The 72,089-nt window shown below is 36.3% G+C and overlaps 5 protein-coding genes and 1 long non-coding RNA gene across 8 annotated transcripts; 3 read left to right on the forward strand and 3 right to left on the reverse strand.

Annotated features, from left to right (window-relative positions):
- The first annotated feature begins 317 nt into the window (after nucleotides 1–317).
- LOC137027997 (SLAM family member 5-like) lies at nucleotides 318–3,624 on the forward strand. The gene is made up of 4 exons (XM_067396669.1): nucleotides 318–630; nucleotides 1,503–1,787; nucleotides 2,046–2,153; nucleotides 3,581–3,624. The coding sequence occupies exons 1-4, from the start codon at nucleotides 336–338 to the stop codon at nucleotides 3,622–3,624; spliced, it is 732 nt and encodes a 243-aa protein (XP_067252770.1). The 5' UTR covers nucleotides 318–335.
- A 340-nt stretch (nucleotides 3,625–3,964) lies between these two features.
- LOC137027979 (carcinoembryonic antigen-related cell adhesion molecule 1-like) lies at nucleotides 3,965–17,565 on the reverse strand. 2 transcript variants are annotated; one of them, XM_067396644.1, is made up of 6 exons: nucleotides 17,434–17,565; nucleotides 14,830–15,144; nucleotides 12,698–13,027; nucleotides 5,698–5,802; nucleotides 5,547–5,591; nucleotides 3,965–5,360 (listed from the first exon to the last, which is right to left on the reverse strand). In XM_067396644.1, exons 1-6 carry the CDS (start codon nucleotides 17,489–17,491, stop codon nucleotides 5,353–5,355), a joined length of 861 nt encoding a protein of 286 aa, XP_067252745.1. In that variant the 5' UTR covers nucleotides 17,492–17,565; the 3' UTR covers nucleotides 3,965–5,352. The 2 variants fall into 2 exon arrangements, with proteins under 2 accessions (XP_067252745.1, XP_067252744.1); XM_067396643.1 differs by having other exon boundaries at nucleotides 5,547–5,594.
- LOC137027989 (CD48 antigen-like) lies at nucleotides 17,027–24,032 on the forward strand. Its single transcript, XM_067396660.1, has 5 exons — nucleotides 17,027–17,415; nucleotides 18,229–18,303; nucleotides 19,355–19,666; nucleotides 23,137–23,415; nucleotides 23,506–24,032. Exons 2-5 carry the CDS (start codon nucleotides 18,255–18,257, stop codon nucleotides 23,646–23,648), a joined length of 783 nt encoding a protein of 260 aa, XP_067252761.1. The 5' UTR covers nucleotides 17,027–17,415; nucleotides 18,229–18,254; the 3' UTR covers nucleotides 23,649–24,032.
- A 2,120-nt stretch (nucleotides 24,033–26,152) lies between these two features.
- On the reverse strand, nucleotides 26,153–30,064 carry LOC137028005 (uncharacterized). The gene is made up of 3 exons (XR_010896143.1): nucleotides 29,957–30,064; nucleotides 27,700–28,851; nucleotides 26,153–27,285 (listed from the first exon to the last, which is right to left on the reverse strand). It is a non-coding gene; the product is annotated as an uncharacterized lncRNA (long non-coding RNA).
- An 18,127-nt stretch (nucleotides 30,065–48,191) lies between these two features.
- Nucleotides 48,192–56,492, reverse strand: LOC137027990 (CD48 antigen-like). Its single transcript, XM_067396661.1, has 4 exons — nucleotides 56,400–56,492; nucleotides 55,824–56,135; nucleotides 48,714–48,992; nucleotides 48,192–48,645 (listed from the first exon to the last, which is right to left on the reverse strand). Exons 1-4 carry the CDS (start codon nucleotides 56,446–56,448, stop codon nucleotides 48,503–48,505), a joined length of 783 nt encoding a protein of 260 aa, XP_067252762.1. The 5' UTR covers nucleotides 56,449–56,492; the 3' UTR covers nucleotides 48,192–48,502.
- Nucleotides 56,493–57,137: 645 nt separating this feature from the next.
- On the forward strand, nucleotides 57,138–71,039 carry LOC137027981 (carcinoembryonic antigen-related cell adhesion molecule 1-like). 2 transcript variants are annotated; one of them, XM_067396647.1, is made up of 6 exons: nucleotides 57,138–57,269; nucleotides 59,601–59,915; nucleotides 61,718–62,047; nucleotides 69,202–69,306; nucleotides 69,410–69,457; nucleotides 69,644–71,039. In XM_067396647.1, exons 1-6 carry the CDS (start codon nucleotides 57,212–57,214, stop codon nucleotides 69,649–69,651), a joined length of 864 nt encoding a protein of 287 aa, XP_067252748.1. In that variant the 5' UTR covers nucleotides 57,138–57,211; the 3' UTR covers nucleotides 69,652–71,039. The 2 variants fall into 2 exon arrangements, with proteins under 2 accessions (XP_067252748.1, XP_067252749.1); XM_067396648.1 differs by having other exon boundaries at nucleotides 69,413–69,457.
- The last annotated feature ends 1,050 nt before the right edge of the window (nucleotides 71,040–72,089 follow it).

The raw sequence follows: 72,089 nt of genomic DNA on the forward strand, positions 1-72,089 counted from the left end.
TTCAGTACTATTTCAGGTCTTTGTTTATTTCTCTATTTAGTTTCTACACAGTCATGGAATTTTTTTTGCTGTTATCAACATCTTAATTTTAAAGATGAAATGAAAATCATATAAAGCAGTCTGTAAAAATTGGAAGAAAAGAAACGTTTAAATAAACATTTCTTAAATTAAAAAAGAAGAAGAAGAAATGTGCAGTAATCATAAGTCATGGGAATCCATTTTCTGGATGTTCTTCACATTTAAACATTATAAGTTTTTGGTTTTTGTAAACCTCAATCTGTGTCAAATCTGTGCCTGTATATTCATCAGGTGTGTTTGGTGATTCAGTGTCAGTGATGGAGGGAGATTCAGTCACTTTATACACTGATCTTACTGAAATACATAAAGACGATGATATACTGTGGAAATTTGGAGCTGAAAACTCTCTGATAGCTGAAATCAGTAGAGCTGCTGGAATCTTCTCCACATTTGATGATGTTCTTGATGGGAGATTCAGAGACAGACTGAAACTGGACGATCAAACTGGATCTCTGACCATCACAAACATCACAACTGAACATGCTGGAGATTATAAACTAGAGATAAATGGACTGAAACTGACAACAAAAATATTCAGTGTTTCGGTCTATGGTGAGTATTGAGGTTATGTAAGGAATAATTGATGATGGTCCATTAAAATTATTAGAAAATATTCTAAAATAACGCGGCCATGACACAACACTAATACTACGGTTACCACACCTCAAGACATTGTTCAGATGTTGTATTTCAAGGTTTTTGCCCTTAAAATGCTCTTGTGTGCGGGACTAATTTCTTACACATCTCATCCCACGCCTCCATTACCATTTCAAAAATGTCGTTTTGAGCTAGTACAGAGGTTTCAGCCACTGAAAGCGGACAGTATTAATTATTATATTTTCAGATTAGTTATTAATGCATCATTAAGCATATATGAATTACCCAAATCTGGGCATCTCTCAACACTGTTCGGCAGCAGCATCTCTACTTATAGCGATACTGTAAGTTTGTCTGCTTCAAGAACAGTGCGGTCATTACCTCGCTAGTGAGAAATGTCATGTATTGCCTTTAAGATGCTAATCTATTTTACTACATACAGTTCAACAGGTTTCTGTCTGAGTTTGTGTCCGTACTGTATGTGTGTGTATGTTTGAGTCTGAGAGAGAGTGGGAAAAAGAGTGTGTGCTTTCCAAACATAATAAAATGTAATTTTATTGCAAAATATGGGACCAATTTGTCATTTTTACCTATTGTTTACATATTTATCTGAATAACTGAAATCATTTAGCAAAGTGATATGGAACTGTAATGTGGTCAAAACTTGCCTATAACTACTTTAATATGTGTTTCCTTGAAAATAATTACACACCTTAGAATGTTTGTCAGATTCAAGCATTCAACAGCTCCTACATGTTACATTCTAAAATGGTTAAACATATGACAGACATTATCCATATTTCTGTTTGTTCTCTAATGTTTTTCAGCTCGTCTGCCTGTTCCTGTCATCAGCAGTAACTCTTCACAATGTTCATCATCATCATCATGTTCATTGGTGTGTTCAGCTGTGAATGTGAGTCATGTGACTCTCTCCTGGTACAAAGGAAACAGTTTATTGTCCAGCATCAGTGTGTCTGATCTCAGCATCAGTCTCTCTCTACCTCTGGAGGTGGAATATCAGGATAAAAACACCTACAGCTGTGTGCTGAACAATCCCATCAGCAACCAGACGAGACATCTGGACATCACTCACCTCTGTCACACATGTTCAGGTATAACAGCGCTGATATTAATTAGTGTAGTTTTTCTACATATATATTTTTATATCTATCTGTTTATCTATCTATCTACACACACATTTATATATATATTATATATATATATCCCCACACAAATTTGAGATCATTTTCGTCAAATTGACGGTACATGTACATTTTCAATTTTGAGTTCCTGACAGTAATAACTTTTTGGAAACGCTGGTTCTATTTTACCATTGGGTGTTTTTTGTTTTGTTTTTTTTTTTCCCACAGAAGCCTATTGCAGTGATACTACTGAAGCTGTGATCCGATTGGTCCTCTCTGCTCTAGTGAGCGTGGCTACTGTTGCTGTTTTGGTTTTTGACGTCAGATCTACAAGAGGTTAATAAAAGAAAAAAAAGAACATATATAAAATATTTTGACAATTTGTAAATATAAAAATATAAACAAGGATATAAATAAATGGTTCCAAACCGCTATAAATCCATTTTGATTAATTTGAGTAAAAAGGTGTTTTCTTTTCCATATATTGGACTGATAGTGGTTAATAAAGACAAATAATTTTATGTGTGAGAGAGTCAGCTGTAATATCATTGCGTTCCTATTGGTCAGTGTTAGAGGAGCTCAGCTTAGCCTGACAGTTAGCCCTGCTCCGGACCAGGGGCCTGTACCATGATGGTAGATGAACAAACTCAGGGTTATAGGATTAGTTTCGAGTTGACAAAACCAAACCACTCCAATCCGGCTTTGTTGGTACCATGATGCTGATCATCAACTTTCTCTGTCAACTCAGGCTTTGATCCTGAGTTTGTGAAGTGTGTGCACATGAATCTGTGACATCAGTGGTGAACAGCCAATCACATGCCTTGCAACAGAAATAAACTGTGATTCACTTCTCACGAGAGAGCCAGCGAGATTCAATTCAGTGAAAATTAAGAATTTAAACGCATTTACACTAATGGAAAATACTTATCTTTGAAAGAGGACAAATAAAAGAAATGATCTTTCTCTATCAGTCCAAGTGAAGTTAGTTTATTTGATTAGTGAAGTTCCTAAACGTAATTTAGGGAGGAGCGAGCCCATCTAATCTTCCAATCAACAGCCAGAGCATATAAGCAGCTGCTTACCTCTCTTCAGTCTCAGCTGTTTCAGCATCCCTCCACCTCCCCAAACTCCACCTTCATTTCAGGTACCTTGCCCTATGTAGTCACATCCTATATTTATTCACTGGGGGGTGTATCAGAGCTCGAGTTGAAGATGCTTCATCGAGCCCCTCCTCAGTGGACAGCAAGCCAAATTAGCTAACCTAATATCCTAAAGATTATATGGGCAAACGAACTCGTTAAATAATATATAGAGATAGAGACTCAAACATACAAGCTCACATGTAGTCATATTTAAATAGTATATTTACACCTTATTTATATTAGCCTACATATGATCAATATTCATTGAAACTAAGTGCTTAATAACAACTGTTAAACTAAACTTGCATGTGTGTAATGGATTAATAAAAATATAGATCATATACAAATTATATTATCATTAAAATCAGACAATTTCATCATTAAATATTTGTTTTTACTATATAATGACCTTTAATTTGGAGGAAGAGAAACTGGGGGAGTGACTTTATTGCGTTGGGTGTGTCAGTGTCACTTAGCTTACACCTGATTGGTCCAATTTCAGTTTGAGATCTCTAACCCTGAACATAACCTGCCCCGGAGCAGGTTAGCCGTGGAGCATAAGTTACCATGGCGATGAACACCGCTAAAAGCCAAGTCACTTTCATGGTACCTAAAACCCAGGATTGGTGCAAACTAATCTGAAACTTACCTGGCTAGCCAGCTAATCCAGCTTCATGGTACAGGCCCCAGGTTAGTTTCCCAGCATAAGTTGCCAGAGTAACTGAGTTTGAACTAATTTAAGTTTGTTTTATGAAAGTCTGACTAACTAAAATAAGCCTGGCTTGTTTTCTAATCTTGTTTTATGAAACAGCCCTCTAGGGAAAAAGGCATTTGTTCACAAACCTCTTGCATTTTGTTTAGTCACACCACAAGGTGTCACTGTGGCCTGAAAACTCGTTTGCTGATATCTGCGGTAAAACACGCCCTGCTCATTAACATACAGACAAAGAAATACATTTGAAAATAAATAAATGTCTAGATAAATAAATAAATGTGAAAAAAAATAAGATTATACATATACGTGAATAAAAACATTTATTTATTTGTTCACATTATATTTATGTATTTATTTATTTTTCATCTTAACCCAAAAATGAAAATTCTGTCATTAATTACATTAGTACATGTGAGCAACATAATACGTGCTGATGCAGAAGCCGGCCAATAATGAGCCGCCGTTCTGACGTAAACACAGAAGCAAAGGTATAAGACTCGGTACTTGCCTTTTAAGAGAAAATGAAGCCCATGATGCATTATATCAAAATATCAATATAATATGGGTAATATTGCAATTCACAGGGATCATGTTAGTAAAATACATTTTATAAATGATAATTAAAGACTTCAATAAAAGTATTGATTAATAAGCTGAGAGCTCATAACTGGTCAGTCTTAATGGTTTATACACTGTTGAATACTGAGTTCATCTTCCTAATAATTGCAAAGCTTGTGTTTCGTATCATTTAAACACATAATTTAGGACACATAGGCCCTGTTTCCACCTGGTATTTTAATCCGTCTCTTTGGCCCTGTTTCAACCTGGCATTAAGAAGCGTTTTGGTCGATCGGATCACAAGTGGACACGTCTAAAACATTTTGAGCTTGTCATTTTCGACCACTCCAGAGGTAGCTGAAAACGCATTTGACTGGATTGCTTTCATAGTGTAGACGCTCATGCAGTCGAATGTGTTCGAACATCCACTAAAGACCGTCTGCTCTCCACCTACTGACTTAATGCGTAACATTATGGGAAGCGCGCTATCCAGACGGGATTTAAACTTTGTCAGCTGAGAGCTCAAGTTTGGTTTGAAGATGAAAAATGTACCCAGCACAATGTTCTCCCTCCATTCCTGATTTTTTAACACACACTCACAGCGTTCGGCCGGTCTTACAACTCTCAGAGCAGAAACGAAAGCTGATGCTCTCTGTGTTTTTCTGTGTGTTCATATGTAAATTGCACAAGCTTATTTTGTCCATTAGATCGAAAGACCCTTACATTTACAGTACTCACCCATAAACCCTCCCCTCGAAGAAATCTGGACAGAAGTGGTTGAAAGTGGACAAAAGACATGGGGTCTAAATGGGAATGTGTCTCCCTTGTCTACTTCTGATCCGATTGAACAAAACCCAATACCAGGTGGAAACAGAGTCATAGATGATCATATTACTAATATTATCTATGCTTCCAGTAATGGATGATTTACTATTTCCATAATGGGTAAGTGCTCTATCATGTGACCTGCAAAGGATTTCATCAAGTTGCAGCATAAAAACACACAAGCCATTTGTGAATTTAAAAGACTTATAAAAGTAGAAATATGGTTTGCCAATTCACTTCAATGGGAATAATGTTGTGGTACATTTACATTGATGAATCCTCTCCAATCATGTTTTTATCCATCTGTAAGAAATCAACAAATCACAGAAGGTAAAGAATGAGAAATTATTAATATGTCATCTATCAGTGAATAAGAAACTGTTTGAAATGTTTATTTCCCATCCGGATGATGTTTTTCAGTGCAGGTGCATTAAAACAGATCTGAATGTGATGGAGAGTCAGAGGTTTCTACAAAGACACGCATCTTACCGTTTTTTAGGACTTCATACGGAACTGCGTGCATGTTCTCCTTGTCTACTTCGAGAAAAAAAAAAAAAAAAAAATCACACACACAATTAAATATAAATGTTGCACAATAAAGAGGTTTTCTCTCGTTATATTATCTGTAGGAGATGCTTACCATCGCTATTGTAGTAATAAATCCCACCACCAATGGCAGCACCCACCAGAATAACACCCAAAACTGCACCAACAAAAATTCCTGCTTTAGCACCTGTAGACAGACCTGGATGTGGAACAAAAGAGTCAGACTGATCTATAACAATCACTATCAAAGATATCAGAAGGCCTGAGTGAACACATGTGAATCTGATTCAGTTTAAAGTACACTGTTAAAAATGGTAGTGGGAAATTACAGTATATTGTATATGACTTTCACATTAGGACTTCTCTTGTATAACTGCACTCTTAAAAAAATACTGTAAATAAACAATATCATGTATTTCTACAGTGCATATGTACTATGAAGGTACCCAGCATGCAATGTGGCATGACATTGTTGGTTTTATCTGTGCTGCTGAACTTATTTTTGGTTCACTTTTAGCGGTTTTTGTTGTTTGTTTATTTCGTAATCTTCAGAATTTATCTGTTTATTGTTATTTGTTGAGTGTCACCATTGTTGTGTTTTGTATGTTGAGTATTGATTCATCATTAGGATGCTTATAATAAAAAAACATTGCAAAATGATGTCACATCTTTCAAAGATAAATCTCAGCAGCTGCTTTAATATTGTGAAATATCCATCTACAAACAACTATGCATTTGAAATAAGACATCGGTAAACCTTCATGCTGAAATAACGCAAAAAAGGCAAAGTTTGACTGATTTTATATTCTAGCTTGTCTTTGTTTTAACAAATGTTTTCATTGGTCACACTTCTGACTTTACTTCAAAACAATTACAGCTAAACAATATAATTTCTTACAGTGGCATGATTAAAGACAACTTTATCATGTGAATTCACAGTAAATTACTGTGATGTCAGCATCATGTTGCTGTTGATTAACAGTCATTTGTAAGAAAATGACCCAGCATGCATTAATTTCACTGTAAATTTCTGACTACACAGTAAATTATTGTTAAATAATACTCTTTAAAGGCACAATATGTAAGATTTTTGGATTAAAACATCCAAAAACCACTGGAACAGTGTTATATATCTAATGTTTAAATGTTTAAATCTAGAGAAATAAACAATTTTAACCAGGACACGGACCGTGTTTCTGTGACGTCATACCTGCATTATATCCCCTCGATTTCCAGTTTTATTTTGTAGAAACAATGGAAACATGTTTTATTAGACAGGTGAGCAATTGTTTGGAATTAGAAATCTAATTATTGTTATATAGCGCAACATGTTTAGTCTTATTGTTTAAATCTCGTTTTCTTGATGCATGTTTTCACCAAGTAGCTAACAAAGCATAATCAGATGCAGCTTTATTTTTAGTAACAGTAATACAGCATTTTCTCCAACATACAATGTTTTAAAATTAATTGCATGCCATTTATCAACACAAGCCATCAAGCATTTACTCTAAAAATCTTGGGTTATTTTTTTCTACCCAAGTGCTGGGTTGAGCCTTTTGAGTCATTTTTTTGGGGTTCTTTTTACAGTGTTTGGGTAGTTTTTGTGTTACTCAGATAAATAACTCAGGTTGAGTTATTTATCGCGGCCCATTTGCGCCCTCTTCAGGAGAGAGCAGAGCAGCTCCGTCAAACTGGTGCATGTCTTCGGTAAAATACAGGTTTGTGTATTGTATATCATTTAATTTTATGCAAAGCAACATACGGGGCGCAATGTGATTCACCTAAAGTCTAGTCAAGTCACCCTTATTTATATAGCGCTTTTTACAATGCAGATTGTGTCAAAGCAGCTTTACATTGATAATTGGTATATAATTTTCCTTTTAAAGAATAGTGTCAATGCAGGCAGATCAAAAGCACTGTTGAATAAATGTCAAGAATACTGTTGAATATCAAATGTAAAGTCAAATTAAATTAAATTAGGGCTGCACGATTAATCGTATTTTAATCACGATAACGATATCTGCTTCTCCCGATTGATTTTAAATAATCGTCACGATATTGGCCCACTCTATGAAAATGAACATAATTTGGAAATATTGGAGGTATTATTTGGAGTTTCGCTGTTTTATCTTTTGAAGTTCCTAAAGGTTTTACCAGTTTTCATAATGTTGATCAGCTAGAAATGATTGTTCTTTGTTTTACAAATTTGCCGGGCAATTTGAATCTGGTTTGTCTTATTGCAAACGAATTTTGTTGCTTTAAAATCTAATGGGAATACATATTACAAAGCGCTCACCAAAACCATGTTTTGTATTGATTTACCATCTAACGAAGTTATCATAGTTGGTTAAATTAAGTCGTTGTGCCACCTACAGGCCTTTTGGGTGAAGTGTAGGTTGGTAAAGAACTTGCAAAATAGCCATAATTACAGTACTCTTTTGATAGAATAAACGTAATTAATAATTGTGATTATAATTTTGAGGAAACTGTGGCACTGGCTGTCGTGTCGATGAGGCCTTCACAATGGATGATCTAGTCGACTCGATCTCTGCTGATACTTCAGGGCTGCGTTGTGGTCGTATCAAGGCGCCGGTCCTCGGTCTCATCTGGATACGGCCCGAATCCGGTTGACTACGGTAAACCTCGGGATAAACAGAAAAACTAATATTAGCGTAGATGCCATTCTTTTTCTGATGTAACGAGTACATCTGGTGTTATAGGAAGTGTTCCTGGTTCCGGCTGAACTAATTTATGCAGCCTAATAATCCTTTAATGGATTTGAAAATATAGATTTATAATGTGTTATGTGTATGCCAGGTTAAAGAGATGCGTTTTTAGTCTAGATTTAAACTGACAGAGTGTGTCTGCATCCCGAACAATGCTAGGAAGATTGTTCCAGAGTTTAGGTGCCAAATAGGAGAAGGATCTGCCGCCTGCAGTTGATTTTGATATTCTAGGTATTATCAGCTGGCCTGAATTCTGAGATCGCAATAAACGTGAAGGACTATAATGCATTAAGAGCTCGCTTAGGTACTGGGGGGCTAAACCATTTAGTGCTTTGTAAGTAATTAACAAGATTTTAAAATGTATACGATGTTTAACAGGAAGCCAATGCAATGACGACAGAACTGGGCTAATATGGTCATACTTCCTAGTTCTAGTAAGAACTCAAACTACAGCTTGTACAAAATGCAGCAGCTAATTTATCAAGCGGGAGGAACAACCACCCAGTAGAGCGTTACAGTAATCTAACCTTGAGGTCATGAACGCATGAACTAACTGTTCTGCATTCTTCATTGAGAGCATATGCCGTAGTTTAGATATATTTTTAAGATGGAAGAATGCGGTTTTACAGATGCTAGTAACATGGCCTTCAAATGAAAGATTGGTATCAAAGAGCACACCCAGGTTCCTAGCTGACGACGAAGACTTAACAGAGCAGCCATCAAGTGTTAGACAGTATTCTAGGTTATTACGTGAAGAAGTTTTCGGTCCAAAAATTAGAATCTCTGTTTTTTCTGAATTTAGTAGTAGGAAATTACTGGTCATCCAGTTTTTTATATCAGCTATACATTCTGTTAATTTAGCGAATTAGTGATTTTCGTCAGGGCGCGAAGAAATATAGAGCTGAGTATCATCAGCGTAACAATGAAAACTAACGCCATGCTTCCTAATGATATCTCCCAAGGGTAGCATGTACAGAGTGAAAAGCAACGGTCCTAGTACTGAGCCTTGCGGTACTCCATATTTAACTTGTGATCGATATGACATCTCATCATTTACTACTACAAACTGATAACGGTCAGATAAGTATGATTTGAACCATGCCAATGCAATTCCACTAATGCCAACATAGTTTTCAAGTCTATTTAAGAGAATATTGTGATCAATAGTGTCAAATGCAGCACTAAGATCCAGTAACACTAATAGAGAGATACAACCACGATCTGATGATAAGAGCAAATCATTAGTAACTCTAATGAGAGCAGTCTCAGTACTATGGTACGGTCTAAATCCTGACTGGAAATCCTCACAGATATTATTTCTTTCTAAAAAGGAACATAGTTGCGATGAAACTGCCTTTTCTAGTATTTTTGACAGAAAAGTAAGATTTGAGATCGACCTATAATTGACTAATTCTTTAGGATCTAGTTGTGGTTTTTTAATAATAGGTTTAATAATAGCCAGCTTAAAAGTTTTTGGTACGTATCCTAATGACAAAGATGAATTAACAATATTAAGAAGGGGATCTATGACTTCTGGAAGCATATCTTTCAATAGCTTAGTTGGTATAGGGTCTAACATACATGTTGTTGATTTTGATGATTTAACAAGTTTAGACAATTCTTCCTCTCCTAAAGCAGTAAATGAAATGAATTTTTCCTCAGGGACACTATAATGCAATGCCTGACACGATACTGTAGTAGACGGTTGCATGGTTATAATTTTCTCTCTAATATTATCAATCTTGCAAGTAAAGAAGTTCATAAAGTCATTACTGCTGTGCTCTTTGGAAACATCAGAAGTTGAAGCTTTTTTTCTTGTTAATTTAGCCACTGTATTAGGGTTGTGTTTATTTTCTTCTAAGAGTTTTGAAAAATAGGCAGATCTAGCAGTTTTTAAGGCCTTTCTGTAATCAATCATTTTCTCTCTCCACAAAATGCGAAATACTTCTAGTTTTGTTTTCTTCCAGCTACGCTCCATTTTTCTGGCTGCAGTTTTTAGGGCCCAAGTGTGCTCATTGTACCATGGCATTGGATTAAATTCCTTAATCTTTTTTAAACGCAAAGGAGCAACTGAATCTAATGTGCTGGAAAAGACAGAGGCAATAGTTTCTGTTGCAACATCGAGGTCTTCTAAGCTGTCTGGTATGCTAAGGCGATGAAACTGATCAGGAAGATTATTTATAAAGCGATCTTTAGTGGTAGAAGTGATGGTTCTACCATATTTATGGCGGGGAGGCAGTTTAGCCGCTTTCACCAAATGTAATATACACGAGACTAGATAATGATCTGAGATGTCATCACTCTGCTGCAGAATTTCAACGGCGTCAATATCGATTCCATGTGACAATATTAGATCTAAAGTATGATTACGACAATGAGTGGGTCCCGACACGTGTTGTCTAACACCAATAGAGTTTAGAATGTCTGTAAATGCCAATCCTAATGAGTCTTTTTTATTATCTACATGGATATTAAAATCACCAACAACAAGGACTTTATCTGCAGCTAGTACTACCTCTGATAGAAAATCAGCAAATTCTTTAATAAAGTCTGTATGGTGTCCTGGTGGCCTGTATACAGTAGCCAGCACAAATGTCATCTTACATAATGTTACGTAAAGCACCATCACTTCGAAGGAATTATATTTGAAAGACTTTTGACTAATACTGTAAATATTACTATAAATTACAGCAACACCTCCCCCTTTGCCTTTCTGTCGAGGATTGTGTCGATAATCATAACCTTGAGGGCTGGACTCATTTAAAGTAGTGTAATCGTCCGGTTTTAGCCAGGTTTCTGTCAAACACAGCACATCTAGATTATTGTCTGTGATAATATCATTTACAATAAGTGCTTTTGAAGAAAGTGATCTAATATTTAACAATCCAAGCTTTATCATTTGTTTATCATTATTATCTCGATTTTTTATTTGTTGAACATCAATTAAATTTTTTCCATTAAATGGGTTTGGAAGTTTTTTGTTTTTATTAATTCGGGGTACAGACACAGTCTCTATGTGATAATATCTAGGTGTAAGAGTTTCTATGTGTTGGGATTTATCGGACTTCTGTAACGTGAGGCAGCTAGCAGACGGTCGGTTTAGCCAGTCTGTCTGCTTCCTGACCTGGGCCGTAGTTTGTCATGTTTCAGCTCTAAGACTATGTGCCATATTACTAGAGAGAAGAGCAGCACCATCCCGGGAAGGATGAATACCATCTCTTTTCAACAGGTCAGGTCTGCCCCAAAAACTTTTCCAATTATCTATGAAACCTATATTATTCTGCGGACACCACTTAGACAGCCAGCCATTGAGTGATGATAATCTACTATCTATCTCATCACTCCGACGAACAGGAAGGGGACCAGAGCAAATTACTTCTCCTGACATTGTACTTGCGAGATAAACCTAAATGAGTGTAACGTTTGTCTTTTCGCACGATGGAAACACCTGATGCCTTGCATAACATTTTCTGATTTTATTCAAAAAGATACAGAATATAAATAATTAGGATGGTATAATATGTTGTATGTATTAAAAACTATATAAAATATGATCGAAAATATCATGCAAAATTATCATGCAAACCAGTGGTTTTGTGGAGCATTTAAAAAAATGTTTTAAATTAATAAATATTAATTCATGTATGAAATAAAAGAAGAACTAAGCTAGTATAATAGGAAAAATGAATCAACCCATTATGCTGGGTAAAATTAACCCAATATGTTTTCTGTCCTATATTTACACAGACCTTGGGTTGTTTTAACCCAGTGTTTTTTAGGGTGTTTATTAATATGATATTCTAATATTGATTTAGCTTACTGCAGTGTGCAACACTGTCTCACAGCAGCTGCTGAGTGAATGCTCAGAGTAACGTTATAACATCTTTTTCAACACACTCAAATGTATCTAATATGATAAAACAGCACTGCTTTTCCCCACATACGCTGGAAGTGGAAGCGGCAACTGTGGCATAATAATACTTCATCTGCTGTCAAGCTGTGTATCGCATTCGTCTCTCATTAGCAATCGCTCCTCTGCTTCATACTACAGTAACGTTATTAATCTCATCCATGAACATGATTTCTGCCCGAGTCCAATCCTGATTCTTTTCCACCGGCTGTGAAGTGAAGACCACATCTCCCATGATTCCTCGCTCAATCTCAGCATCATCAAGCTATGCCTTTTGAATAAGCGAATTTACTGGCAATCTTTTTACAGTGTAGATCACATTTCATATAGTGATGTCAGAAGTACTGTTGCTTCAGTACCAAGTCGTCAAATAAAATAAAACAGATGTAACAATACCATCTTTCTTTATATTACACCGTGCGAGTGATTTTCCTTCCATATGACTAAATAAGACTCACCAGTGACAGTAACACTGTAGCTCCTAATGATGCTGAATCTGCTGCTGATGGTGATCTCTACTTTATATTCTCCAGAGTCTGTTTTTCTGGTGTCCATGATGGTCAGAGATCCAGTCTGATGATCCAGCTTCAGTCTGTCTCTGAATTTCTCATCACACTGAACATCTGTACAGATCTTACTCTGATCTCCAGTGATTTCAGCCATGAGAATGTCATTAAAATACCACTTCATCACATCAAATGGGTTTTTTCCTACAGAATTCCCTAAAGTGACAGATTCTCCCTTCTTCACGGAGAAAGTCACTTGATCTCCTTCAGCAGCAGAAACACCTGAAACACAAACCAACAATATGAGACAAATCTACAAAATTATTTTCTTGACTGTCAAGTCTGTAAAGTAATGTTTATCCACAACTATGTATTTATTTTATAACTAATTCTATACATTTTGGAATCTAGTGAACTAAAAGAAAATGATAAGGATGACATAATAAATCGACAGTGCTCAGCGTAGATGAGTACACCCCTTTGAAAAGTAACATTTTAAACAATATCTCAATGAACACAAAAGCAATTTCCAAAAAGTTGACAAGACTATGTTTTATATAACATCTGTTTAACTTATAACATAAAAGTAAGGTTAATAATATAACTTAGAGAACAAAATTTTCAGTTTTACTCAAATTAGGGTGATGCAAAAATGAGTACACCCCACTGAACGTCTCTGGAGCAAAGCTAAATTTTAGACTACAAATGTCTAATTTAACAGGAATTCAACCACAGGTGAGTCTAATTATTCATTACACAGGTGTCCAGCAGACAGTTGACTATAAAAGGGTGTTAAAACCCCTTCCCAATTCATCCTGTCAGCAATGGCACCACATGGAAGAGAAATGTCACAAGACCTGAGAGAGAAAATAATTTGTTTACAGCAGAAAGGTGAAGATCAGCAAAGCTTTACTTATCAGTCAGAGTACTGTATCAAAAGTGGTACAACATTTTTAAAAAGATGGAACTGCAACCATCTCACAGAGATGTCCAGGTCGTCAAGGGAAGTTAAGACCTCAACAGGAGCATCTTCTGATGAAAAGGGTTGAAGAGAATCGGCATGCAAGTTCACTGCAGTTATCTAAAGAAGTAGAAAGCCAAACTGGGCTGTGACACAATACGGCGTACACTGCAGAGGAATGGCATCATGGGTACCGTCCACGAAAGAAGCCTCTCCTAAAGCCCAGGCACAGAGAAGCCTGCCTAGAGTTTGCCAGGGCCCATGCTGACAAAGATGAAGACTACTGGGACTCTATACTCTGGAGTGATGAGATCAAGATAAATGTTTTTGGAACTGATGGCTTCAAAACTGTATGGCGTCGCAAAGGTGAGGAATACAAAGAAAAATGCATGGTGCCTACAGTGAAACATGGTGGTGTCAGTGTCCTTATGTGGGGCTGCATGAGTGCTGCTGGTGTCGGGAGCTGCATTTCATTGATGGCATCATGAATTCACAGATGTACTGCTCTATACTGAAAGAGAAGATGCTACCATCACTCTGTGCACTTTTCCAACATGACAATGATCCTAAACACACATCTAAGGCTACTGTTGGATTTCTGAAGAAGAACAGGGTGGAAGTGATTCAGTGGCTCCTGATCTGAACCCAATCGAACAGCAATGGGGAATTCTGAAGAGACAAGTTGAGCATTACTCTCCATCCAGCATCCAGTCTCTAAAAGAGCTCATTCTTGAAGAATGGAAAAAGATAGATGTTGCAAAATGTCGCCAACTTGTTCATTCCATGCCTAGAAGACTTGGTGCTGTCATTAAAAATCATACAAAGTACTAGATGTAGTAGTTTTTGTTGTGGGGTGTACTCATTTTTGCATCACTTTAATTTGAGTAAAACTGAAAAATGTGTAATCTAAGTTATGTTATTAACCTTACTTTCATGTTATAAGTAAAACAGATGTTATTAAACTTACTCTTGTCAACATTTTGGAAATTGTTTTTGTGTTCAATGTTTAAAATGTTACTTTTCAACAGGGGGTGTACTCATTTACGCTGAGCACTGTATAATAAATACATTGATGTGATTGAAACACATATAACCTGCTTTTAATCATTCATTAATGACTCACCACTAACAGAAACACTGAAGATGTTTCCACTGCTTCTGTTGAACTTCAGCTGATAAACTCCAGAGTCTGTGTTTCTGATGTTTGTGATGGTGAGATCTCCTGTGCGACTGTCCACTTTCAGTTTGTCTCTGAATATATCTATACACCGTATATCTGTACAGATATTTGTATGATTTTCATCAATGTGAGTGATGCGACTGTTATTAAAATACCATTTAATTCTGTCTTGTTTGTTTCTTGTAATATTAGTGTATAAAGTGACTGAATCTCCCTCCATCACAGACACCGACACTTCATCTGTGCCATCAGACTTGCCTGGAGAAGAAATTAACAGTTAATTTTAAATCTATTTTTAGATCGAAGGACAATGTAAAAAAAGAGGAAAGAACTGTGAATTTTTTTTTTCTCTACAGATCATAAAGGTTGTGATTAGAGAAATGTCTGCATTCATAATGTAACACATGGAAACAAACAGCAGAAATAAAACATTGATTTACACTTTCCCTCATCAGATACAGTATATGCATTATACAAGTGATTATTGCATATTTTTAAAGAGCCCTGATGAATACTATCCCTACAAAGCCATGGAAAAATACTACAATACATACTACAATTTTCCACCAAATTATGACTTAATACTGTTTCGTGTTTGTATTCAAAATACTGCTTTTATTTATCAATGCTTTCAGTTTTGCATGCATTTGTAGGACCCGCCTGGGTCAGTACTATATAGGTTGAACATACGTCCTGTTTATTCTCTGAAATGCTTAAGTTTTGTTTTTCTATTGATGTTCTCTCTACAGGTACTCTCAGTACTCTGAGGGTCTGTTCCAGGGTCAGTTTACTTCAGAGGTATCAGCACATGTGTGCCCTATTGATGAGGCTCCTTCGCAGTGTTGCCAAGTCCACTGTTTTCCCACATAATCGGGCTACTTTTAATTTGTTTCCTAGGGGTTTTTTTTTCTTCTGCAGGTTGATTTCCACCTCCGTACATCCTTTTTTGCGCTCCAAACCCCCAAAACACCGCCCAGGGGTGTATTTTCCTTACAACCTCGTAACTCGCTGCTTTACTACTATAGTACGATGCATCTTGAACAAATCAACTAGCTAGTCACAACTGTTTCCCGAAACCGTATTGGTGAATGACGTCACGCAGGTGGTGGAATACCTAATAACTTTTTAAATGAATCAGTTTGAGATCGAGCTAATGCTAGAAACTATGCTTTTAAGAAAGTATGCTTTTAACCACAGTTGGAGAGCTGTCGTTCCATCCACACAAGTTTGCGATGCAGTTTGCGAATGTTCATTTGAACTATGGTTTCGCGAAACACCAAATCGTTAAACTATGTTAGCAACGACTGAATTTGCGATGTTAGATAACGATGCTTTTGGGAAATGCACCCCAGATGTACAAATTCAGTGGATAATTTGGTCACCTGACTGAGAAAATTGCATTTGGCTATTTTTGGGCTAATTTTGTTGCACAGACCTGGCAACCCTGCTTCAGTGGGTGTGACATACATTTCCAACATATAATGGAATATATATTATATATATATATATATATATATATATATATATACACACATACTTTAACCATTCTTAAAGGTGCTCAATGTAAGTTTTTGACTGTACTAAAGTATAAAAACTTATAACAGATATTGAAGATATTTATTAAACATGCTAAGTTCACATACTCGTTTCTCTGAAAACTCATTGCTACAGCCAGTTATTTTACTTAAATTTGCGTTCCTTGTCGGAATTACTGTTTTTGTTTTGGTCTGTGCAAGACCGCACGTTGCCAATTTACCCAATGGTATTTCGCCAGTCTTCAAACTGGCAACCCGCGTGGGAGTCTGAGGTGGGGGGGCAAACAATATTTTGAATTTGGACTGTATCCATTTCAACCACTAGCTGTCATTCTTACAGGCATGATGTAAACTTTGGATGTTTTTTTTTTTTTGCCACTCAGAGAGATTTGTTATGCAGTTAATTTGAAAGAGGGAAACAATTCTAATTTCAGTATTATTTCTTCTTCCGACATTCTTCTTTAAACACAATAAGTATCAGCTGTTTTCTCATTTTGTTGTGTTTATTTTGTTGTTAACAGGACGCGCGCAGCACATAACTGACATATCTAAGCAAACACCTATTCATTTTTTTTTACCCCTAAGCGAAGAACGAAAAGAACTTCGCCGTGAATATAACAAATCCTTAACACGTTAGGCTACTCTACTTTTCAGTCATTACCTTCAACAATAGGAAAATAAGCCAAAACAGACATTTTAGGAAATTTAGAAATCCAGGTCAGGACGGAAAAAGAGGACGTTGTTCACCCTAGTTAGTTTAGAGACATTGGACATTAAACTTTAAGATCCATTTGTAACAATTGTTGTCTTCAGCGTAGCCTGTACGCATGATCCCACATAACCCGCATTTCGCTGGATCGAATCCCGCTATCGGAAGGGTTACATATTCAGCACGATGTGAGCCAGTTCTCCAGATAAATGTGCCTAAACTATTTAGTCATTGTTTTGTTTGTTTGTTTTTTATCGTTGACAGGAGGATGAAATGTAACAACAAGTAGGTTAAGTGTCTTACCGTAAACGATGAGTGCAAACACTGCGAACACACAAACAATAACCTTATTTTTCAGCATGTCTGCAACAATAGCCTCCGTGGAGCCGTTTCACATTTTCTTGCTTCTCAGAAACGGAAGGAGTCATTCTTGGAAAACTTTCTTTATAACTTCAAAATACAAACTACTCAACAGTAAAAAGTTGAGAAAAATGTAATTAAACTTTCAAAGAAATATACAAAGGAAAAATATTATGAACAGTTTCCTTAAACATTATAAATTAAAGATTTTAACTTTATTATTATTTTACTTTTTGCTTTAATTATTTTTACATAGCCTAGTTTTACCATCTCAAAATAACGTAATTCTGTCAGAAATCATTCAAAATTAGGTTTAGGCTACTTTCCGACCATTTCCGACCAAAGAATCTCCCAAAAAACAAAGTTACCATAAAAATAAGACTGTCATTTTATGTAAAGTGTAGAATAAAATATTAAACATTTTATATTAAACCCTTTCTTTAAGGGTGAGATTAGAATCCGTTTTTAAATTAAGATGCATCATTCCAGAATTTCTAACAATTTTCAAGAATAACCTGGTTAATTTTTAATGAAGACACATTAATTGATTTCAATTTTAAATATTTTGATAATATAATCTTTAACAGGATGTCATTTTTGAAACCTCCTTTTATCTTTATCTATTTTATAATGTGAGATGGGAAACTGTGTGTGTGTGTGGGAGGGTCTTCAAACTGTTGTGGGAGGAGTGACACGCACCCGATTTATAGTTCCGCTGAAATCAGTTTGTTTTAGCAGATGGTCTCACTGAACCGCTGAAGAAAATGTTTCACATGTTCGTTCTGTTCTGTTTGTGCTGGTGCCGTCTGACTGGTAAGTTATTAATTTATTTTTATGGCTTAATGTCATAACAGGCTGTGATGAGTTTTATTTGCAGTTCTTCACTAATGAATGAAGTCAAATTCATCTGAAGCAATCTGTAATATACACTGTAAAAAAAATCCCGTTGTTTCTACGGAAAAATACCGGCAGCTGTGGTTACCAGAACAATACTGTAAAAATGACATCTAACCGTAAACATACTTACGGAGTTACATGTGAATTTTACATTTTAAATCTGTTAAATTTACGGTAAAATAACGTATTTCATTAACTGATATAATGTTAATTTACCAACCTAATGAAGTACTAATATCTGTTTTGTACCTTTATAATACACTGACAGTCACCAAACACAGTGGTGATGAGAATCACATGATGAATCAAAGTTCATCACAAGCAGCTTTTCCACAAGCTGAGGAGGACAATACTAATATATAGAAGTTGCACACAGTGTCATTCACACACACACTAAACACCATCATGGTAACATGCATGAAATTTTAAAAATGCAATAAACATTAATTTAACAACATTAGATGTAACATAAAACCCTAATGTACATAACTGATTAGAAAAAAATGAGAAAAACTAAGAAGAAACAGAGTTATTTCAGCGAAAATATATCAAATGTGAAGTGTCACGCAGGGAATTGTGGGAATGTCAATATACGGTTTTTCACTGTAAATTTTACAATGAATTGTTATTTTTCACATCCAAAAACTGTGAATTTAACGGTATTTTACCGTAAAATGACATTAAATGTACCGTTAGATCTATTACAGTTATTCACCGTATATAGTACGGAAACTTTCTGTAAACCAATCAACAGTTTTTCACCGCAGCATTTTTACAGTCTTTTACTGTTAAAATCACGGTCATTTTTTACAGTGTATATTTTAAGAATTTCCAACATTAAGAAAGAATTGGACAACTAAAGTAACGGAAAATTTTTTGTCTGGATGTTCTTCACATTTATACATTATAAATTACAACTGACTTAAGGCTTTGAAAACCTTAATCTGTGTAAAATCTTGTTCTCCAGGTGTGTTTGGTGATTCAGTGTCAGTGTTGGAGGGAGATTCTGTCACTCTAAACACTGATCATACTGAAATACATAAAGACGACGAGATACTGTGGACATTTGGAGCTGAAAACTCTCTGATAGCTGAAATCATTGGTGGAATCTTCTCCACATCTGATGTTCGTGATGGGAGATTCAGAGACAGACTGAAGCTGGACCATCAAACTGGATCTCTGACCATCACAAACACCAGAACTGAACATGCTGGAGTTTATCAACTAGAGATAAGGGGAGCGAAACTGTCAGCAAACACATTCAATGTTTCTGTCTATGGTGAGTATTGAGGTTATGTATGGAATAATTGATGATGGTCCGTTGAAAATATACACTTATATTACGGTTACCACCAGTATTGGGGTAACACATAACGCAAGTTACACAATCAGATTACTTTTTTCAAGTAACTAGTAAAGTAACCCATTACTTTTAAATTTACAACAAAACATCTGAGTTAATAAGTAATGCAAGTTACTTTGTTTTCTATTTATTGACGCTAGTAACAGATAGCATACTATTAGTTATCAATGCAGTTATCAAGCATATGTCTGTGCATCTCTCAACAGTGTTCGGCAGTGTCTCTACTAATAGCGAAACTGTTAAGTGTCATACATGGGGCAACTTAGATGTTGTCGAGCAGTGTTGCTTGGGCACTTTCTCATTTAGAATGGGCAACAAATATATTTGGATACTTTATATCAGTCATGGGCAATTTTTGAGATCCTCTAATCAGAATGCTAGCAGTTGATCATGAGACCAGCTTGGAGATTTCAAAAATCAAACAAGATGGCGGCCTCTCAGCGGCATGGGAGCGAAGGAGCGTGAACTTAAATATTTTTACGTTGGTAAGTTGTCCTGTTAACCCAAAACAGGGAATTTACCTCATTTAATGCTTATTGGCCCGATACCAAGCTCGTGTACTCGTACTCGTAAAAATACCCCCGATACCAAAGACCGATACCTCCCCTTACGAAAAACTAGTATACTTCAAGTTCATTTGATCAAGTATACTAAAGTAATGTTCAAGTATATTTTTTAAGTATACTTTATGTAGTAAGTATAATATCAATGTACTAGTAGTAAACTTGTAAGTGTACTATTTTAATACCGCTTGGGACTAAATTGGCCCAATTGAAGTATACGTTTAAGTGTACTATAAGTGTAACAGTAGTAAACTTTAACTAGTTCACAGCTACGTTTCTCATTTGTACTGCATCTGTACTAAAAGTGAACTTATACTAGTATACTAGTAGTTTACTATTTTAATACTAGTAGTAGCTACATTTTTAGTATACGAAAGTACACTTTGAAATATACTCTCAGTAAACTGTTTAGTGCAAGTATACTTTTAAGTTTTCTTTAAGTGAACATGACATCACACTTATAGTTCACTTTTTATATATTATTTTTGCACTTTAAGCATACTTCTATGTTCCTATAGGTATTATTTTTTATACTTGAAATACCTTGAACTGTAACTCTTTCCATTTTAAAAACATTTTATTGTAGCTTCATGAATCCTTTTTATCAACACTTAAATATAAGTAAGTTTAATTTTTTTTAATTATTATTTTTTAATTTAAAGTAGATCGAGTCCATAAACAAGTCCACATATAGGCCAAATATACTTAGACTTTTGTCAAGTATACTTTAGTGCAATTTTGAGTATATATCTCAGAAGTACATAAAGTATATTTCTGAGAAGTATATAAAGAGTAGACTGAAAGTATACTTTCTTATTTTTAGTTTAAAAGAAGTAGGCTATACTAATTGCACACTTGAATAAACTTCTTTTTTGTAAGGGTCATGTGACATAACTGACAGAATTGACTTCGGTAAAGTTGGTTCAATTCAGACTTTACAATAAATGTGCATTAAATTAATATTTGCGAATTTTAAGCAGCGACATGATACTGACAACCAACGATTGTCAACTTACAACATTTTTCACAGTCGATCAAAATAGGCAAGTATTGTTTTAATGGCATATTTACTTGTGAATGTCCACTGAATGTCCAATGTAGTGTGATTAACAAGGCTATTGAATACGGATGTCCGAATGTGCGAATATAAAACCAACTTTACCCAACTACAGAATTGTCCGTGCATAGAGACATCGGCGGCAGCAGCATAAACAATGTCAGCCTCAGAGGTGTGGAAATACTTCAAAATTAATGATGACAACACACACATTGCGAACTGCATGCTTTCAATCACAATTTGTTATCGATTAGTGAAGGCGGGATAGGCGGAATCGTGCTGAATGACAAACCAGAAGAGCTCTCTCTTTCGCGCGCTCTCTCTTTCTTGCGCGCAATAATTTCTCCTCGCACCTGAATGGTCAAATGCACACATAGTTGTCAAAATGTCCATCGTATGGAGTATCTCACGTAAATACAGTCGGTTATGGCTTACGTTGACGTAAACATTTGGGTAAAAACAGGAAATGTGTAAGTATGGATTCGGTCTTAAAGGGACCGTAGCCTATATTTGTCATTAATGTAAATAAAACAACAAAATATGCTAAATAAATGTATACATGGTAAACAAACCTACTGTATCTGAAAAACAAGTTTATTTAATTTTTATCTCTATAGTATTTGTTGATTTGTTTGTAATTTGTTTGTAAATTTCTTTTTATATAACAACAATTATATATATTGGTAATTATGCCCTTTGAAGGATATTGGACACTGAATTTTTTGTTCTTTAAGTTTGTGACAAGCACATAAAAATTACTTTTTTCATTCGAGTAATAATGAAGAAGCTGTCTTACATTCATTAGTTTCACTGTGTTGTGCTTAGAAAACTGAAACATCAAAAAAAAAAAAAAAATTTAAATGTATAGGCATCGGTATCAGTATCGACGAGTACTACAAAAAAGTATCGGTACTCGTACTCGGTCCTTAAACAATGGTATCAGTGCATCCCTACTTAAATTACCAACAGATGTCCAATTTAATGTATGTAGGCTGTAATTTAGCCATCGAATGTTTTCAGTTAAATACTAAAAACACACATTCTGTTAGGCTGTAGGGAGTATGGTATGTGAAGCTTTTGACGCGATCAACCCCGGTTCGAATCTGCCTTTTGTTCAAACTTGCTCTTCTCCCTTGTTCCATAACAAATCAGATAGGAAAGGCATTTATAGTTAAAATGAAGAAAATATTTGAAAAGTTGAAATAAATTGTCTAACAAGTGTTTAATAATAAAGTATTTATTGGGTTGGCAATTAATTTGCTCCACTCTGAGTAGTTGCTGCCAACTGTCCATTGCCATAATTAATTGCCCTGTGTCTCACAAGGTTACAACATTGCTCAAAATGTTGCCCCATGTATCATCATCACCTTAAGTTTATCTGCCTCAAGAACAGCGCCATTATAACCTCGCTAGTGAGAAATGTCATGTTGCTTTTAATTTGCTAAACTATTTTACTGATAAAATCGTCAGAGCAGCGCTGACAATACAAGTGTTTGTATGGTATGTGCGTGTGTGTGTGTGTGTTTGAATGGGGGGGGGGTTGTCATTTTTATCCTTTTGTTTATATATTTATTTACTTGGTCATTGTCCTTGTGAAGTCAAGACCTGCCTGGGACTACTTTAGCTTTGTGTTTCCCTGTAATTACACACCTTAGAAAGTTCAGCAGCCAATCAGATTCAAGCATTCAACAGCACCTTATAGTTATAACTATCTAAATAACAGGCATTGTTATCCATATTTCTGTTTATTCTGTCATGTTTTCCAGCTCGCCTGCCTATTCCTGTCATCAGCAAAGACTGTTCATCATCATCATCAAATTGTTCATTGTTGTGTTCAGCTGTGAATGTGGGTCATGTGACTCTCTCCTGGTACAAAGGAAGCAGTTTATTGTCCAGCATCAGTGTGTCTGATCTCAGCATCAGTCTCTCTCTACCTCTGGAGGTGGAATATCAGGATAAAAACACCTACAGCTGTGTGCTGAACAATCCCATCAGCAACCAGACTCAACATCTGGACATCACTCACCTCTGTCACACATGTTCAGGTACGGCAGTGCTGATATTAGTTGATGTCAGCGCTAATATTAGTGTTTATTGACTGATCTGATGTCAGTTTGATGTTTTTTATTCCTCAGACTCTGTCCACTGTTGTGGTCCTACTGAAGCTGTGATCCGATTGGTCCTCTCTGCTCTGGTGGGTGTGGCTACTGTCGCTGTTCTACTTTATGACATCAGATCTACATCATGTTTAAAGAAGAAAACAGAACAGATATCATAAATATTGTCATAACTTGGAGTTTTAAAATGTAAATATGAATATAAGCAAGGATTTAAATTCAAATATAGCGCCACACTGTGGCCAAACTAAAACAGTAACTATGTAGCCTGGTTCTTTCTAAAACTAACTTTAAAAACAATCAACTTTCTATTATTATGTTGTATATTTTTTGTTTTCAATTAGAATGTTTTAAAGCTACAGAATGAATGAAAATACATGAAAAGGTTACCAGCAGGTTGAACAGACAGCATGACTCTGCTGGATAATTCATATTCCTACATAAAGACACAAACTGAAAATGAAGTAATACAGTATTTATAGTCTCCTCCCAACAACAGAATGGAAATCCATTGTGTATTTCTAATACAAATGATTTAAGAAGTTTTCTGAATGTTGTGGTCATTGGGTCTTTAATTTTTATAGAATTTATATTTGTTTTCATTAGTGTATTTGTGTTAAAGGGGTGGTTCAATGCGATTTCACTTTTTTAACTTTAGTTAGTGTGTAATGTTGCTGCTCGAGCATAAACAGTATCTGCAAAGTTACAGTGCTTAAAGTTCAATGCAAATGGAGATATTGTCTTTTAAAGTTATGGCAGTTTATTGCCTACAAAAACGACCGGTTTGGACTACAACGAGCTTCTTCCCGGGTTGGTGACATCATAAACCCTGCAAAACACGCCCCCGGGAACACGCAACAAAGTGGGCGAGGCCATGCGGCGCAGCATAATGGAAGAGGAAGAGTTGTGTACACCGGACGCAAGCGGTGCGACGCGATGTATCAAAAGATAATGAACCCATTATAATCTGTGATATTTTCTACACTGGATGCGGCGCTAAAGACAGCTTCAATGCTGGATTTACACAAAGGCTTTTACTGAAAGAAGCAGTTCCCACTTTAAAAGCAGAAGCTGCTGTTTATTGGCTTCAAACTGTAAGTACGTTTTATTGTTTGTACATGTCTTTTAAACGTATAACGTTAGTTCTGTTGCTATTTTTGGTTGCATCAAGGACGTAAACAAAGACCAACGCGTTTTTGCTTCGCTAGCCAGTTAGCTAAATTCTACAAACGCCAACAAACGTCTCTGTTCATAGACAAACAGTTGTTCATGCTATAAATTAAACGCTACCTTTACAAAAATGCTGCTACTTAGTCATGTATTCGGCTACAGTAAAGCTTTAATCAGGATAAAACTGTATATTGAAAGCTAACAAACAGCAGTGACAGCATATCTAAACACTTTGACACAAATACTAAATGAAATACCATGCATAAACGTCCTTTAAAATCCGTGATTGCAGCTTGACCCTCTTCATCTGGGTCTGATTCTGGCTCAATTTGATACAGCAATGTTGTTACCGGTGCTGGTGTTGTAATGATGAGACGTCTGCGGATCTCCACAATATTAGATACTTTAATGAACAAAGGAGGATAACACCAAACACATATAACATAACATTAAGATCAGACAAGGAGTGAAGGGAGTGAGTCCATTATAAAGGGTGTGCTGACGATCAGGAACAGGTGCAGGCAATCCGTGATGAGAAGGAGAAGACGAGGGAAGTGAGTGCAGGTGTGGAGAACAGGAGGATAATGGGAAATGGAGTCCTGGAGACGAGGGAACTGTGACAAATATAGACGCCATTATTTACATTTCCACCGAAGCCCACGTAACCGGTAACAAATGGTAAGGGGCGTGGCGTTTCCGGATGCTTCAGCGAATCACGATGGCTCTGGATACACTGGGCCAGCTAACCAATCAGAGCACATTGCGTATTTCGGAGGGAGTGGCTTCATAGAAGCAGGAAGTCAAACGAGGCGTTCAAATGACAATGGAAACAGGTGTAGGATAAAGGTAAAATATATGAAAAATACGGCTTTTTTAAAAAACGAAGCATTAAGACATGTTAAACTGCGCCCCAAAAACACAATCAAGCCTAGAAAAAAAACACTGAACCACCCCCTTTAAATTGTACTCTGTTCTCTCTCTCTCTCTCTCTTTCTCTCTTTACCAGTTTAATGGTTTTATTCTGATCAAATTTACACTGAACAAAATTATAAATGCAACACTTTTGTTTTTGCCCCCATTTTGATGAGCTGAACTCAAAGATCTAAGACTTTTTCTATGTACACAAAAAAGGCCTATTTCTCTCAAATATTGTTCACAAATCTGTCTAAATCTGTGTTAGTGAGCACTTCTCCTTTGCAGACGTAATCCATCCACCTCACAGGTGTGGCATATCAAGATGCTGATTGGACAGCATGATTACTGCACAGGTGTGTGCCACAATAAAAGGCCACTCTTAAATTTGTAATTTTACTGTATTGGGGGGTCCAGGGGTGTCTGAAAACCAGTCAGTATCTGGTGTGACCACCATTTGCCTCACGCAGTGCAACACATCTCCTTCGCATAGAGTTGATCAGGTTGTTGATTGTGGCCTGTGGGATGTTGGTCCACTCCTCTTCAATGGCTGTGTGAAGTTGCTGGATATCGGCAGGAACTGGAACACGCTGTCGTATACGCTGATCCAGAGCATCCCAAACATGCTCAATGGGCGACATGTCCAGTGAGTATGCTGGCCATGCAAGAACTGGGATGTTTTCAACTTCCAGGAATTGTGTACAGATCCTTGCAACATGAGGTGATGGTCGTGGATGAATGGCACAACAATGTTCCTCAGGATCTCATCACGGTATCTCAGTGCATTCAAAACGCCATCACTAAAATGCACCTGTGTTAGTTGTCCATAACATACACCTGCCCATACCATAACCCCACCGCCACCATGGGCCACTCGATCCACGACATTGACATCAGCAAACCACTCAAACCAGGACGACGAGCTTGCAGATGAGCTTTCCTGAGACAGTTTCTGACAGTTTGTGCAATAATTCTTTGGTTAGGCAAACCGATTGTTGCAGCAGCTGTCTGGGTGGCTGGTCTCAGACATTGTTGTAGTCGAGTCACCAACTGTCAAGTCCGAGTCGAGTCTCGAGTCCCAGTGTTCGAGTCCGAGTCACCAAAGAAGAGTCAGAGTCGAGTCCAAGTCGAGTCACCATTACCAGAGTTCGAGTCCGAGTCGAGTCTCGAGCTCCCAGTGCCTAAAATGTATTAAAGAGGTTCTACATTAAACAAAAATGACACCACTGTCACGATTGCAAAGGGAGTTTATTTACTGATTTGACATATACACTTTGCAACACACTTTGCAACTTTACGACACCATCAAAAGCATGTGTTTACTTCCATTGTTGTGAACTTGTGATTGAGAACTAGCGTAGAAAATTTACAAATTGCATGTTTAATCATGCTGCATTTTCATGTTGCATTTTAAAAGCATCAGATTTGAAAGCATGGTACTGCTCAACCTTGCACGGTGAGGCCTCATCAAAATGCCTCCATGGCTAAATACCCTTTCAATGGGTGCATCGGCGATCAGGTCAAGATATGCAGTCAACTGAGCATGGACAGATGGCTTGTTGTTAGTCGAGGAGGGAGTCTTCCGATAGTGGGAGAACATTTTCAGCTTCTTCTGAGGGGCCTCAGGAGGAGATGCTGGAGCATCACCTAGCCGTGGCCCTGTTGCAGCGGCTGATGATGGTAACTGTTGTTTCTCGCCTTCTGCTTTGATATACTCTGAAACAAAAGGAGGCAGGAGAGGTATGGGTAACACTTTACAATACGGTTCATTAGCTAACATTAGTTAATGTATGAACTAACATGAACTAACAATGAACAATCCATTTGTTTCCGTATTTGCTAATCTTTGTTAACGTTAATAAAAATACAAGTGTTCATTGTAGTTTGTACATTAACTAATATGAACAAGATTTTAATACAGTATTAGTAAATTATGAAATTTACAAAGATTAATAAATGATGTATAAGTGCAGTTCCTTATTAGTTCATGCATGCTGACTAATGAAGTTAACCAATGAACCGTATTGTATAGTGTTACCAAGGTATTTTATAAATATGTTATTAAATAGGCTTACATATTAAATGTTTTTAACTCACTTGTCTGCATAAATAAAAAAAGACATTTCTCACCTTTTATTTGACTCTTTAGTTGCCCTTTAATGCTATTGTCCAGCTGCACATCAGGTTAGCCACTGGAAACCAAATGCTGGGTCCAACACGGATGCTACAAAGTAGGCAATGGTGAAAGGAAATCAGTTCTTTAAGCTGAGCATATTCTCGTTGTGAAAGGATTAGACTTTTGTGCCCCTCTGAGTCCAACACATATGCTAGCATTTGTATGTCAAAATTCACATATGCCTTCACTTGCTTCAAAGTAGAATTCCATCGCGTAGCATTTGCTGTTGGAATTGCTGCATCACCGAAGTTTGCTTCAAAGCAGTCTTTAAACGAGGTGCCACTGTGGAGGAGGTTGGCTGCACGGGACAGCTTGGATAGGGTGCCTGACAGCCCACTGGCTTCTTTCAAACCATCTTTTATGACCAACTGCAGCGAATGTGTGAAGCACGACAGTCTCTGCATCTTACAGTTTTCATCCAAAGTAGCATTGACTGCCTCTTGATCTTCTGGTGTCAGATCTTGCCAGATTTCATCCTCCGGCTCTGGCTCAGCCTCATCTTCCTCTGGCAGAAATCTGGCCTGGAATGCTTTCCTCATATTGGACGCATTATAAGTGATGACAGTTGATCTTATTCTTAATCAGATACTCTTCAGCACAGCATTCGAACATCATTGCAGTCTTTTCTCCGGTGTGTTTGCCATGGACTCTTTCACAGGTAAGAAGATATGACTTCAGGCTTAGTACATGGTTTACCTCAGTCACTGTGTGTGCTGTCACTCCAAGGAATGACCGCATCTTGCGATCACTCCAAATATCTGTAGTAACCGCAACACTCGATGCTTCAGCCAGCTGGCACTTTATCCATTCCTTTTGAACTTATACCATTCCTGGAATGGTCACAGACGAGATAGTGGATCTTGCTATAGGCCTATACTGAGGGTCCAGGACATGAAGGAAGTGCCTGAAGTCCTCATTGTCAACTATGGAGAGAGGCAAGCAACAGCTAATGATAAGATCTTTCACAAGGGCATCACTTATAGCCTTTTGACGTGGATGTTTGGTGTCATAGATCCCTTGTGGTCCAGCATGGAAAAATTATGTAATAGCACTCTGACCTGAAGCAGCTGGTGTCAAATGTGATGCAACGGAGGTATTGTTGGTACCTAGTGGGAGAAATTATATACAATTAAGCCAAATCAAGCAACATTTTTCAGGCACTCTTTCTTGCAGCTAGAAATGTGTATGATATCACTCGAATTGTCTTTGACCTCAGCTAAAATCATTGTTAACTAGCTGTGGCACGATTATACTTATTTAATTGTTTAAATATTTTTTTTATAAGTAACATTAAAGGATTAGTTCACCTCAAAATGAAAATGTCCTAATAATTTACTCACCCTGATGTCATCTAAGATATCCATGTCTTTCTTTCTTCAGTGGAAAAGATTTTAAGTTTTTTGAGGAAACAATAGCAACCAATTGAGTTGGTAGGCATTGAAGTCCATTATATGAAGAAAACATCCTGAAATGTTTTCCTTAAAAAAACTATTTATTTTCCACTTAAGAAAAAAGCCATGGATATTCTGGATGGCATTGGGAGGAGTAAATGATTAGGACATTTTTTGTGTGAACTAATCCTTTAACACTGTATTACAGAAATACACTCAGCGAAAAAAAGAAACGTGCATTTTACAGGGCACTGTATTTTAAAAATACTTAAAACGTAAAAATCAATACGATATGCCAAGAGAGAGAGAGAGAGAGAGAGAGAGAGCGTTTGTGAGTGAGTGACCGAGGGATTTAGCGTGAGTGCGTTTGTATGTGTTCAAGTGAATGTGTGTGTGTGACGGCACGCGACTGGTCAGAAAGCAACGTTTAACGTTAGTCTGACATGTTTCTTGTCCACGACACCACAGGATTTTAGGAGTCAAAATTGCGTCATCCATCTGACACAGTGACCATTGCAACAGACCAAAAAAAAAAAAAAAAAAAGTGTAATCTGACCTATGAATCTGACAGTGACTATCGCAACAGACAAAAAAAAAAATAAAATAAAAAATAATGTAATTCTGACACAGTGACCAGTAAGTTATCAACAGACAAAATAATTGTGTAATCTGAACCAGACATTAGACATCGTCGACGTCTGATGCCAAATTGTCAAACATCGCCCAACCCTAGCTTCTTCTGTTTATTATCATATAAGTTATGCATTAGTCAATAATAGTTTTTTTTAAAAAGCTAACCAATGGAAAGCATTTTACTTACTAAACTGTCTCATATTGCTCATGACAAAGAACAGCAGATGCAGATATCATAACAATATTGATAAACACACAGATCAGCTTCACACGTCCTCCACTCCTGACGATGGTGCCACTGCAGACTGAGGAACACGCTCGAATGACGCGGAGTAAAAAAAGATGGATAGGACCCAAAGCCTGCCGCTGTTTTAATATGAGGTTTAAAGGGAACTGAGGTGATCATGAATTACAGAGTTAATCAGATTTTTTTTAAAGGGAAGCCCTGGTATTAAGACTTTTATGGCTTAATATAATGTAAATGATGTCTCTTACTGAAATATGTAGAAGAAAACCCATGAAAGATTTACATTATTTAAAACCATTATTTTCTCCTCTTATTTAAGCAGTGCTGACTTACATTGTTTCTTTTGTTGCCCATCAACTGAAAATTGGCATTGTATATTATATTTCCAGTTGTGTCGCAGTAAAAAATGCAACAGGGCAGCGTCAGTAGCTCACCGAGTGCAACCATCTGACGTCATCGAAGTAGAACACACTGGCTGCGTCCGAAAATCGCATACTTCCCTACTATATAGTATGCGAAAAACAGTATGCGAGGCGAGTAGTATGTCCGAATTCATAGTATTCGAAAAACAGTAGGCGAGAAGTACCCGGATGACCTACTGCTTCCGCCCGAATTCTGTGGTAGGCATTCGATGGACGCTGCGCTATCCCGTGATGCCACAGGAGAGAGGATTCTTCATATTCAAAAATGGTGGAAAGCGGCGATATGCAGCTCATTCAAGTCCTTAAGTACCTCAGGGAAAAACGGTGTTTATTGTGGTTAAATTGCACTTGTTTAACATTATGTAAGTAAACGGCTGACTTATTGAAAGTTTAAACAATGTAATGAGATGATTTAAGAGTTGGCTGTAAAAAGATGTTTATTCATTATTACTGACAACACATTAAGCTAATGAACAGGTTGAGATAACGTTACATCCGCTTGTTAACACTGTTTTATTTAACGGAGACGTTCGTTGTTAAGCAATTTAATGAGATTAGAAAACTTAACGGACAGCAACATTCAGGCGGCAGTAGTTTATAGGGCTCACAGTTTGTAGTTTTTATTATCATAGTATTTATTTGTATATATTGTATATAATATTTAGGCCATGTTGTGTATTTCTCTCGCCCTCTCTGTCTATCTACACACTATTTATATATAATGTATTCAAGTTTGTTTATTGATTCATGTCTTTTGTTTCTTGTGTATTTTTATATGCATTCATTTTTAACAATAAATTACTTAATTTTGTTGCTTCAAATCAGCCTCTGTCGTTATATTCACAGATATATTTTTATTCTGAGGTAAAATTTCCTAGCTACATTTATTTAAAAATATTTAAATTTTCGTGCTGTTGTGACGACGCATGACAAGTGACAACATTAACATGGCGGATGTAGTACGTCCGAATTCCATTCATACTACCCATATTCATACTATATAGAACGTACTGTTTTAACGGTCGGGAAGTACGTTCAAATTCAAATGTAGTACCTACTCATGTAGTATGCGATTTCGGACGCAGCCACTGTGCACCTAAAAACAAAATGGCGCTCCCCATTGTCCAAAATATGTCATGGATTTTTTAAATAACGTAAATCTTTCATGGGTTTTCTACATATTTCACTAAGAGACATCAATTACTTTATATTAAGCCATACAAGTCTTAACACCCGGGGTTCCCTTTAAGGGGGGCTGAGTAGAAAAAAGGTCTAGTGACGCCCCTGCATGTGAGAAGTGTCGGTACGCAAGAAAAAGTGAGGGTACACTTGGTTTTAGTTAGCAGCTCGCAAAATGGATGAAAACAAAAGAAATCATCACTTATGCATGATAGACACAATTTTCAGTAAATTATTACTGCATAATTACAACTTGCAGCAAATCCTGTGTTGCATTTGCATCGCAATGCATATATATATTTTTTAATTATTCCTTTTTTTTTTAAATGATTGTGTCATTGACATTAACAGATCAACATGATATGTTCTTCACACATAAAAAAAAAAAAAAGATGACAATAGTGGAAACTTCTCAGAAACAATGTTGCAAGAGCAACTTCTGCTGAAACTGTTCTTATCTGCAGGGTCACAGCATGAGTAAAAGATCTCACAGAGAGTATATTTTTGTCAGACATTTTGTATTCTGTACTTTCCCAGCAGGCACAAGATGTAGACTCCAATGTCGGTTCAGATGTTGCATTTTGCTTGAAAATGAAAATCAGTTGACATCTAAACCCAATAATTGTTTGACATCAATCTCCAATCCAGCGGTCACTGGACGTCAATGTAACATCAGGAAGACATTGGTCAGATGTCAAATGTTGGTTGAAAATAATAATCAGTTTGACATCTTAAACCAGGAGTGTCCAAAGTCGGTCACAGACGGCCACTCTCCTGCAGCGTTTAGCTCCAACTTGCCTCAGCACACCTTCCTGGAAGTTTCTAATATGCCTAGTAGACCTTGTTTAGCTGGTTCAGGTGTGTTTATTGGGGTTGGAGCTAAACTCTACAAGACAGTCACACTCCAGGAACAGGATTGGTAGGAATTTTTGTTGGAATAATCACATTTTTTTTAAAAATGGTTTAATGCATTGCAGTACAGGGTTTCAAACATTTACCATTAATGGAAATATGATTGAAGACCGTTACAACTGACTTCAGCCACAGCCTTAGATGAAATCAGCTGAAGAAAACATTTAATCTCTCAAGATTTCAGCAGACGAGGATTAAACAACTACACAAACAGCATTACCAGCTTCACTAACCAGACTGACTTTATTTTTCTTCAGACATCTACAGAAGTTCTTATTGAGAATTGACAGAGATTTAGATGTTGATGTTTGGTTGAAAATGTTTAATTTGATCAGTGTTTTTAGTTGGGCAGTTTGACTCTTGGCTTTTTGAAAATGAGTTTTTCTCTGGCTGCTGTAATTGTGATTGGTGTGGCAAGAACTGCACAGAGGTGGGTAATCCAGGGGTCAAAGAGTAAAAGTCCTGCCATATTTTTATTCCACCCACTGAAGCATTAATGAGATAAATAAGTGATTAATTGAGTGATGATTGAGCATTATTGAAGACACCTGATGATAACAAGCAGAATCACCAAAGGAGAAAATCACAATTTTTATGTTACCATCATCGAGGTCAGGGTTTGTTTTAGTTGAGCTCTTGACCCTTGACTTTTTAATATTAGATTTTGTTTGGGCAGTTTTAACTGCATTAAAACCAATCAGACAAGCAAAGTTAAAAGATGATCAGGTGTTGGTTATGTTTTTACGTAATCATTATTTGATCTGAATCACTGAACTCATTTAAGGCCCAATCTCTGAGTTAGATTTACATTATTGATTACAGCAGCACTGTGATTCTGCAGCACAAGATCAACTTTATCAATACAATTTTTTTTTTTTTTTTTAGAGTTCTGATTTAAAAAAAAAAAAAAAGAGCTCATTTAAACACACAAACATCAAGAATCATCCTGTGAATCTCGACGGTGGTGGCCATCATAAAGCATGTTGCAGTGCATTCTGGGAGCCACCAATCAAAATTCATCCATGGCTCCCATCATGCATTGCTGCATGAATAAATTATGAGCTGAATTGTCTTAGTAATTTCATTTATTCTTACTATTAAAATTTTGCTGTTTTTCTGTGACTTTTTTGTAGCTTGTTTTCTGATGTTCAGAGTTGATCTGTTGATCAGAATATGTTGCTTGTCACCATTGTTGAGATTCACAGGCTGATACTTGATGTCTGTGTGTGCCTAAAATAATTTTTTTTTTTTTTGTGATAAGGACAACTTTAAAAAAAAAAAAATTTGTATTGTATAAGCTGATCTTCTGTAGAATCACAGTGCTGCTGTAATCAATAACATAAATCTAACTCAGAGATTGAGCTCTAAATGAGTTCAGATCAAATAATGATTATGTAAAAACATAACCAACAACACCTAATTATCTTTTAACTTTGCTTGTTTGGTTAGTTTTAATGCAGTTAAATCTGCCCAAACAAAATCTAATACTAAAAAGTCAAGGGTCAAGAGCTCAACTAAAACAAACCCTGACCTCGATGATGGTAACTTAAAAATTGTGATTTTCTCCTTTGGTGATTCTGCTTGTTATCATCAGGTGTCTTCAATAATGCTCAATCATCACTCAATTAATCACTTAATTATCTCATTAATGCTTCAGTGGGTGGAATAAAAATATGGCAGGACTTTTACTCTTTGACCCCTGGATTACCCACCTCTGGAACTGCATGTGATCACATGATGCTGGTTATGATGATAAAGATATTATCATCATGTAGTGGTCTGAGGAACTGCTCATATTTAAAATCTATTTTTTGATTATATAAATGTCACATTGTTATTTTCACATTATTGATTATAATAATCCGATGATATCTGTCCAGCAGTGTTTTAATGTGAGTGTGCACCAAAAACCTTTAAAGATACACGCAGACAGTGAAGAAACAGAGAATGAATCTTGATAACAGTGATGTGCTTCATGTTGCAATGTATTCTGGCTGCATCAAAAAAACTCATCTGTGGCCCCCAGAATGCATTGCAGCATTAAGCACATCACCATTGTTGGGATTCATATGCTGATTATTGATGTCTGAGTGAGTCTAATAGATGATGGAGTTCAAAATGTTTGGTTTAAAATGTTTGTTTTTTTATCTTTAAAACACTTTTCATATTGTAGAATTACAGGCTTGCTGTACTTAATACAAAATGATAACGTATCAATAGATTAGATTCTAGATGACATGCTTTTGTTGCCATAACAAACAGTTACAGCAGCCAGAGAAGAACTAATGTTAAAAAAGTCATTAAACTGTCCAATGAAACAAACACTGATCACAATACTGGTGACTCAACAATAACTTCTGTAGACGTCTGACAGAAATAAAGTCAATCTGGTTAGTAATAAGTGAATCTGGTAATCCTGGTTGTGGAGTTGTTTAATCCTCCTCTGCTGAGTTTAAAAGTTTTTTTTTGTTTTTTTTTGTTTTTTTGTGCAGCACTTATTCCGATGTTGGATTAGGTCAACGCCTTTTGGACATTACATTGTCAAACTCTGCCTGCTGGGTTATTTTTAGGTAAAACTGTTCCTCATAAAGTGGAAGTTAAATTGTGCAAGTCCTTTCAACCCCACGTGTTTTACAAGAACACTCACACCTTAAGACATGCAAACGCTGATGCACGTTAACCACAAACGTCCAGTAATAAAACACAACCTCATGCACATGCTCTCCACCCAACAGATGAAACTACGTTCCTGATCTAAAAATGAGGCCTTCTGTGGTTTGAGTCTTTTGAATGCAATACTGTAAAATACACCAAACCAACTGTTTGCTGCTAATATCATGAAATTAAATGTGTTCTATCATTCTGCTGTTGTTATTGCATAAGTTTTATGTAAAATTTTTATTTGAATTTACCTCATCAGAATAATAGCCATCATCTTGTTAAATAATGACATGTGATCTGAATGCATTTAAGAGAAAATGATCCTAGAACATAAAACTAGAAAACATCCTGCCAAAAATAAATGAATGACAATGGCACTGACATATTTCAAGATGCAATTACCCATATTTTATGGAACATAAGTCATGTTTTTATCATCTGAGAGGTACTTACCTATAGGCCTACATGATGAATTGACACCAAGAATACAAAAGCGCACAAATACACACACACACACACACACACACACACACACACACACACACACACACACACACACACAAACACAGACAACATCAGTTCTAGTACTGCTAACTTGACATGTAGCCTGTTCGTCAGCAAACTAAAATGTAGTCAACCAAACATGGAAAAGTTACACAGCTCAATCACACTGTTAAAAAAAAAGCTGTGGTTGCCAGGAATATACCATGAAAAAAATGTGGAATCTGTAAAAGACAATACGGTATAGTGGTTTTGTAACTCTAAATTTTACAGTAGACAACGTATTTTTTTTTACCAAAATCATGGTAGAAAAAAACAAATATATTTGTCAATTATACAGTAATTTTATGTAAAAAATGCAACTTTACATATAGCTTTTTACGGATATTTGCAGTAAAAAAAAGTATAATATAATAATATATACAGTAATTTGTTGTTAATTTAACAGTAATACACTGTAAAAAAAAATCCCAGTAAAATTTACGGTAAAAAACGGCAGCTGTGGTTGCCAGAACTTTACCGTAAAAAAATACAGTAGCAACATAAAAAAAAAAACTTAAATTTACGGTAAAATAAGGTATTTCACTAACTGATATAATGTTAATTTACCAACCTAATGAAGTACTAAAATCTGTTTTGTACCTTTATAATACACTGCCAGTCACCAAACACAGTGGTGATGAGAGTCACATGATGAATCAAAGTTCATCACAAGCAGATTTTCCACAAGCTGAGAAGAACAACACTAACGTTTAGAAGGCGCACACAGTGTCATTCACACACACACTAAACACCATCATGGTAACATGCAAGAAATTTTAAAAATGCAATAAACATTAATTTAACAACATTAAATGTAACATAAAACCCTAATGTACATAATTGATTAGAAAAAAATGAGAAAAACTAAGAAGAAAGAGTTATTTCAACGAAAATATATCAAATGTGAAGTGTCACGCAGGGAATTGTGGGAATGTTAATTTATGGTTTTTCACTGTAATATTTACAATGAATTGTTATTTTTCACTTCCAAAAACTGTGAATTTAATGGTATTTTACCAAAAAATTACATTAAATGTACCATTAGATTTATCACAGTTATTCACCGTATATGGTACGGAAACTTTCTGTAAACCAATTAGTAGTTTTTCACCGCAGCATTTTTACAGTCTTTTACTGTTAAAATCACGGTCATTTTTTAATAGACCCTATTATGGTAAATAACTGTAAAAATAACAGAAATATGTTAAACCTTATTAAAACCTTTGACAGTAAAAAACACAGTGAAATTGTATAACAAATTACAGCATTTTATTTTGACCAGATACATTTTACGGTAAATTCCTGTACTGTAAAAAAAGTCAGTAAAATAGACAGCAAAACACCGTTAAATTCCAACGGTAATGGAGCGTAATACCAAAAACTTCCTTTTACTGTATTAAATAGATTGAATAACCGTTAATTGTGAGACTGGATAAAACTTTGTTTTTTACTGTAATAAAATGTTGAAATTATAAATATTTTCTGTGAAAACAAATAAATATGCATACATTTTACAATTAAATATTGTAATGTTGAAAATGTCTAAAAACCTTAGATTTTATGGTATTATTTGAGTAAAACTACATCTTTTGGGGTTGTGTTAAAAAAAACTGTCAAATTTACGGTAAAATACCGGCAGCTGTGGTTGCCAGGAATATACCATGAAAAAAATGTGGAATCTGTAAAAGACAATACGGTATACTGGTTTTGTAACCCTAAATTTTACAGTAGACAACGTATTGTTTTTTACCAAAATCATGGTAGAAAAAAACAAATATATTTGTCAATTATACAGGTCCACTATTTGGACGTCCAACCATGACCCAACTTGGACGTCATCTTGACGTTCAACATTTGACCTTTGAACGGGTAATTTTTTTGGACGTCATTTGGACTTCAATAACAGATGCAGGAAATTGACATGATTAATATGTAATATTTGTTTTATAGGGCCTATCAACATGATTAATACATGAAGAGCTCAGATGCAAAAGCCTCTAAGTGCCATCTGAAATTTTCTTCTAGAATTATCTTTTTTATCAAGCTTGTATATTTAAGTTCAATAATTTCACTTAAATGGCAATGCAAATTACCTATTAATTGTCATTTAAGTGAAAGTACTTAACTATACGGTAGGGTGCGTTCACACTTGTAGTTCGGTTCGTTTGGTCCATTTGGTCCGGACCAAAGAAGAAAAAAAAAACATTTAGTCCTGGTCCGGTTAGCGTTCACATTGGCACATTGTTCACATCACCGAACCAAAAGATACCGAACCTTCAGGCATAGGGATACATTCACAACGTGATTGGTCGGATTTTATGACGTATTGCCTATTTTCAGACGGAACTTACCGAACATCCAAAACAGTGCTGTTTCCTGAGGTAAATGCGCTCGTTGTGTGTGCGTAGCGGTGCGTAGCCTGCATGTGATGGTATTTTGGCCAGCTGGGAACTCGTGAAGAGCTTATAAAATGTGTAAAGTAGTCAAAACACCGGCGGGAATCCCTCCGTCACACACACAAATGATCTGCTGCATGGAGACGCACGTCTGATGCTGGGCAAACTCGCGACTATGACAAGAAAAACCGCCATGCGTGAGGATTCTGTCCTTTTTAGGGTCTCGTCTTCCTGTTTTTGGTTCGGTTACATGTCTTTGGTCCGTGTTGCGTTCATATATCATTCGAACCGCACCAGAGTTCGTTTGGAAGCGGACCGAGACCCATCTTTTCAGTGGTCTCGGTCCGCTTGTTTGGTGTGCACCATGGTTCGGATGGCAGCGTTCACATATGTTCAAATGAACCGCACTATCCGAGCAATCGCACCAGGGTTCATTTTAATCGAACCAAACATGACAAGTGTGAACGCACCCTTAAGTACTTTCACTTAAATGACAATTAATAGGTAATTTGCATTGCCATTTAAGTGAAATTATTGAACTTAAATATACAAGCTTGATAAAAATGATAATTCTAGAAGAAAATTTCAGATGGCACTTAGAGGCTTTTGCATATGAGCTCTTCATGTATTAATCATGTTGATAGGCCCTATAAAACAAATATTACATATTAATCATGTCAATTTCCTGCATCTGTTATTGACGTCCAAATGACGTCCAAAAAAATTACCCCGTTCAAAGGTCAAATGTTGAACGTCAAGATGACGTCCAAGTTGGGTCATGGTTGGACGTCCAAATAGTGGACCTGTATAATTGACAAATATATTTGTTTTTTTCTACCATGATTTCGGTAAAAAATACGTTGTCTACTGTAAAATTTAGGGTTACAAAACCAGTATACCGTATTGTCTTTTACAGATTCCACATTTTTTTCACGGTATATTCCTGGCAACCACAGCTGCCAGTATTTTACCGTAAATTTGACAGGTTTTTTTTAACTGTGTAGTTTGGACGTCGAATAGATGTTCAGAAATGGTCATGGACCGACGGACCTAATATAGACATGATCTGCATGTCTATCCGACGTCCAGTGTTTAGTGGGATTTTTTAACATCTTGCTTCTGTAAAAATGAATGTTTTTGTTTGCTTAAAAATCTACAGATTTATACTGTGAATTCCAATGTGCACAACCCCAAAAGATGTAGTTTTACTCAAATAATACCATAAAATCTAAGGTTTTTAGACATTTTCAACATTACAATATTTAATTGTAAAATGTATGCATATTTATTTGATTTCACAGAAAATATTTATAATATCAACATTTTATTACAGTAAAAAACAAAGTTTTATCCAGTCTCACAATTAACGGTTATTCAATATATTTAATACAGTAAAAGGAAGTTTTTAGTTTTACGCTCCATTACCGTTGGAATTTGACGGTGTTTTGCTGTATATTTTACTGACTTTTTTTACAGTGCAGTCTTATAGTGCTATGCCGGGTGTTACACCATATCCTGTGACCATCAAACTCAATGGCCTTTGGTGTAACACCAGTCATCATGACAACATTCCTGCTGCGGTGTACGTCAAACCCATTTTTGTGCAAGTAAAGGTTGCTTTTTTATGTGGATATTGGGACATAAATATAGTACAAATCTATGCTTATATAAAATGTATATATCTAGGTATATTTATGCTTACATATTATTTTAGCAATCGAATGATACATTGTGAATATTTGCATTTGTGCCAAATGAAGCCATATTGGCACAATTTTGGTTCTTCAGATTGCCATACTGGTATACAAAGTAATAATACACTGAACAAAATTATAAACGCAACACTTTTGTTTTTGTCAAACTTAGTAAACACTATATTAAAGCATAATATACAGAAAAAATTGTTTTTTGCCGAATTTGATCTTTTAATATCACTTATGCTACATTATGCGATGTTAAACGTTTTCTTTCAGTTTTCTATATGAGGAAAACGGTCATGAATTTAAACACGTTGTGTTTAAATTCTGGGCTCAACTGCTTTTCTCTAGGATAGGCTACTTTATTAGTATGACATTTAGTGAGTTTGGTCTGTTAAAGGGATAGTTCACCCAAAAATGAAAATTTGATGTTTATCTGCTTACCCCCAGGGCATCCAAGATGTAGGTGACTTTTTTTCTTCAGTCGAACGCAAATTATGATTTTTAACTGCAACCGCTGCCGTCTGTCAGTCAAATAATGCTAGTGATTGGGAACTTGAGCAATAAGAGTCAAAAAAACTTGCTTAGACAAATCCAAATTAAACCCTGCGGCTCGTGACGACACATTAATGTCCTAAGACACAAATGATCGGTTTGTGCGAGAAACCGAACAGTATTTATATCATTTTTTACCTCTAATACACCACTATGTCCAACTGCGTTCAGCTTCTGGTGAGTGTCACGCTCTGACAACGGAAGTGATGTCTCGCGCTCATTGAAGTATATGGGCGAGACATCACTTCCGTCATCACAACGCGTTTTTTGACCTCACTAACAGGATGCTGAACGCAGTTGGACATAGTGGTGTATTAGAGGTAAAAAATTATATAAATACTGTTCAGTTTCTCGCACAAACCGATCGTTTCGTGTCTTAGGACATTAATGTGTCGTCACGAGCCGCAGGGTTTAATTTGGATTTGTCTAAGCAAGTTTTATTTACTGTTATAGTTGAAGTTCCCATCTACTGCTATTATTTGACTGACAGACGGCAGCGGTTGGAGTTAAAAAATCATCATTTGTGTTCTACTGAAGAAACAAAGTCACCTACATCTTGGATGCGCTGGGGGTAAGCAGATAAACATCAAATTTTCATTTTTGGGTGAACTATCCCTTTAAAATCACTGCTACAAGCCACGTTAAGCTTTTTTTCACGTTAAGCATTTTAGAATGTCCCGTTGCCGACGCGTCATGCAGCCACAATGACGGGTAGGCTATTGCGTTTATTTAGTTTTTCCTTTTTATTTAAAATATTCACAAACTTGTTAACTATATCATGAATTATTGATACATTCCGATTGTCAAATATGTGGAAGTTAATGTGTTTTGTTGTTTATAATGGTCATGTTGATAAAACAGAGGATCAGTCGGATTTACATAAATTCATCCATTTTCCCAAAATACATAAACATAAGTGAACTGAGAGAAAAGAGTCAACGTTATTGTTTTATACGCAATGTAGGCTATCTGATATGAATAGAAAAAATAACAAATTATAATAGAAAGGATTATTTCAGCTTCCATATCAGTGTTTGGAGTTTGCATTTAACAAACTATAAATATGTATTTTTTTATATATATAGTCTCTAGGCTAGTACTTAATTTAAATGTCTATTTAAATGTCTGAAACTTCAAATAAAAATTATGTGGTTGGAAACCCTGAATAGTTGTGACATAAGAAAAGTACAGAGCACGTCCATCTCTGGCTCAGCGCCAGCAGCGCAAAAGCAGGTTTGAATTTAGCGGTGACGCACTGAATGTTTAATCACACCGGTGTGATCGCACACGTTAAAGGATAAAATTGGGAGTGAATGGGGGGGAAATTTAAACTGAGGGGGCACAAATAAGATCTTAGGGGGCAATGCCCCCTTTTGCCCCCTCGTGGCGCCGGGCCTGCGAGGATATATAAAATCGGACTTGAGCATTCATCAAGTTGTTTTTGACTAAATATGTTATAAAAAAATTATATAAGTTTATATATAATATTATATAAGGTTTCGTGCCCAAGACCGGCCGGGATCTATTTTTTCCCCTCTCACAGACACTGCTACTGCTCACTCTCTTGACAACACACTCACTGACATCACTCACTTTACGCTCGTGCATGATTCGCGGGCTAAATGTTCAAATTTGGAAAATGCAGAAAGATGTGCCCCGGATCGTGAAATTTGCCTAAACGAATTTTGTATCTAATGCTGGAAAGAGCAGCGCTAAATGTTGTGTGTGTAATCGCACAATTGAAGAAAAGACTGGGACAGCTTCAAACTTTAATAGACACCTGTCACGGATGCACCCAGAAAAGTAAGTAAAATGCTTTCCATTGGTTAGCTTTTTAAAAAAAACTATTATTGACTAATGCATAACTTATATGATAATAAACAGAAGAAGCTAGGGTTGGGCGATGTTTGACAATTTGGCATCAGACGTCGACGATGTCTAATGTCTGGTTCAGATTACACAATTATTTTGTCTGTTGATAACTTACTGGTCACTGTGTCAGAATTACATTATTTTTTTTTTTATTTTTTTTTTTGTCTGTTGCGATAGTCACTGTCAGATTCATAGGTCAGATTACACTTTTTTTTTTTTTTTTTTTTTTGGTCTGTTGCAATGGTCACTGTGTCAGATGGATGACGCAATTTTGACTCCTAAAATCCTGTGGTGTCGTGGACAAGAAACATGTCAGACTAACGTTAAACGTTGCTTTCTGACCAGTCGCGTGCCGTCACACACACACATTCACTTGAACACATACAAACGCACTCACGCTAAATCCCTCGGTCACTCACTCACAAACGCTCTCTCTCTCTCTCTCTCTCTCTCTCTTGGCATATCGTATTGATTTTTACGTTTTAAGTATTTTTAAAATACAGTGCCCTGTAAAATGCACGTTTCTTTTTTTCGCTGAGTGTATTTCTGTAATACAGTGTTAAAGGATTAGTTCACACAAAAAATGTCCTAATCATTTACTCCTCCCAATGCCATCCAGAATATCCATGGCTTTTTTTCTTAAGTGGAAAATAAATAGTTTTTTTAAGGAAAACATTTCAGGATGTTTTCTTCATATAATGGACTTCAATGCCTACCAACTCAATTGGTTGCTATTGTTTCCTCAAAAAACTTAAAATCTTTTCCACTGAAGAAAGAAAGACATGGATATCTTAGATGACATCAGGGTGAGTAAATTATTAGGACATTTTCATTTTGAGGTGAACTAATCCTTTAATGTTACTTATAAAAAATATTTAAACAATTAAATAAGTATAATCGTGCCACAGCTAGTTAACAATGATTTTAGCTGAGGTCAAAGACAATTCGAGTGATATCATACACATTTCTAGCTGCAAGAAAGAGTGCCTGAAAAATGTTGCTTGATTTGGCTTAATTGTATATAATTTCTCCCACTAGGTACCAACAATACCTCCGTTGCATCACATTTGACACCAGCTGCTTCAGGTCAGAGTGCTATTACATAATTTTTCCATGCTGGACCACAAGGGATCTATGACACCAAACATCCACGTCAAAAGGCTATAAGTGATGCCCTTGTGAAAGATCTTATCATTAGCTGTTGCTTGCCTCTCTCCATAGTTGACAATGAGGACTTCAGGCACTTCCTTCATGTCCTGGACCCTCAGTATAGGCCTATAGCAAGATCCACTATCTCGTCTGTGACCATTCCAGGAATGGTATAAGTTCAAAAGGAATGGATAAAGTGCCAGCTGGCTGAAGCATCGAGTGTTGCGGTTACTACAGATATTTGGAGTGATCGCAAGATGCGGTCATTCCTTGGAGTGACAGCACACACAGTGACTGAGGTAAACCATGTACTAAGCCTGAAGTCATATCTTCTTACCTGTGAAAGAGTCCATGGCAAACACACCGGAGAAAAGACTGCAATGATGTTCGAATGCTGTGCTGAAGAGTATCTGATTAAGAATAAGATCAACTGTCATCACTGATAATGCGTCCAATATGAGGAAAGCATTCCAGGCCAGATTTCTGCCAGAGGAAGATGAGGCTGAGCCAGAGCCGGAGGATGAAATCTGGCAAGATCTGACACCAGAAGATCAAGAGGCAGTCAATGCTACTTTGGATGAAAACTGTAAGATGCAGAGACTGTCGTGCTTCACACATTCGCTGCAGTTGGTCATAAAAGATGGTTTGAAAGAAGCCAGTGGGCTGTCAGGCACCCTATCCAAGCTGTCCCGTGCAGCCAACCTCCTCCACAGTGGCACCTCGTTTAAAGACTGCTTTGAAGCAAACTTCGGTGATGCAGCAATTCCAACAGCAAATGCTACGCGATGGAATTCTACTTTGAAGCAAGTGAAGGCATATGTGAATTTTGACATACAAATGCTAGCATATGTGTTGGACTCAGAGGGGCACAAAAGTCTAATCCTTTCACAACGAGAATATGCTCAGCTTAAAGAACTGATTTCCTTTCACCATTGCCTACTTTGTAGCATCCGTGTTGGACCCAGCATTTGGTTTCCAGTGGCTAACCTGATGTGCAGCTGGACAATAGCATTAAAGGGCAACTAAAGAGTCAAATAAAAGGTGAGAAATGTCTTTTTTTATTTATGCAGACAAGTGAGTTAAAAACATTTAATATGTAAGCCTATTTAATAACATATTTATAAAATACCTTGGTAACACTATACAATACGGTTCATTGGTTAACTTCATTAGTCAGCATGCATGAACTAATAAGGAACTGCACTTATACATCATTTATTAATCTTTGTAAATTTCATAATTTACTAATACTGTATTAAAATCTTGTTCATATTAGTTAATGTACAAACTACAATGAACACTTGTATTTTTATTAACGTTAACAAAGATTAGCAAATACGGAAACAAATGGATTGTTCATTGTTAGTTCATGTTAGTTCATACATTAACTAATGTTAGCTAATGAACCGTATTGTAAAGTGTTACCCATACCTCTCCTGCCTCCTTTTGTTTCAGAGTATATCAAAGCAGAAGGCGAGAAACAACAGTTACCATCATCAGCCGCTGCAACAGGGCCCCGGCTAGGTGATGCTCCAGCATCTCCTCCTGAGGCCCCTCAGAAGAAGCTGAAAATGTTCTCCCACTATCGGAAGACTCCCTCCTCGACTAACAACAAGCCATCTGTCCATGCTCAGTTGACTGCATATCTTGACCTGATCGCCGATGCACCCATTGAAAGGGTATTTAGCCATGGAGGCATTTTGATGAGGCCTCACCGTGCAAGGTTGAGCAGTACCATGCTTTCAAATCTGATGCTTTTAAAATGCAACATGAAAATGCAGCATGATTAAACATGCAATTTGTAAATTTTCTACGCTAGTTCTCAATCACAAGTTCACAACAATGGAAGTAAACACATGCTTTTGATGGTGTCGTAAAGTTGCAAAGTGTGTTGCAAAGTGTATATGTCAAATCAGTAAATAAACTCCCTTTGCAATCGTGACAGTGGTGTCATTTTTGTTTAATGTAGAACCTCTTTAATACATTTTAGGCACTGGGAGCTCGAGACTCGACTCGGACTCGAACTCTGGTAATGGTGACTCGACTTGGACTCGACTCTGACTCTTCTTTGGTGACTCGGACTCGAACACTGGGACTCGAGACTCGACTCGGACTTGACAGTTGGTGACTCGACTACAACAATGTCTGAGACCAGCCACCCAGACAGCTGCTGCAACAATCGGTTTGCCTAACCAAAGAATTATTGCACAAACTGTCAGAAACTGTCTCAGGAAAGCTCATCTGCAAGCTCGTCGTCCTGGTTTGAGTGGTTTGCTGATGTCAATGTCGTGGATCGAGTGGCCCATGGTGGCGGTGGGGTTATGGTATGGGCAGGTGTATGTTATGGACAACTAACACAGGTGCATTTTAGTGATGGCGTTTTGAATGCACTGAGATACCGTGATGAGATCCTGAGGAACATTGTTGTGCCATTCATCCACGACCATCACCTCATGTTGCAAGGATCTGTACACAACTCCTGGAAGTTGAAAACATCCCAGTTCTTGCATGGCCAGCATACTCACTGGACATGTCGCCCATTGAGCATGTTTGGGATGCTCTGGATCAGCGTATACGACAGCGTGTTCCAGTTCCTGCCGATATCCAGCAACTTCACACAGCCATTGAAGAGGAGTGGACCAACATCCCACAGGCCACAATCAACAACCTGATCAACTCTATGCGAAGGAGATGTGTTGCACTGCGTGAGGCAAATGGTGGTCACACCAGATACTGACTGGTTTTCAGACACCCCTGGACCCCCCAATACAGTAAAATTACAAATTTAAGAGTGGCCTTTTATTGTGGCACACACCTGTGCAGTAATCATGCTGTCCAATCAGCATCTTGATATGCCACACCTGTGAGGTGGATGGATTACGTCTGCAAAGGAGAAGTGCTCACTAACACAGATTTAGACAGATTTGTGAACAATATTTGAGAGAAATAGGCCTTTTTTGTGTACATAGAAAAAGTCTTAGATCTTTGAGTTCAGCTCATCAAAATGGGGGCAAAAACAAAAGTGTTGCATTTATAATTTTGTTCAGTGTAAATTTGATCAGAATAAAACCATTAAACTGGTAAAGAGAGAAAGAGAGAGAGAGAGAGAGAACAGAGTACAATTTAAAGGGGGTGGTTCAGTGTTTTTTTTCTAGGCTTGATTGTGTTTTTGGGGCGCAGTTTAACATGTCTTAATGCTTCGTTTTTTAAAAAAGCCGTATTTTTCATATATTTTACCTTTATCCTACACCTCTGTTTCCACTGTCATTTGAACGCCTCGTTTGACTTCCTGCTTCTATGAAGCCACTCCCTCCGAAATACGCAATGTGCTCTGATTGGTTAGCTGGCCCAGTGTATCCAGAGCCATCGTGATTCGCTGAAGCATCCGGAAACGCCACGCCCCTTACCATTTGTTACCGGTTACGTGGGCTTCGGTGGAAATGTAAATAATGGCGTCTATATTTGTCACAGTTCCCTCGTCTCCAGGACTCCATTTCCCATTATCCTCCTGTTCTCCACACCTGCACTCACTTCCCTCGTCTTCTCCTTCTCATCACGGATTGCCTGCACCTGTTCCTGATCGTCAGCACACCCTTTATAATGGACTCACTCCCTTCACTCCTTGTCTGATCTTAATGTTATGTTATATGTGTTTGGTGTTATCCTCCTTTGTTCATTAAAGTATCTAATATTGTGGAGATCCGCAGACGTCTCATCATTACAACACCAGCACCGGTAACAATATTGCTGTATCAAATTGAGCCAGAATCAGACCCAGATGAAGAGGGTCAAGCTGCAATCACGGATTTTAAAGGACGTTTATGAATGGTATTTCATTTAGTATTTGTGTCAAAGTGTTTAGATATGCTGTCACTGCTGTTTGTTAGCTTTCAATGTACAGTTTTATCCTGATTAAAGCTTTACTGTAGCCGAATACATGACTAAGTAGCAGCATTTTTGTAAAGGTAGCGTTTAATTTATAGCATGAACAACTGTTTGTCTATGAACAGAGACGTTTGTTGGCGTTTGTAGAATTTAGCTAACTGGCTAGCGAAGCAAAAACGCGTTGGTCTTTGTTTACGTCCTTGATGCAACCAAAAATAGCAACAGAACTAACGTTATACGTTTAAAAGACATGTACAAACAATAAAACGTACTTACAGTTTGAAGCCAATAAACAGCAGCTTCTGCTTTTAAAGTGGGAACTGCTTCTTTCAGTAAAAGCCTTTGTGTAAATCCAGCATTGAACTCGTGTAGATTCTGGAAGCTGTCTTTAGCGCTGCATCCAGTGTAGAAAATATCACAGATTATAATGGGTTCATTATCTTTTGATACATCGCGTCGCACCGCTTGCGTCCGGTGTACACAACTCTTCCTCTTCCATTATGCTGCGCCCTATGGCCTCGCCCACTTTGTTGCGTGTTCCCGGGGGCGTGTTTTGCAGGGTTTATGATGTCACCAACCCGGGAAGAAGCTCGATGTAGTCCAATCCGGTCGTTTTTGTAGGCAATAAACTGCCATAACTTTTAAAGACAATATCTCCATTTGCATTGAACTTTAAGCACTGTGACTTTGCAGATACTGTTTATGCTCGAGCAGCAACATTACACACTAACTAAAGTTAAAAAAGTGAAATCGCATTGAACCACCCCTTTAACACAAATACACTAATGAAAACAAATATAAATTCTATAAAAATTAAAGACCCAATGACCACAACATTCAGAAAACTTCTTAAATCATTTGTATTAGAAATACACAATGGATTTCCATTCTGTTGTTGGGAGGAGACTATTAATACTGTATTACTTCATGTTCAGTTTGTGTCTTTATGTATGAATATGAATTATCCAGCAGAGTCATGCTGTCTGTTCAACCTGCTGGTAACCTTTTCATGTATTTTCATTCATTCTGTAGCTTTAAAACATTCTAATTGAAAACAAAAAATATACAACATAATAATAGAAAGTTGATTGTTTTTAAAGTTAGTTTTAGAAAGAACCAGGCTACATAGTTACTGTTTTAGTTTGGCCACAGTGTGGCGCTATATTTGAATTTAAATCCTTGTTTACATTTTAAAACTCCAAGTTATGACAATATTTATGATATCTGTTCTGTTTTCTTCTTTAAACATGATGTAGATCTGATGTCATAAAGTAGAACAGCGACAGTAGCCACACCCACCAGAGCAGAGAGGACCAATCGGATCACAGCTTCAGTAGGACCACAACAGTGGACAGAGTCTGAGGAATAAAAAACATCAAACTGACATCAGATCAGTCAATAATCACTAATATCAGCACTGCCGTACCTGCACATGTGTGACAGAGGTGAGTGATGTCCAGATGTTGAGTCTGGTTGCTGATGGGATTGTTCAGCACACAGCTGTAGGTGTTTTTATCCTGATATTCCACCTCCAGAGGTAGAGAGAGACTGATGCTGAGATCAAACACACTGATGCTGGACAATAAACTGTTTCCTTTGTACCAGGAGAGAGTCACATGACCCACATTCACAGCTGAACACAACAATGAACAATTTGATGATGATGATGAACAGTCTTTGCTGATGACAGGAATAGGCAGGCGAGCTGGAAAACATGACAGAATAAACAGAAATATGGATAACAATGCCTGTTATTTAGATAGTTATAACTATAAGGTGCTGTTGAATGCTTGAATCTGATTGGCTGCTGAACTTTCTAAGGTGTGTAATTACAGGGAAACACAAAGCTAAAGTAGTCCCAGGCAGGTCTTGACTTCACAAGGACACCGACCAAGTAAATAAATATATAAACAAAAGGATAAAAATGCCACCCCCCCCCCCCCCCCTCATTCAAACACACACACACACACGCACATACCATACAAACACTTGTGTTGTCAGTGCTGCTCTGACGATTTTATCAGTAAAATAGTTTAGCAAATTAAAAGCAACATGACATTTCTCACTAGCGAGGTTATAATGGCGCTGTTCTTGAGGCAGATAAACTTAAGGTGATGATGATACATGGGGCAACGTTTTGAGCAATGTTGTAACCTTGTGAGACACAGGGCAATTAATTATGGCACTGGACAGTTGGCAGCAACTACTCAGAGTGGAGCAAATTAATTGCCAACCCAATAAATACTTTATTATTAAACACTTGTTAGACAATTTATTTCAACTTTTCAAATATTTTCTTCATTTTTATTAACTATAAATGCCTTTCCTATCTGATTTGTGATGGAACAAGGGAGAAGAGCAAGTTTGAACAAAAGGCAGATTCGAACCGGGGTTGATCGCATCAAAAGCTTCACATACCATACTCCCTACAGCCTAACAGAATGTGTGTTTTTAGTATTTAACTGAAAACATTCGATGGCTAAATTACCGCCTACATACATTAAATTAGACATCTGTTGGTAATTTAAGTAGGGATGCACTGATACCATTGTTTAAGGACCGAGTACGAGTACCGATACTTTTTTGTAGTACTCGTCGATACTGATACCGATGCCTATACATTTATTAATTTCTCTTTTTTTTTTTTTTTTGATGTTTCAGTTTTCCAAGCACAACACAGTGAAACTAATGAATGTAAGACAGCTTCTTCATTATTACTCGAATGAAAAAAGTAATTTTTATGTGCTTGTCACAAACTTAAAGAACAAAAAATTCAGTGTCCAATATCCTTCAAAGGGCATAATTACCAATATATATAATTGTTGTTATATAAAAAGAAATTTACAAACAAATTACAAACAAATCAACAAATACTATAGAGATAAAAATTAAATAAACTTGTTTTTCAGATACAGTAGGTTTGTTTACCATGTATACATTTATTTAGCATATTTTGTTGTTTTATTTACATTAATGACAAATATAGGCTACGGTCCCTTTAAGACCGAATCCATACTTACACATTTCCTGTTTTTACCCAAATGTTTACGTCAACGTAAGCCATAACCGACTGTATTTGGGTGATTCTTCAATTGGGGGCTATTTTGCCATCTTCCATTTTGATGAATGAAATTTGTTTGAATTTTGTTAGAATTATGTCATGACAATGTTTACATGCTTTGATGTAAAGATATAATAATGGCCACGACTGAGCTTAAATATAATTTGAGTATTTTATATCTATTTGCCAACTGGCACTGCAAAACGTCATTACCATCACAACATCAAAAAGTATCATAATGCAAAGAATGTATCAACGAGATCATTTAAACTCATTTATCTTGTAAACATTGTTAACCTTCAACAATACGTATAAAAAACAAAATGTTTCCATTCAGTGAATTACATATATTTTCTTGTTCTTACCATCAAAATGTGTTTTTCTGTGTTCATCAAAGCACACTTTTGTTTAATTTCTGGAAAATTAATTTGAGATGTTTTTTCTTTGAATAGGTGGATGAGTATTTCATTAGGCTTTTCATGTAGCACCTCAAGATTGAACATAAAACAGTTTTAAAGGTATGTTTTCTGTAAATTAAGCAACGTGGTGGTAATGACATACTGTTCTGGTAATGACATAGTGTTTTGGTAATGACATAAATGAAAAGTGCACTGATACATAAAGCAAATTTAAAGGATTAAATAATGACTTCTGGTGAGTGTTGTTGAAAGAAATGGACAGATGTGAGGAGATATATATAAATATGACACAACCATCAACTTGAACATGTTTATTTCAATCATGAAGAAACCATACAATATTTTCTAGAGAATCAGTTGTCACAATGGGATAAAACAGCATAAAAATATCCTTCAGAAACATTTCATAACTATGACTATTAGGTGAAATCAAGTTTTTAACATAAAAGTTTAACATAAAAGTTTTTAACAGAAAACAAAAGTTTTCAAACTCATAAAAGTTGCATTGAGTTAAAACTAACAATGCATACACTGTGTGCAGAATTATTAGGCAAGTTGATTTTCTGATCATATTTTTTTTTCCAGGCACATTTTACAAATTCCAATCCACATCAATCTTAATAACTACTATTAATATTGTTTTTAATCATTTATAAGTGATATATAATTGTTCATGAAGGCTGGAAATGAAAAATGCCTTGTATTCAGGTGTGCAGAATTATTAGGCAGGTTTTCTTTTACAGATAAAATGATAAGATTTAACTCAGACTGAAAAGTCAAAAATTATTAAATACTCATGAGAAGGACACAATACTAATGTAATACTAGAAAATTGCAAAGTTAAAGCATGACCATTGGACAGTGAAATGCTCATTGGGTCAGCGGGGTCATACAAAAACAGCTGGAGAAGCAAAGACACGTTAACTGCAAAATAATTAAGAATTAAGGTGAAGAATTAAGTGTGAAACCATCAGGAACCCTTTAGTCTCCAGCGCCACCATTTCCCAGTACTGAAACCTACCTGGAGTCTTCAGAAGTGTGAGGTGTCAGGATCTCAGAGACTTACATTAGCTAAAGAATCCTAAAAAATGACCTGCTCTTAATAAGAATCACAAGCTGAAGTGTTGTGAAATACATACCAGCAGGACCAGCGCCACATCCTCTTGTACCACTTTGTGAAGAATTTATCTTCCAGAATCTGGCAGTAAGTTTTGGAAGATCATTTAGTCCATCTCTGCAAGATGGACATTTCAGGATAAGAGATGGACTAAAAGTGAACTCCCACACCTTACTGCCAGATTCTGGAAGATAAATTCTTCAAACAGTGGTACAAGAGGATGTGGTGCTGGTCCTTCAGGAGTCACTCTCAAGCTGTCTGTCTATAAGGCCTATAAAAACCCAGTCTTCATGTACTTTATTACACTTCAGCTTGTGATTCTTATTAAGAGCGGGTCATTTTTTAGGATTCTTTAGCTAATCTAAGTCTCTGAGATCCTGACACCTTGCACTTCTGGAGACTCCAGGTAGGTTGCAGTTCTGGAAAATGGTGCCGCTGGAGACTAAAGGGTTCCTGATGGTTTCAAACTTAATTCTTCACCTTAATTCTTAATTATTTTGAAGTTAACATGTGTCTTTTCTTTTCCAGCTGTTTTTGTATGACCCTCTCTTTTTTGGCTCATTTTGCCTGTAAAAGAAAACCTGCCTAATAATTCTGCACACCTGAATATAAGGCATTTTTCATTTCCAGCCTTCATGAACAATTATATATCACTTATAAATTATTAAAAACAATATTAATAGTAGTTCTTAAGATTGATGTGGATTGGAATTGGTAAAATGTGCTTGGGAAAAAAATATGATCAGAAAATCAACTTGCCTAATAATTCTGCACACAGTGTATAATGAAATGTGTTTGCTTTCAAACATGTATTTTACAGGATCTTCCTTAAATTTTTTTCCTTAATCTCTAGACCTTTTAGCTGATTTCTTGGGAGCCATTCTAGTTAAAAAATAAGAAAAAATAGTTTTAGGAAGTAAGGCATCTCATTTAAGTTTCATTGTAAAATAACACTATTATGCTTCTTTAACTTAATTTATAAACACATAATATGATATAGATAGTGACACAGAACATGTCATTACCACCATCACTTGTCATTACCATCACAACAAGTTGTGTGTTGGTAATGACGTGTTGCGGTAATGACATTTTTTTTTTGTTTTTCAGGAAAAAAAGATGCTAGGTCATGGATTTGCTAACATCACTCAACAGCTAGTACAAAAAGAACTTTAAATACACATAAATCATGTGAATATATACATATATTTATCACAATATTGCCGCTACAGCATTAATGGTAATGACGCTGAATAAGTCTACTCCATGATCAGAAGGAATTCATGATTAAATTACTTACTTTTTCAGACATCAAATGTCACTGTTCTTCCATGGCTGACATGTGCTCCCCTGCTGGTCTTCATTTCCATGGTTACGGCATAAACAAGTCTTACCCCAAAAAAATCCTTGTTGTAATCATAGACTGTCGCGGTAATGACAGTATTGTTGTGGACAATACTAAATTGTTAAAAATATTCACAAATTGCACAGATATGAACCCAAATTATGCATCAAGTGCCTTTTTAAGTTACTGTTTAAACATATATTGTGATTTTTTAATGAACTGATAACATTTTATCACATTTTCAGAGCAGACAAGTTTTAAAGTCTGGGTTGGGGACAAGGCTTGAGTAGCCAAATATTAGTGATGAAAACATTTTTAAACATGGAAATCATACTGATTTTTGTGTATAACATTTTTTGGTGGTGCAATAAATATTATTTGACATAACTAAACTATTTATTTTATAATATATTATTTTTAACATGAATGTATAATCTGGGGACATAAAAGTTCCCCTAATTGAAGAATCACCCATTTACGTGAGATACTCCATACGATGGACATTTTGACAACTATGTGTGCATTTGACCATTCAGGTGCGAGGAGAAATTATTGCGCGCAAGAAAGAGAGAGCGCGCGAAAGAGAGAGCTCTTCTGGTTTGTCATTCAGCACGATTCCGCCTATCCCGCCTTCACTAATCGATAACAAATTGTGATTGAAAGCATGCAGTTCGCAATGTGTGTGTTGTCATCATTAATTTTGAAGTATTTCCACACCTCTGAGGCTGACATTGTTTATGCTGCTGCCGCCGATGTCTCTATGCACGGACAATTCTGTAGTTGGGTAAAGTTGGTTTTATATTCGCACATTCGGACATCCGTATTCAATAGTCTTGTTAATCACACTACATTGGACATTCAGTGGACATTCACAAGTAAATATGCCATTAAAACAATACTTGCCTATTTTGATCGACTGTGAAAAATGTTGTAAGTTGACAATCGTTGGTTGTCAGTATCATGTCGCTGCTTAAAATTCGCAAATATTAATTTAATGCACATTTATTGTAAAGTCTGAATTGAACCAACTTTACCGAAGTCAATTCTGTCAGTTATGTCACATGACCCTTACAAAAAAGAAGTTTATTCAAGTGTGCAATTAGTATAGCCTACTTCTTTTAAACTAAAAATAAGAAAGTATACTTTCAGTCTACTCTTTATATACTTCTCAGAAATATACTTTATGTACTTCTGAGATATATACTCAAAATTGCACTAAAGTATACTTGACAAAAGTCTAAGTATATTTGGCCTATATGTGGACTTGTTTATGGACTCGATCTACTTTAAATAAAAAAAATAATAATTAAAAAAAATTAAACTTACTTATATTTAAGTGTTGATAAAAAGGATTCATGAAGCTACAATAAAATGTTTTTAAAATGGAAAGAGTTACAGTTCAAGGTATTTCAAGTATAAAAAATAATACCTATAGGAACATAGAAGTATGCTTAAAGTGCAAAAATAATATATAAAAAGTGAACTATAAGTGTGATGTCATGTTCACTTAAAGAAAACTTAAAAGTATACTTGCACTAAACAGTTTACTGAGAGTATATTTCAAAGTGTACTTTCGTATACTAAAAATGTAGCTACTACTAGTATTAAAATAGTAAACTACTAGTATACTAGTATAAGTTCACTTTTAGTACAGATGCAGTACAAATGAGAAACGTAGCTGTGAACTAGTTAAAGTTTACTACTGTTACACTTATAGTACACTTAAACGTATACTTCAATTGGGCCAATTTAGTCCCAAGCGGTATTAAAATAGTACACTTACAAGTTTACTACTAGTACATTGATATTATACTTACTACATAAAGTATACTTAAAAAATATACTTGAACATTACTTTAGTATACTTGATCAAATGAACTTGAAGTATACTAGTTTTTCGTAAGGGGAGGTATCGGTCTTTGGTATCGGGGGTATTTTTACGAGTACGAGTACACGAGCTTGGTATCGGGCCAATAAGCATTAAATGAGGTAAATTCCCTGTTTTGGGTTAACAGGACAACTTACCAACGTAAAAATATTTAAGTTCACGCTCCTTCGCTCCCATGCCGCTGAGAGGCCGCCATCTTGTTTGATTTTTGAAATCTCCAAGCTGGTCTCATGATCAACTGCTAGCATTCTGATTAGAGGATCTCAAAAATTGCCCATGACTGATATAAAGTATCCAAATATATTTGTTGCCCATTCTAAATGAGAAAGTGCCCAAGCAACACTGCTCGACAACATCTAAGTTGCCCCATGTATGACACTTAACAGTTTCGCTATTAGTAGAGACACTGCCGAACACTGTTGAGAGATGCACAGACATATGCTTGATAACTGCATTGATAACTAATAGTATGCTATCTGTTACTAGCGTCAATAAATAGAAAACAAAGTAACTTGCATTACTTATTAACTCAGATGTTTTGTTGTAAATTTAAAAGTAATGGGTTACTTTACTAGTTACTTGAAAAAAGTAATCTGATTGTGTAACTTGCGTTATGTGTTACCCCAATACTGGTGGTAACCGTAATATAAGTGTATATTTTCAACGGACCATCATCAATTATTCCATACATAACCTCAATACTCACCATAGACAGAAACATTGAATGTGTTTGCTGACAGTTTCGCTCCCCTTATCTCTAGTTGATAAACTCCAGCATGTTCAGTTCTGGTGTTTGTGATGGTCAGAGATCCAGTTTGATGGTCCAGCTTCAGTCTGTCTCTGAATCTCCCATCACAAACATCAGATGTGGAGAAGATTCCACCAATGATTTCAGCTATCAGAGAGTTTTCAGCTCCAAATGTCCACAGTATCTCGTCGTCTTTATGTATTTCAGTATGATCAGTGTTTAGAGTGACAGAATCTCCCTCCAACACTGACACTGAATCACCAAACACACCTGGAGAACAAGATTTTACACAGATTAAGGTTTTCAAAGCCTTAAGTCAGTTGTAATTTATAATGTATAAATGTGAAGAACATCCAGACAAAAAATTTTCCGTTACTTTAGTTGTCCAATTCTTTCTTAATGTTGGAAATTCTTAAAATATATATTACAGATTGCTTCAGATGAATTTGACTTCATTCATTAGTGAAGAACTGCAAATAAAACTCATCACAGCCTGTTATGACATTAAGCCATAAAAATAAATTAATAACTTACCAGTCAGACGGCACCAGCACAAACAGAACAGAACGAACATGTGAAACATTTTCTTCAGCGGTTCAGTGAGACCATCTGCTAAAACAAACTGATTTCAGCGGAACTATAAATCGGGTGCGTGTCACTCCTCCCACAACAGTTTGAAGACCCTCCCACACACACACACAGTTTCCCATCTCACATTATAAAATAGATAAAGATAAAAGGAGGTTTCAAAAATGACATCCTGTTAAAGATTATATTATCAAAATATTTAAAATTGAAATCAATTAATGTGTCTTCATTAAAAATTAACCAGGTTATTCTTGAAAATTGTTAGAAATTCTGGAATGATGCATCTTAATTTAAAAACGGATTCTAATCTCACCCTTAAAGAAAGGGTTTAATATAAAATGTTTAATATTTTATTCTACACTTTACATAAAATGACAGTCTTATTTTTATGGTAACTTTGTTTTTTGGGAGATTCTTTGGTCGGAAATGGTCGGAAAGTAGCCTAAACCTAATTTTGAATGATTTCTGACAGAATTACGTTATTTTGAGATGGTAAAACTAGGCTATGTAAAAATAATTAAAGCAAAAAGTAAAATAATAATAAAGTTAAAATCTTTAATTTATAATGTTTAAGGAAACTGTTCATAATATTTTTCCTTTGTATATTTCTTTGAAAGTTTAATTACATTTTTCTCAACTTTTTACTGTTGAGTAGTTTGTATTTTGAAGTTATAAAGAAAGTTTTCCAAGAATGACTCCTTCCGTTTCTGAGAAGCAAGAAAATGTGAAACGGCTCCACGGAGGCTATTGTTGCAGACATGCTGAAAAATAAGGTTATTGTTTGTGTGTTCGCAGTGTTTGCACTCATCGTTTACGGTAAGACACTTAACCTACTTGTTGTTACATTTCATCCTCCTGTCAACGATAAAAAACAAACAAACAAAACAATGACTAAATAGTTTAGGCACATTTATCTGGAGAACTGGCTCACATCGTGCTGAATATGTAACCCTTCCGATAGCGGGATTCGATCCAGCGAAATGCGGGTTATGTGGGATCATGCGTACAGGCTACGCTGAAGACAACAATTGTTACAAATGGATCTTAAAGTTTAATGTCCAATGTCTCTAAACTAACTAGGGTGAACAACGTCCTCTTTTTCCGTCCTGACCTGGATTTCTAAATTTCCTAAAATGTCTGTTTTGGCTTATTTTCCTATTGTTGAAGGTAATGACTGAAAAGTAGAGTAGCCTAACGTGTTAAGGATTTGTTATATTCACGGCGAAGTTCTTTTCGTTCTTCGCTTAGGGGTTAAAAAAAATGAATAGGTGTTTGCTTAGATATGTCAGTTATGTGCTGCGCGCGTCCTGTTAACAACAAAATAAACACAACAAAATGAGAAAACAGCTGATACTTATTGTGTTTAAAGAAGAATGTCGGAAGAAGAAATAATACTGAAATTAGAATTGTTTCCCTCTTTCAAATTAACTGCATAACAAATCTCTCTGAGTGGCAAAAAAAAAAAAACATCCAAAGTTTACATCATGCCTGTAAGAATGACAGCTAGTGGTTGAAATGGATACTGCAGTCCAAATTCAAAATATTGTTTGCCCCCCCACCTCAGACTCCCACGCGGGTTGCCAGTTTGAAGACTGGCGAAATACCATTGGGTAAATTGGCAACGTGCGGTCTTGCACAGACCAAAACAAAAACAGTAATTCCGACAAGGAATGCAAATTTAAGTAAAATAACTGGCTGTAGCAATGAGTTTTCAGAGAAACGAGTATGTGAACTTAGCATGTTTAATAAATATCTTCAATATCTGTTATAAGTTTTTATACTTTAGTACAGTCAAAAACTTACATTGAGCACCTTTAAGAATGGTTAAAGTATGTGTGTGTGTGTGTATATATATATATATATATATATATATATATATATATATATATATATATATATATATATATATATATATTCCATTATATGTTGGAAATGTATGTCACACCCACTGAAGCAGGGTTGCCAGGTCTGTGCAACAAAATTAGCCCAAAAATAGCCAAATGCAATTTTCTCAGTCAGGTGACCAAATTATCCACTGAATTTGTACATCTGGGGTGCATTTCCCAAAAGCATCGTTATCTAACATCGCAAATTCAGTCGTTGCTAACATAGTTTAACGATTTGGTGTTTCGCGAAACCATAGTTCAAATGAACATTCGCAAACTGCATCGCAAACTTGTGTGGATGGAACGACAGCTCTCCAACTGTGGTTAAAAGCATACTTTCTTAAAAGCATAGTTTCTAGCATTAGCTCGATCTCAAACTGATTCATTTAAAAAGTTATTAGGTATTCCACCACCTGCGTGACGTCATTCACCAATACGGTTTCGGGAAACAGTTGTGACTAGCTAGTTGATTTGTTCAAGATGCATCGTACTATAGTAGTAAAGCAGCGAGTTACGAGGTTGTAAGGAAAATACACCCCTGGGCGGTGTTTTGGGGGTTTGGAGCGCAAAAAAGGATGTACGGAGGTGGAAATCAACCTGCAGAAGAAAAAAAAAACCCCTAGGAAACAAATTAAAAGTAGCCCGATTATGTGGGAAAACAGTGGACTTGGCAACACTGCGAAGGAGCCTCATCAATAGGGCACACATGTGCTGATACCTCTGAAGTAAACTGACCCTGGAACAGACCCTCAGAGTACTGAGAGTACCTGTAGAGAGAACATCAATAGAAAAACAAAACTTAAGCATTTCAGAGAATAAACAGGACGTATGTTCAACCTATATAGTACTGACCCAGGCGGGTCCTACAAATGCATGCAAAACTGAAAGCATTGATAAATAAAAGCAGTATTTTGAATACAAACACGAAACAGTATTAAGTCATAATTTGGTGGAAAATTGTAGTATGTATTGTAGTATTTTTCCATGGCTTTGTAGGGATAGTATTCATCAGGGCTCTTTAAAAATATGCAATAATCACTTGTATAATGCATATACTGTATCTGATGAGGGAAAGTGTAAATCAATGTTTTATTTCTGCTGTTTGTTTCCATGTGTTACATTATGAATGCAGACATTTCTCTAATCACAACCTTTATGATCTGTAGAGAAAAAAAAAAAAATTCACAGTTCTTTCCTCTTTTTTTACATTGTCCTTCGATCTAAAAATAGATTTAAAATTAACTGTTAATTTCTTCTCCAGGCAAGTCTGATGGCACAGATGAAGTGTCGGTGTCTGTGATGGAGGGAGATTCAGTCACTTTATACACTAATATTACAAGAAACAAACAAGACAGAATTAAATGGTATTTTAATAACAGTCGCATCACTCACATTGATGAAAATCATACAAATATCTGTACAGATATACGGTGTATAGATATATTCAGAGACAAACTGAAAGTGGACAGTCGCACAGGAGATCTCACCATCACAAACATCAGAAACACAGACTCTGGAGTTTATCAGCTGAAGTTCAACAGAAGCAGTGGAAACATCTTCAGTGTTTCTGTTAGTGGTGAGTCATTAATGAATGATTAAAAGCAGGTTATATGTGTTTCAATCACATCAATGTATTTATTATACAGTGCTCAGTGTAAATGAGTACACCCCCTGTTGAAAAGTAACATTTTAAACATTGAACACAAAAACAATTTCCAAAATGTTGACAAGAGTAAGTTTAATAACATCTGTTTTACTTATAACATGAAAGTAAGGTTAATAACATAACTTAGATTACACATTTTTCAGTTTTACTCAAATTAAAGTGATGCAAAAATGAGTACACCCCACAACAAAAACTACTACATCTAGTACTTTGTATGATTTTTAATGACAGCACCAAGTCTTCTAGGCATGGAATGAACAAGTTGGCGACATTTTGCAACATCTATCTTTTTCCATTCTTCAAGAATGAGCTCTTTTAGAGACTGGATGCTGGATGGAGAGTAATGCTCAACTTGTCTCTTCAGAATTCCCCATTGCTGTTCGATTGGGTTCAGATCAGGAGCCACTGAATCACTTCCACCCTGTTCTTCTTCAGAAATCCAACAGTAGCCTTAGATGTGTGTTTAGGATCATTGTCATGTTGGAAAAGTGCACAGAGTGATGGTAGCATCTTCTCTTTCAGTATAGAGCAGTACATCTGTGAATTCATGATGCCATCAATGAAATGCAGCTCCCGACACCAGCAGCACTCATGCAGCCCCACATAAGGACACTGACACCACCATGTTTCACTGTAGGCACCATGCATTTTTCTTTGTATTCCTCACCTTTGCGACGCCATACAGTTTTGAAGCCATCAGTTCCAAAAACATTTATCTTGATCTCATCACTCCAGAGTATAGAGTCCCAGTAGTCTTCATCTTTGTCAGCATGGGCCCTGGCAAACTCTAGGCAGGCTTCTCTGTGCCTGGGCTTTAGGAGAGGCTTCTTTCGTGGACGGTACCCATGATGCCATTCCTCTGCAGTGTACGCCGTATTGTGTCACAGCCCAGTTTGGCTTTCTACTTCTTTAGATAACTGCAGTGAACTTGCATGCCGATTCTCTTCAACCCTTTTCATCAGAAGATGCTCCTGTTGAGGTCTTAACTTCCCTTGACGACCTGGACATCTCTGTGAGATGGTTGCAGTTCCATCTTTTTAAAAATGTTGTACCACTTTTGATACAGTACTCTGACTGATAAGTAAAGCTTTGCTGATCTTCACCTTTCTGCTGTAAACAAATTATTTTCTCTCTCAGGTCTTGTGACATTTCTCTTCCATGTGGTGCCATTGCTGACAGGATGAATTGGGAAGGGGTTTTAACACCCTTTTATAGTCAACTGTCTGCTGGACACCTGTGTAATGAATAATTAGACTCACCTGTGGTTGAATTCCTGTTAAATTAGACATTTGTAGTCTAAAATTTAGCTTTGCTCCAGAGACGTTCAGTGGGGTGTACTCATTTTTGCATCACCCTAATTTGAGTAAAACTGAAAATTTTGTTCTCTAAGTTATATTATTAACCTTACTTTTATGTTATAAGTTAAACAGATGTTATATAAAACATAGTCTTGTCAACTTTTTGGAAATTGCTTTTGTGTTCATTGAGATATTGTTTAAAATGTTACTTTTCAAAGGGGTGTACTCATCTACGCTGAGCACTGTCGATTTATTATGTCATCCTTATCATTTTCTTTTAGTTCACTAGATTCCAAAATGTATAGAATTAGTTATAAAATAAATACATAGTTGTGGATAAACATTACTTTACAGACTTGACAGTCAAGAAAATAATTTTGTAGATTTGTCTCATATTGTTGGTTTGTGTTTCAGGTGTTTCTGCTGCTGAAGGAGATCAAGTGACTTTCTCCGTGAAGAAGGGAGAATCTGTCACTTTAGGGAATTCTGTAGGAAAAAACCCATTTGATGTGATGAAGTGGTATTTTAATGACATTCTCATGGCTGAAATCACTGGAGATCAGAGTAAGATCTGTACAGATGTTCAGTGTGATGAGAAATTCAGAGACAGACTGAAGCTGGATCATCAGACTGGATCTCTGACCATCATGGACACCAGAAAAACAGACTCTGGAGAATATAAAGTAGAGATCACCATCAGCAGCAGATTCAGCATCATTAGGAGCTACAGTGTTACTGTCACTGGTGAGTCTTATTTAGTCATATGGAAGGAAAATCACTCGCACGGTGTAATATAAAGAAAGATGGTATTGTTACATCTGTTTTATTTTATTTGACGACTTGGTACTGAAGCAACAGTACTTCTGACATCACTATATGAAATGTGATCTACACTGTAAAAAGATTGCCAGTAAATTCACTTATTCAAAAGGCATAGCTTGATGATGCTGAGATTGAGCGAGGAATCATGGGAGATGTGGTCTTCACTTCACAGCCGGTGGAAAAGAATCAGGATTGGACTCGGGCAGAAATCATGTTCATGGATGAGATTAATAATGTTACTGTAGTATGAAGCAGAGGAGCGATTGCTAATGAGAGACGAATGCGATACACAGCTTGACAGCAGATGAAGTATTATTATGCCACAGTTGCCGCTTCCACTTCCAGCGTATGTGGGGAAAAGCAGTGCTGTTTTATCATATTAGATACATTTGAGTGTGTTGAAAAAGATGTTATAACGTTACTCTGAGCATTCACTCAGCAGCTGCTGTGAGACAGTGTTGCACACTGCAGTAAGCTAAATCAATATTAGAATATCATATTAATAAACACCCTAAAAAACACTGGGTTAAAACAACCCAAGGTCTGTGTAAATATAGGACAGAAAACATATTGGGTTAATTTTACCCAGCATAATGGGTTGATTCATTTTTCCTATTATACTAGCTTAGTTCTTCTTTTATTTCATACATGAATTAATATTTATTAATTTAAAACATTTTTTTAAATGCTCCACAAAACCACTGGTTTGCATGATAATTTTGCATGATATTTTCGATCATATTTTATATAGTTTTTAATACATACTGCCTACATTTAAGCTCATTTAACAAATATTATTAATATAAATTAACATTTAGAAGTAATTCAAGTGTAATGGACCAGTCTCTGTTGTCTGTTTCCACCGTAACGGCGCTGGATCTCGTGGCGGAGATGACTCAAGTTCAGCGGGGGAACTGATAACTTCAGACCGCCGCCTGCGTTTCACTCGTAGCTGAAAAATGCTGTAACTGACTCCATAACCTGTCCATAAATAATCAGTGTACAATTCTGAGAACATATTATACCATCCTAATTATTTATATTCTGTATCTTTTTGAATAAAATCAGAAAATGTTATGCAAGGCATCAGGTGTTTCCATCGTGCGAAAAGACAAACGTTACACTCATTTAGGTTTATCTCGCAAGTACAATGTCAGGAGAAGTAATTTGCTCTGGTCCCCTTCCTGTTCGTCGGAGTGATGAGATAGATAGTAGATTATCATCACTCAATGGCTGGCTGTCTAAGTGGTGTCCGCAGAATAATATAGGTTTCATAGATAATTGGAAAAGTTTTTGGGGCAGACCTGACCTGTTGAAAAGAGATGGTATTCATCCTTCCCGGGATGGTGCTGCTCTTCTCTCTAGTAATATGGCACATAGTCTTAGAGCTGAAACATGACAAACTACGGCCCAGGTCAGGAAGCAGACAGACTGGCTAAACCGACCGTCTGCTAGCTGCCTCACGTTACAGAAGTCCGATAAATCCCAACACATAGAAACTCTTACACCTAGATATTATCACATAGAGACTGTGTCTGTACCCCGAATTAATAAAAACAAAAAACTTCCAAACCCATTTAATGGAAAAAATTTAATTGATGTTCAACAAATAAAAAATCGAGATAATAATGATAAACAAATGATAAAGCTTGGATTGTTAAATATTAGATCACTTTCTTCAAAAGCACTTATTGTAAATGATATTATCACAGACAATAATCTAGATGTGCTGTGTTTGACAGAAACCTGGCTAAAACCGGACGATTACACTACTTTAAATGAGTCCAGTCCTCAAGGTTATGATTATCGACACAATCCTTGACAGAAAGGCAAAGGGGGAGGTGTTGCTGTAATTTATAGTAATATTTACAGTATTAGTCAAAAGTCTTTCAAATATAATTCCTTCGAAGTGATGGTGCTTTACGTAACATTATGTAAGCTGACATTTGTGCTGGCTACTGTATACAGGCCACCAGGACACCATACAGACTTTATTAAAGAATTTGCTGATTTTCTATCAGAGGTAGTACTAGCTGCAGATAAAGTCCTTGTTGTTGGTGATTTTAATATCCATGTAGATAATAAAAAAGACTCATTAGGATTGGCATTTACAGACATTCTAAACTCTATTGGTGTTAGACAACACGTGTCGGGACCCACTCATTGTCGTAATCATACTTTAGATCTAATATTGTCACATGGAATCGATATTGACGCCGTTGAAATTCTGCAGCAGAGTGACGACATCTCAGATCATTATCTAGTCTCGTGTATATTACATTTGGTGAAAGCGGCTAAACTGCCTCCCCGCCATAAATATGGTAGAACCATCACTTCTACCACTAAAGATCGCTTTATAAATAATCTTCCTGATCAGTTTCATCGCCTTAGCATACCAGACAGCTTAGAAGACCTCGATGTTGCAACAGAAACTATTGCCTCTGTCTTTTCCAGCACATTAGATTCAGTTGCTCCTTTGTGTTTAAAAAAGATTAAGGAATTTAATCTAATGCCATGGTACAATGAGCACACTTGGGCCCTAAAAACTGCAGCCAGAAAAATGGAGCGTAGCTGGAAGAAAACAAAACTAGAAGTATTTCGCATTTTGTGGAGAGAGAAAATGATTGATTACAGAAAGGCCTTAAAAACTGCTAGATCTGCCTATTTTTCAAAACTCTTAGAAGAAAATAAACACAACCCTAGGTATCTGGTTGATACAGTGGCTAAATTAACAAGAAAAAAAGCTTCAACTTCTGATGTTTCCAAAGAGCACAGCAGTAATGACTTTATGAACTTCTTTACTTGCAAGATTGATAATATTAGAGAGAAAATTATAACCATGCAACCGTCTACTACAGTATCGTGTCAGGCATTGCATTATAGTGTCCCTGAGGAAAAATTCATTTCATTTACTGCTTTAGGAGAGGAAGAATTGTCTAAACTTGTTAAATCATCAAAATCAACAACATGTATGTTAGACCCTATACCAACTAAGCTATTGAAAGATATGCTTCCAGAAGTCATAGATCCCCTTCTTAATATTGTTAATTCATCTTTGTCATTAGGATACGTACCAAAAACTTTTAAGCTGGCTATTATTAAACCTATTATTAAAAAACCACAACTAGATCCTAAAGAATTAGTCAATTATAGGTCGATCTCAAATCGTACTTTTCTGTCAAAAATACTAGAAAAGGCAGTTTCATCGCAACTATGTTCCTTTTTAGAAAGAAATAATATCTGTGAGGATTTCCAGTCAGGATTTAGACCGTACCATAGTACTGAGACTGCTCTCATTAGAGTTACTAATGATTTGCTCTTATCATCAGATCGTGGTTGTATCTCTCTATTAGTGTTACTGGATCTTAGTGCTGCATTTGACACTATTGATCACAATATTCTCTTAAATAGACTTGAAAACTATGTTGGCATTAGTGGAATTGCATTGGCATGGTTCAAATCATACTTATCTGACCGTTATCAGTTTGTAGTAGTAAATGATGAGATGTCATATCGATCACAAGTTAAATATGGAGTACCGCAAGGCTCAGTACTAGGACCGTTGCTTTTCACTCTGTACATGCTACCCTTGGGAGATATCATTAGGAAGCATGGCGTTAGTTTTCATTGTTACGCTGATGATACTCAGCTCTATATTTCTTCGCGCCCTGACGAAAATCACTAATTCGCTAAATTAACAGAATGTATAGCTGATATAAAAAACTGGATGACCAGTAATTTCCTACTACTAAATTCAGAAAAAACAGAGATTCTAATTTTTGGACCGAAAACTTCTTCACGTAATAACCTAGAATACTGTCTAACACTTGATGGCTGCTCTGTTAAGTCTTCGTCGTCAGTTAGGAACCTGGGTGTGCTCTTTGATACCAATCTTTCATTTGAAGGCCATGTTACTAGCATCTGTAAAACCGCATTCTTCCATCTTAAAAATATATCTAAACTACGGCATATGCTCTCAATGAAGAATGCAGAACAGTTAGTTCATGCGTTCATGACCTCAAGGTTAGATTACTGTAACGCTCTACTGGGTGGTTGTTCCTCCCGCTTGATAAATAAACTACAGCTTGTACAAAATGCAGCAGCTAGAGTTCTTACTAGAACTAGGAAGTATGACCATATTAGCCCAGTTCTGTCGTCATTGCATTGGCTTCCTGTTAAACATCGTATACATTTTAAAATCTTGTTAATTACTTACAAAGCACTAAATGGTTTAGCCCCCCAGTACCTAAGCGAGCTCTTAATGCATTATAGTCCTTCACGTTTATTGCGATCTCAGAATTCAGGCCAGCTGATAATACCTAGAATATCAAAATCAACTGCAGGCGGTAGATCCTTCTCCTATTTGGCACCTAAACTGTGGAACAATCTTCCTAGCATTGTTCGGGAAGCAGACACACTCTGTCAGTTTAAATCTAGACTAAAAACGCATCTCTTTAACCTGGCATACACATAACACATTATAAATTTATATTTTCAAATCCATTAAAGGATTATTAGGCTGCATAAATTAGTTCAGCCGGAACCGGGAACACTTCCTATAACACCAGATGTACTCGTTACATCAGAAAAAGAATGGCATCTACGCTAATATTAGTTTTTCTGTTTATCCCGAGGTTTACCGTAGTCAACCGGATTCGGGCCGTTTCCAGATGAGACCGAGGACCGGCGCCTTGATACGACCACAACGCAGCCCTGAAGTATCAGCAGAGATCGAGTCGACTAGATCATCCATTGTGAAGGCCTCATCGACACGACAGCCAGTGCCACAGTTCCTCAAAATTATAATCACGATTATTAATTACGTTTATTCTATCAAAAGAGTAATGTAATTATGGCTATTTTGCAAGTTCTTTACCAACCTACACTTCACCCAAAAGGCCTGTAGGTGGCACAACAACTTAATTTAACCAACTATGATAACTTCGTTAGATGGTAAATCAATACAAAACATGGTTTTGGTGAGCGCTTTGTAATATGTATTCCCATTAGATTTTAAAGCAACAAAATTCGTTTGCAATAAGATAAACCAGATTCAAATTGCCCGGCAAATTTGTAAAACAAAGAACAATCATTTCTAGCTGATCAACATTATGAAAACTGGTAAAACCTTTAGGAACTTCAAAAGATAAAACAGCGAAACTCCAAATAATACCTCCAATATTTCCAAATTATGTTCATTTTCATAGAGTGGGCCAATATCGTGACGATTATTTAAAATCAATCGGGAGAAGCAGATATCGTTATCGTGATTAAAATACGATTAATCGTGCAGCCCTAATTTAATTTAATTTGACTTTACATTTGATATTCAACAGTATTCTTGACATTTATTCAACAGTGCTTTTGATCTGCCTGCATTGACACTATTCTTTAAAAGGAAAATTATATACCAATTATCAATGTAAAGCTGCTTTGACACAATCTGCATTGTAAAAAGCGCTATATAAATAAGGGTGACTTGACTTGACTTTAGGTGAATCACATTGCGCCCCGTATGTTGCTTTGCATAAAATTAAATGATATACAATACACAAACCTGTATTTTACCGAAGACATGCACCAGTTTGACGGAGCTGCTCTGCTCTCTCCTGAAGAGGGCGCAAATGGGCCGCGATAAATAACTCAACCTGAGTTATTTATCTGAGTAACACAAAAACTACCCAAACACTGGAAAAAGAACCCCAAAAAAATGACTCAAAAGGCTCAACCCAGCACTTGGGTAGAAAAAAATAACCCAAGATTTTTAGAGTAAATGCTTGATGGCTTGTGTTGATAAATGGCATGCAATTAATTTTAAAACATTGTATGTTGGAGAAAATGCTGTATTACTGTTACTAAAAATAAAGCTGCATCTGATTATGCTATGTTAGCTACTTGGTGAAAACATGCATCAAGAAAACGAGATTTAAACAATAAGACTAAACATGTTGCGCTATATAACAATAATTAGATTTCTAATTCCAAACAATTGCTCACCTGTCTAATAAAACATGTTTCCATTGTTTCTACAAAATAAAACTGGAAATCGAGGGGATATAATGCAGGTATGACGTCACAGAAACACGGTCCGTGTCCTGGTTAAAATTGTTTATTTCTCTAGATTTAAACATTTAAACATTAGATATATAACACTGTTCCAGTGGTTTTTGGATGTTTTAATCCAAAAATCTTACATATTGTGCCTTTAAAGAGTATTATTTAACAATAATTTACTGTGTAGTCAGAAATTTACAGTGAAATTAATGCATGCTGGGTCATTTTCTTACAAATGACTGTTAATCAACAGCAACATGATGCTGACATCACAGTAATTTACTGTGAATTCACATGATAAAGTTGTCTTTAATCATGCCACTGTAAGAAATTATATTGTTTAGCTGTAATTGTTTTGAAGTAAAGTCAGAAGTGTGACCAATGAAAACATTTGTTAAAACAAAGACAAGCTAGAATATAAAATCAGTCAAACTTTGCCTTTTTTGCGTTATTTCAGCATGAAGGTTTACCGATGTCTTATTTCAAATGCATAGTTGTTTGTAGATGGATATTTCACAATATTAAAGCAGCTGCTGAGATTTATCTTTGAAAGATGTGACATCATTTTGCAATGTTTTTTTATTATAAGCATCCTAATGATGAATCAATACTCAACATACAAAACACAACAATGGTGACACTCAACAAATAACAATAAACAGATCAATTCTGAAGATTACGAAATAAACAAACAACAAAAACCGCTAAAAGTGAACCAAAAATAAGTTCAGCAGCACAGATAAAACCAACAATGTCATGCCACATTGCATGCTGGGTACCTTCATAGTACATATGCACTGTAGAAATACATGATATTGTTTATTTACAGTATTTTTTTAAGAGTGCAGTTATACAAGAGAAGTCCTAATGTGAAAGTCATATACAATATACTGTAATTTCCCACTACCATTTTTAACAGTGTACTTTAAACTGAATCAGATTCACATGTACTCACTCAGGCCTTCTGATATCTTTGATAGTGATTGTTATAGATCAGTCTGACTCTTTTGTTCCACATCCAGGTCTGTCTACAGGTGCTAAAGCAGGAATTTTTGTTGGTGCAGTTTTGGGTGTTATTCTGGTGGGTGCTGCCATTGGTGGTGGGATTTATTACTACAATAGCGATGGTAAGCATCTCCTACAGATAATATAACGAGAGAAAACCTCTTTATTGTGCAACATTTATATTTAATTGTGTGTGTGATTTTTTTTTTTTTTTTTTTCTCGAAGTAGACAAGGAGAACATGCACGCAGTTCCGTATGAAGTCCTAAAAAACGGTAAGATGCGTGTCTTTGTAGAAACCTCTGACTCTCCATCACATTCAGATCTGTTTTAATGCACCTGCACTGAAAAACATCATCCGGATGGGAAATAAACATTTCAAACAGTTTCTTATTCACTGATAGATGACATATTAATAATTTCTCATTCTTTACCTTCTGTGATTTGTTGATTTCTTACAGATGGATAAAAACATGATTGGAGAGGATTCATCAATGTAAATGTACCACAACATTATTCCCATTGAAGTGAATTGGCAAACCATATTTCTACTTTTATAAGTCTTTTAAATTCACAAATGGCTTGTGTGTTTTTATGCTGCAACTTGATGAAATCCTTTGCAGGTCACATGATAGAGCACTTACCCATTATGGAAATAGTAAATCATCCATTACTGGAAGCATAGATAATATTAGTAATATGATCATCTATGACTCTGTTTCCACCTGGTATTGGGTTTTGTTCAATCGGATCAGAAGTAGACAAGGGAGACACATTCCCATTTAGACCCCATGTCTTTTGTCCACTTTCAACCACTTCTGTCCAGATTTCTTCGAGGGGAGGGTTTATGGGTGAGTACTGTAAATGTAAGGGTCTTTCGATCTAATGGACAAAATAAGCTTGTGCAATTTACATATGAACACACAGAAAAACACAGAGAGCATCAGCTTTCGTTTCTGCTCTGAGAGTTGTAAGACCGGCCGAACGCTGTGAGTGTGTGTTAAAAAATCAGGAATGGAGGGAGAACATTGTGCTGGGTACATTTTTCATCTTCAAACCAAACTTGAGCTCTCAGCTGACAAAGTTTAAATCCCGTCTGGATAGCGCGCTTCCCATAATGTTACGCATTAAGTCAGTAGGTGGAGAGCAGACGGTCTTTAGTGGATGTTCGAACACATTCGACTGCATGAGCGTCTACACTATGAAAGCAATCCAGTCAAATGCGTTTTCAGCTACCTCTGGAGTGGTCGAAAATGACAAGCTCAAAATGTTTTAGACGTGTCCACTTGTGATCCGATCGACCAAAACGCTTCTTAATGCCAGGTTGAAACAGGGCCAAAGAGACGGATTAAAATACCAGGTGGAAACAGGGTCTATGTGTCCTAAATTATGTGTTTAAATGATACGAAACACAAGCTTTGCAATTATTAGGAAGATGAACTCAGTATTCAACAGTGTATAAACCATTAAGACTGACCAGTTATGAGCTCTCAGCTTATTAATCAATACTTTTATTGAAGTCTTTAATTATCATTTATAAAATGTATTTTACTAACATGATCCCTGTGAATTGCAATATTACCCATATTATATTGATATTTTGATATAATGCATCATGGGCTTCATTTTCTCTTAAAAGGCAAGTACCGAGTCTTATACCTTTGCTTCTGTGTTTACGTCAGAACGGCGGCTCATTATTGGCCGGCTTCTGCATCAGCACGTATTATGTTGCTCACATGTACTAATGTAATTAATGACAGAATTTTCATTTTTGGGTTAAGATGAAAAATAAATAAATACATAAATATAATGTGAACAAATAAATAAATGTTTTTATTCACGTATATGTATAATCTTATTTTTTTTCACATTTATTTATTTATCTAGACATTTATTTATTTTCAAATGTATTTCTTTGTCTGTATGTTAATGAGCAGGGCGTGTTTTACCGCAGATATCAGCAAACGAGTTTTCAGGCCACAGTGACACCTTGTGGTGTGACTAAACAAAATGCAAGAGGTTTGTGAACAAATGCCTTTTTCCCTAGAGGGCTGTTTCATAAAACAAGATTAGAAAACAAGCCAGGCTTATTTTAGTTAGTCAGACTTTCATAAAACAAACTTAAATTAGTTCAAACTCAGTTACTCTGGCAACTTATGCTGGGAAACTAACCTGGGGCCTGTACCATGAAGCTGGATTAGCTGGCTAGCCAGGTAAGTTTCAGATTAGTTTGCACCAATCCTGGGTTTTAGGTACCATGAAAGTGACTTGGCTTTTAGCGGTGTTCATCGCCATGGTAACTTATGCTCCACGGCTAACCTGCTCCGGGGCAGGTTATGTTCAGGGTTAGAGATCTCAAACTGAAATTGGACCAATCAGGTGTAAGCTAAGTGACACTGACACACCCAACGCAATAAAGTCACTCCCCCAGTTTCTCTTCCTCCAAATTAAAGGTCATTATATAGTAAAAACAAATATTTAATGATGAAATTGTCTGATTTTAATGATAATATAATTTGTATATGATCTATATTTTTATTAATCCATTACACACATGCAAGTTTAGTTTAACAGTTGTTATTAAGCACTTAGTTTCAATGAATATTGATCATATGTAGGCTAATATAAATAAGGTGTAAATATACTATTTAAATATGACTACATGTGAGCTTGTATGTTTGAGTCTCTATCTCTATATATTATTTAACGAGTTCGTTTGCCCATATAATCTTTAGGATATTAGGTTAGCTAATTTGGCTTGCTGTCCACTGAGGAGGGGCTCGATGAAGCATCTTCAACTCGAGCTCTGATACACCCCCAGTGAATAAATATAGGATGTGACTACATAGGGCAAGGTACCTGAAATGAAGGTGGAGTTTGGGGAGGTGGAGGGATGCTGAAACAGCT

This window comes from Chanodichthys erythropterus, chromosome 10 (assembly GCF_024489055.1).
Source record: "Chanodichthys erythropterus isolate Z2021 chromosome 10, ASM2448905v1, whole genome shotgun sequence".
In the NCBI taxonomy this organism is placed as follows: Eukaryota; Metazoa; Chordata; class Actinopteri; order Cypriniformes; family Xenocyprididae; genus Chanodichthys; species Chanodichthys erythropterus.

Excerpts from the sequence above, each read along its gene's own strand:
- LOC137027997 (XM_067396669.1), top strand. The coding sequence starts at position 336 with ATGGAGGGAGATTCAGTCACTTTATACACTGATCTTACTGAAATACAT. Across the intron at positions 631-1,502 it reads ATTCAGTGTTTCGGTCTATG|CTCGTCTGCCTGTTCCTGTC; the intron begins GTGAGTATTGAG and ends AATGTTTTTCAG. Across the intron at positions 1,788-2,045 it reads CCTCTGTCACACATGTTCAG|AAGCCTATTGCAGTGATACT; the intron begins GTATAACAGCGC and ends TTTTTCCCACAG.
- LOC137027979 (XM_067396643.1), bottom strand. The coding sequence starts at position 17,491 with ATGCTGAAAAATAAGGTTATTGTTTGTGTGTTCGCAGTGTTTGCACTC. Across the intron at positions 15,145-17,433 it reads GTTTGCACTCATCGTTTACG|GCAAGTCTGATGGCACAGAT; the intron begins GTAAGACACTTA and ends TTTCTTCTCCAG. Across the intron at positions 5,803-12,697 it reads CTACAGTGTTACTGTCACTG|GTCTGTCTACAGGTGCTAAA; the intron begins GTGAGTCTTATT and ends TTCCACATCCAG.
- LOC137027989 (XM_067396660.1), top strand. The coding sequence starts at position 18,255 with ATGTTTCACATGTTCGTTCTGTTCTGTTTGTGCTGGTGCCGTCTGACT. Across the intron at positions 18,304-19,354 it reads GTGCTGGTGCCGTCTGACTG|GTGTGTTTGGTGATTCAGTG; the intron begins GTAAGTTATTAA and ends CTTGTTCTCCAG. Across the intron at positions 19,667-23,136 it reads ATTCAATGTTTCTGTCTATG|CTCGCCTGCCTATTCCTGTC; the intron begins GTGAGTATTGAG and ends CATGTTTTCCAG.
- LOC137027990 (XM_067396661.1), bottom strand. The coding sequence starts at position 56,448 with ATGTTTCACATGTTCGTTCTGTTCTGTTTGTGCTGGTGCCGTCTGACT. Across the intron at positions 48,993-55,823 it reads ATTCAATGTTTCTGTCTATG|CTCGCCTGCCTATTCCTGTC; the intron begins GTGAGTATTGAG and ends CATGTTTTCCAG. Across the intron at positions 48,646-48,713 it reads CCTCTGTCACACATGTGCAG|ACTCTGTCCACTGTTGTGGT; the intron begins GTACGGCAGTGC and ends TTTATTCCTCAG.
- LOC137027981 (XM_067396647.1), top strand. The coding sequence starts at position 57,212 with ATGCTGAAAAATAAGGTTATTGTTTGTGTGTTCGCAGTGTTTGCACTC. Across the intron at positions 62,048-69,201 it reads CTACAGTGTTACTGTCACTG|GTCTGTCTACAGGTGCTAAA; the intron begins GTGAGTCTTATT and ends TTCCACATCCAG. Across the intron at positions 69,307-69,409 it reads TTATTACTACAATAGCGATG|TAGACAAGGAGAACATGCAC; the intron begins GTAAGCATCTCC and ends TTTTTCTCGAAG.